Source organism: Neomonachus schauinslandi, chromosome 3, assembly GCF_002201575.2.
Source record: "Neomonachus schauinslandi chromosome 3, ASM220157v2, whole genome shotgun sequence".
NCBI lineage: Eukaryota > Metazoa > Chordata > Mammalia > Carnivora > Phocidae > Neomonachus > Neomonachus schauinslandi.
Genome location: NC_058405.1, coordinates 13,026,494 through 13,096,006, shown reverse-complemented (window position 1 = coordinate 13,096,006; position 69,513 = coordinate 13,026,494). Strand labels below are relative to the sequence as shown.

General features: G+C 39.3%; 2 protein-coding genes across 3 annotated transcripts; both read left to right on the top strand.

The window, feature by feature from the left end:
- The first annotated feature begins 13,341 nt into the window (after positions 1-13,341).
- LOC110585892 (NAD(P)H pyrophosphatase NUDT13, mitochondrial-like) lies at positions 13,342-14,388 on the top strand. The gene is given in 3 exon segments (XM_044913135.1): positions 13,342-13,760; positions 13,762-13,994; positions 13,997-14,388. Coding segments are annotated over 3 exon segments (1,044 nt in total).
- Positions 14,389-21,413: 7,025 nt separating this feature from the next.
- Positions 21,414-63,599, top strand: IPO5 (importin 5). 2 transcript variants are annotated; one of them, XM_021696049.2, is made up of 26 exons: positions 21,414-21,577; positions 27,691-27,771; positions 30,232-30,424; positions 33,632-33,734; positions 34,850-34,946; positions 35,195-35,299; positions 37,842-37,964; positions 38,055-38,175; positions 39,743-39,830; positions 41,863-41,969; positions 45,921-46,045; positions 46,137-46,226; positions 46,344-46,517; positions 49,026-49,244; positions 50,326-50,409; positions 51,776-51,908; positions 51,996-52,117; positions 55,032-55,128; positions 56,295-56,467; positions 57,449-57,560; positions 57,647-57,702; positions 58,722-58,844; positions 59,717-59,936; positions 60,708-60,936; positions 62,474-62,615; positions 63,460-63,599. In XM_021696049.2, exons 1-26 carry the CDS (start codon positions 21,488-21,490, stop codon positions 63,544-63,546), a joined length of 3,294 nt encoding a protein of 1,097 aa, XP_021551724.1. In that variant the 5' UTR covers positions 21,414-21,487; the 3' UTR covers positions 63,547-63,599. The 2 variants fall into 2 exon arrangements, with proteins under 2 accessions (XP_021551724.1, XP_021551725.1); XM_021696050.2 differs by lacking the exons at positions 21,414-21,577; positions 27,691-27,771 and adding an exon at positions 29,218-29,267.
- The last annotated feature ends 5,914 nt before the right edge of the window (positions 63,600-69,513 follow it).

The window sequence follows — 69,513 nt, the reverse complement described above, 5'->3', positions numbered from 1 at the left end:
AGATAGATAGATAGATAGATAGATAGATAGATAGATAGATAGATAGATAGATAGATAGATAGATATAGAACAATGGTTTTTAGTATATTCATAGTTGTGCAACAATAAACGGAACCCATTTTAGAATATTTTAATCAACTCAAAAAAACCTCTGTACCCCCATCTTCCCCAGCCCTAGGCAACCGCTAATCTATTTTGTCTCTATGGATTGGCCATTCTGAAAATTACATGTAAATAGAATCATATAACATGCAGTCTTCTGTGACTGTCTTCTTTCCCTAGCGTAATGTTTTCAAAGTTCATTCTTGTGCCATGTATCAGTACTCTATTCCTTTTTATTGCCAAATAATACTCCATTGTATGGATAGACCACATTTTGCTTATCCATTCATTGGTTGTTAGACATTTGGGTTGTTTCCACCTTTTGGCTTTTATGAATATGCTGCTATGAATATTCATGTGCAAGTGCTTGTGTGGACATATGCTTTTATTTCACTTGGGTATATACCTAGAAGTAGAAAAGCTGGGTCAAATGGTAACTTTTTATTTAGCTTTTTAAGGAACTGCCAGACTGCTTTCCAAATTGGCTGCACCATTTTGTATTCCCACCAGCAGTGAAGAAGGGTTCCAATTTCTCTACATCCTCACCAACACTGTTATTATGACTTTTTTATCATAGCCATTTTAGTGAGTGAAGTGGTATCTCATTGTGGTTTTGCTTTGCATTTCTTTGATGACTAATGATGCTGAACATCTTTCCATGTGCTAATGGTTACTTATATATCTTCTTTGGAGAAATGTCTATTCAGATCCTTTCCCCATGAAAAATTTCTTTTTTTTTAAGATTTATTTATTTACTTTGAGAGAGAAAGTGAGTGTGCACATGTGTGCATGTGGGGGGAGGGGCAAAGGAGAGAATCTCAAGCAGACTCCCCACTGAGCAAGGAGCCTGATGCATGGCTCAATCCCACAACCCATGAGATCAAAACCCGAGCCAAAACCAAGAGTTGGATGCTCAGCCAATTGAGCCACCCAGAAGCCCAGAAAAATTTCTTTTTGAAAGGTTAAGTGTAGACTAGATTCTTTTTTTTTTTTAAAGATTTTATTTATTTATTTGACAGAGAGAAAGAGACAGTGAGAGGGAATACAAAGCAGGGGGAGTGGGAGAGGGAGAAGCAGGCTTCCTGCTGAGCAGGGAGCCTGATGCGGGGCTTGATCTCAGGACCCTGGGATCATGACCTGAGCCAAAGGCAGACACTTAACGACTGAGCCACCCAGGCACCCCCTGTATACTAGATTCTTAATCTCTGGGTTGCTTCACACCTAATCCTCCATTATATAAATTATATGAGTCCTAATCAAATGAGTTTGATTTATTCCAGTTCTTTCTAGTTCTATGAATCTATGGTTTGCAAGAATTTTCATATCTCACGTCGGATTTTCATAGAATGGAAGCTGAAGATAAAATGATTCAAAAGGTCCCTACTTCCTGCAGAGAGGAACTTTTTTTTTTAAAAGATTTTATTTATTTATTTGAGAGAGAGAGAGAGAAACAGCATGAGAGGAGAGAGGGTCAGAGGGAGAAGCAGGCTCCCCGCTGAGCTTGGAGCCCGATGTGGGACTCGATCCCAGGACTCCGGGACCATGACCTGAGCTGAAGGCAGTCGCTTAACCAACTGAGCCACCCAGGCGCCCCTGCAGAGAAGAACTTTTGAGTAGAGGATCATGGAGATACATTTCAGGAAGGCCCTTTGAGCGGTGAGTCCTGCAAAACAGGCTCTCTATATTGGTGCAAAAACTGACACAGAAGGGGCCAGTGGGCAAATATGCTTCATTTTCTATGACACTTTGAAATTATTGCCTGAAAAGATAAACCTGGTTTTTGTCTGAATTACATTATGAGGTGATCCATCTTCAACCCCAGCTGAGAGTATAGCTGAGCTGTTTCCCTAAATGAATGATGTAACATGAAAACATGCATCTCAAGATAAGCAGTTCAGCAGGGGCTCAGTGTGAACATGTTCATGAAAGGTACAGCCATGGATGGGCAAACCCAGCCCTCTGCTTCCAGGCCTTTCCCTTCATCTCTATAATAATTTATCATGTTGCTTCATTTAAATGTGAACATTTCAAAAACATTTTTTAAGTTTTTTTTTAAGTCTGTAGGCTCAACAGTCCCAAAAATAAGGCTCATGATGGTAGGAAGGAAATAAGGATGTACCCACTTGTGAGTGGGTAGATGTAAGATTTAAGAGTTAAGAGTAAAAAAATTATGACCAGTTCTGTGGCAGCTGAAGGCACCACAGTTGATCACTTGAACACAATATGAGTTATTGAATATTTAAGAATTGAGGATAGGAGTTTTTCTTTTTTTTCTTTTAAGACAAAAGGCCACTTATATTATCCATCACTGACATGCACACCACCATCCCAAATAGTAGTATTAAAGGAAATGTTATGAAGGTTACATGAACAGCTTGAAGGATCTGAACTATTGTTAACTGAAGAAGGGCAAAATATCTAAATGATAATTAGAAATTTTACATTTTAAAAAGGAGAAGAAAAACAAGTCACAGAGCTTTCTGATTACCCAAGACTCTTCTGGCTCATCTGTGGCTAGATACTGAGTGGCATAAAAGGCGAACAGGGCCATAATGCAAAACACCCATCACAGCCCTCCCCATACCTGATTCTCCAGCCTACCTTTATCTACTGTGATGCTTCCTACTCAACTATTCTTGCACTTGTTGTGCCTGCTGCTGAACAAATCAATAGACATTCCCCTGAATCCAGTCTTTGGTGTAGGTTTGTAATGCCTGAAGTTCAGCCATGGCAGCCAAGGTCAGCCAGCACCTTCTAAAAAACAAAACAACTGTCAGTATCATAGGGGTTGGAGGAAAGACTGGAATTCTTTCTTTTAATGTGTTCTTCATACATCTTATAATCACCTTATAATTCAGTCAGTGATTCTTAAGCTGCAAAAGTTCTGGTTTGGGATTCTTGGTAGGATCCTTGAGCAAAAAGCCACGAGGACACCTCACAGCCATCACCCCTGCCTATGGGCCAAAACATCAGAACATGTGATGGAAATGAGGACAAAGAAGCAAGGAATGGAGCCGAGGAACTTTCAGGATTTGCAGAGACTTTGAAAGTGCTTAGACCTCACATGTCACCAATAAAAAATATGACCCATCCAGAAGGGTCTGAACATGTCCTATGAAACAATTTTAAAAACCAAAAAGTTGAGTTTTAATTAAAGTTTAGCTTTAATTAATTACAAAAATAAATAAACAGAATGATGGAATGCTAGATGTAGCAAAACTAGGTCACGGAGGACCAGGACAATCTAGGCCAAACTTGGTAAGTGAATATATCATATAAGAACTTGAACTATAAACCAAACTGCCAAAAACACATTTAATAGGGAATTTCTCGGGCGCCTGGGTGGCTCAGTTGGTTAAGCGACTGCCTTCAGCTCAGGTCATGATCCTGGAGTCCTGGGATCGAGTCCCGCATCGGGCTCCCTGCTCGGTGGGGGGTCTGCTTCTCCCTCTGAGCCTCTTCCCTCTTGTGCTGTCTCTCATTCTCTCTCTCTCAAATAAATAAATAAAATATTTAAAAAAAATAGGGAATTTCTCTTGTTTCCATAGAAATTTATCTTTACCTATTTTAGAAATCAGTTTCTCTTTTTAGTGTTGATTACTAGAATAGAATTGAAATCCATAGATAAGGAAACCACTCCTATAGTTTCAAAGCTGAAGTCCATGACAACATGTGTACCCAATCTGAGTAGCCCTCAACAGCATGAGTTTTTTTGTTTGTTTGTTTTGATTTTTAAAGATTTTATTTATTTATTTGAGAGAGAGAAAGCATCAGGTGGGGAGGGTCAGAGGGAGAAGCAGACTCCTCGCTGAGCAAGGAGCCTGATGCGGGACTCGATCCCAGGACTCCAGGATCATGACCTGAGCCGAAGGCAGTCGCTCAACCAACTGAGCCACCCAGGCGCCCACAGCATGAGTTTTATGTTCTCAAAGGTCAGAACTCCCTTTGCCCTCTGTGGCTTTGGGAACAGATTGGTTAACCTATAGTATCTGAATGCCTGGATGGACTATAAAGCTTGTACGGTGGGCAAATTGAAACAGGCCAACAGCATGACACTGCTTGCCTACAGCGGGTCATAATTGCAGTCAATGTCTCCATGGTGACCTCTCTGAGCCATGAGGCCGGAACTGTGGGATTAATGACATCCCACGACTGGAGCAACCACAGTGCCAAGAACAGCTCTGACTACTGTAAGTAAGCCCCAAACCTCAAATTTAGATGAAAAATTTTAAGAACCTAATCCATACCAAGGGACCGATTTGGGTGGTTTTGGATGGAGAAGTCTCTCTGTGTGAGATCCAGGAAGCCCTGTTAGCTCTCTTACCTTCCGGAGGCCCCATGGTAGGATTGACAAGGAAGGGAAAGGACAGAGAACTTACTAGACAGAAACCAAGAATGAAAGAATGAGAATACCATGACTGCTCATTGTTCCTTGATACTGTGTCTTCTTAGATTAGCTGTCAACTGCTTTCATGTACTTAAAGCATAATTTGTTTAGGGTTGCCCAAAAGAATGTAGACCGTTGTCTTAATTATGTGTGTAACCACCCCAAAACAGTAAGAAATGAGGTTTTATTTCATTTAGGTGGTTCCAGGGAGAAACCTTTCCAGGACCCATGTATGGGCACAGCTGTTCTCCCTGATCAGGGTCCTTGCAGTACCTAAGTAAGACTATCACTGTCCGACCTTGTTCTGTCTCTGGCTGCTGCTAATTGTGTTACTTCCTTTATGACAAAAAGGTCTTACTTTTTCCTACAATTGTGATATTCATGATCATTTCACCATTTATTCACCGACTAACCAAAATCCAATCCACCAGGATTTTCTATCCTACTTTCCTATAGACTCTTAATTTCTCAAGTGCCTCAAAATAAATCCTATTTAAAATCTTTAGAGGTCCTAACTTAGGACTCTAAAAATATTAAAAATATTTAAATATCTTATGGTTGTGTCCTCTCAGAGGCTGAGTATATTTCATCTTAATTTTCGCCCCACTAGTCAAGTAAATGAGAGAAAACATAATTCATATTCATTGTGGGAAAACTGAATCAACCACTAAGGAGTAAAAAGACTACTAACCTAATGGATTACCTTACTTAATTGCTTCTCCTAGAGTTTAATCCCCTAACTACGTATAAAAAAGTCAGGGTGCCTGGCTGGCTCAGTCGGTTATGTGTCTGACTCTTGGTTTCAGCCTAGGTCATGATCTTAGGGTCATGATCTCAGGGTCATGAAATCAAGCCCCGCTTTAAGCTCTGGGATTCCCCCTCCTCCTTCTTCCCCTTCCTCCACTCACACATGCCCTCTCTCTAAAATAAATAAATAAAATCTTAAAAAAAAAAAAAGACAAAATTACAAAGAAAACTATTAGATGCAGGGGACTTGTCAATGGCAATGCCTTTATTACACAGAGATTAATTTAGACTTTTCTGATCAGTTTTGCTCTATTCTGTCGCTTGCTTATACGTATATGTGTTGGAACATCCATAACTCTAGTCGTGGGAGACAGCATTGTGTTAGCATCTTAGGAGAGTTATGCAACTGGAACACAGTTATGAACACTCAAATTAAAAATACCTGGGCGGCCAAATAATAATTGTCATAAAGCTCATGCGGGGTAGTACTCTGTAGGCTCTGCTCTGTCCTCTGTGCCTGTTTCATAGCCTTTTAAGGTTACCTGGTTTCCAAAGCACAGCAAACCAGATGATGAGAGCAGGTGACAAGCAGAGACAGCCATCATTTTATGTTGGCAGCTACATTAAGTGGCAGATGACTGACAGGAAAATGAAAAAAAAAAAAAAACAACTTTGAGAAGAGCAGGCAGTGACATAAGACCTCAAATCTCAGAGATCCAGAGGAATTTCATTTTCAGGATGAGCAACCCTAAGTGGCTTCTGTACTCATCACCCTATTTGAACACAGTGTGATAATTGACTTAATGACCCTCAAATGCTGGGACTGGGAAGATAACCCTAGGGATCGAGTCCAACACTTCCGATTTACAGACGAGCAAATGGAGGCCTAGAGAAGCCTTCAGGGCCAAGTTCAGGATCATAGCTGGTTGTTGGTGGAACTCCCACTAGAACCGGGATCCCCTGACCTTAGTGCATCTTTTTTTTTTTTAATGAAAACATGGTTGAAGCCTCATTGGTTAAACATGACAGTTGATGAAATAATGTACAGAAGGGTAGCACTCAGACACAGAAGGGAGGGAAGTCTTGTTGGCTAGGATATTGTGAATCTGATACATAAAACGGTGGAGCATTTTTAATATTAATATTTGAAATAACTTTGCTCTTTCAGAAAATTAATTTCCATGAAGCAGTCCCTTCTCAGATGTTAAAATGTCCGCTCTTCAGAAAGGTCTCCCCTGACCACCCTGTTAAAAATAGGACCACTATCACTTTCTATCTCCTTACTTTGACTTAATATACTCTATAAACTATCACTTATAGATACCTTTCCTCTAAAGCTTCTTTTCAAGTTAACAGCTTAAGTCTTGTCGTTTTCTTCTAGTTTTTAAATAGAATAAATAGTTTTCTTTCCTTGGAAGAGATTTAGCCCTGATTCTGAAGCTCAGAACCACTAAACAGTCAAGGCATATGGGCCGAGCCCCCGGAAGAAGTCCCTGCAACTGATTCTGCCTGAATCCAACCTGAATAAGAAATGATGGAATCCCTTTATCATGATGGTATTTAGACACAAGTACCAATCAATATTCCAGCTTTAAGCTTGTGCCTCTGTCAAGATTTTCTATATGCAGTTCTGTTTTAAAAGAAAAGACTTGGGCGCCTGGGTGGCTCAGTTGGTTGAGCGACTACCTTCAGCTCAGGTCATGATCCTGGAGTCCCTGGATCGAGTCCCTGGATCGAGTCCCACATCGGGCTCCCTGCTCGGCAGGGAGCCTGCTTCTGCCTCTGACCCTCCCCCCTCTCATGTGCTCTCTCTCTCTCATTCTCTTTGTCTCAAATAAATAAAATCTTTAAAAAAAAAAAAAGAAAAGACTTGACTTACAGCTGAATCCAAGTAACACAAGCCTTTCTACAACATGGTTTCAGTATCATTCTTATTTTACTTGGCACTGAGAGCTTAAAACACATTCCTGCATTTCCCCACTCCCTTCCCACATTCTTTAAAAGGGCAGGAACTATTATCTCTTTGATAATAGAGCAAAAACGTCAGCATAAAGCTAATTAGATACACACTTCTATTGAGATGGGAGGACAGCATCTGACATCTCCGTATTAGTTTGAACTAATGTCTTTAAATAATTATTTTAATTCCATATTGTTACAGCCTTGTTTCTAAGTGAGAGGTAGAGAGGTAGATTCGATGGTAAGAGAGCTGAGTAGCTGAAGAAAATTTAGAGAAAATAGTATTTCCTTAGCACCAAATAAATACTATTACTCCTGAAGTACAAAAAAAATACAGATAAAAAATAATCCTTTCAAATAAAATGTTATAGGATTGACTTTTTCTTTAACATCTGTGCCTACTTGTTCTTCCAACTATCTTGACATTAATTAGTGGATTCCTAGGTGTCAGTCCCTTGCCAACCTGAGATCAAAAGGGAATTAGAATTTAAGATGACTAATCATGTTCAATGCACTACCATCGGTTCCCCCTTAGGATTATATTTATATTATGTGTGAATTATAAACCTCCTCTGCAGACGAATCATGAGAGATGATGGACTCTGAAAAACAAACTGAGGGTTCTAGAGGGGAGGGGGGTGGGGGGATGGGTTAGCCTGGTGATGGGTATTAAGGAGGGCACGTTCTGCATGGAGCACTGGGTGTTATACGCAAACAATGAATCATGGAACACTACATCAAAACCTAATGATGTAATGTATGATGATTATCATAACATAATAAAAAAAAATTTTTAAAAAAATAATAAACCTCCTCTGCCTGGCCTCTTAAATGTTGGGATGTCTCAGGGCTGAGTCCTTGACCCTCTTGTCTCTTCCCCAGGTGATGCCATCCACTTCCACAGCCTTAAATGCCATGAATGTGATGCCTCAATTGGTATTTCCAGCCCCACCCTCTTCCTGAGCTCCAGGCACCCCTGTCCAACTGCTTGCTGGACATCCCCCACTTGGATGTCTCCTAGGCATCTCAAACTTACCATGAATGAAACTCATCTCTCAATTTCTTCTCGCCAGAACTTACCCCACACACATCCTCATTTTAGTGGCATTGTTGTTGCTCAGACCCAAATCCTAGGCAGCCTCGACTTCTCTATCTCACTTCCTCCAGAGGAGGATTCACCATGGAGCTCGAGAAGCTTAAACTTCCAGATCTTTCGCTCGCACGGAGCCCCTCCAGAGGACCTCATTTTATGTTCGGTGTTTCATTTTTCTTATAGAGGGGCCTCAAATTGTGTTAGGTTTCAGGTCCCACAAAACTTGGATCTGCCTCTGCACCCTACATCCTGCTCTATTTCGGAAAGCAAACTATCTCGATCAGACCACTCTGGACACTGTCAATTGCTGTAGTCCAAGCCACCTTATTCTCTGGCCTGGAGTACCACAGTGACCTCCTCATGCTCCCCCAGCCTCCTCACTCCCTCCTACTGTTTTCTATATTACTCCAAAATCACCTTTTATAACTGTTTAAATGTTAAATGATCTGTTAAAACCAGTCATATCCCTTACTTAACCCGTTCCACTTAGAATAAGTCATACTACTGAAGGATTACAATGCCCCCGGCGATCTGGCCCCTGTTTGCCTCTCAGCCCTCCCCTCATGGCTTACTCCTCTCTGGCTGTACCCTTCTTTCCTCTCTGGAATACACCAGACTCCATTTTGTCTTGGGACTTTTACACTTGCTGTGTCCTCTGCTGGAAATAGGAGTTTCTCCCATTTCTTTAATCGTCTCATCTTTTAAGTCTCTGCTCAAGTATCTCCCCCAACGTAGCACCCAACTCCACCCAGTCATTCTTGACCCACTATCTTCCTTTTACTGGTCACCGTATGAGCTATCTAATCTACTCAGTTGACTTTTTTATTGTCTGGCTTCTTCTAAAAGATAAGCTCCATGAAGTTGGGAACCCAGTCCTGCTCACTACTGAATCTCCACGAGGAGTGCCCACTGCCGAGAAAGTGCCCAATAAATATTTGCTAAATAAGTGAATAGGTAAAATGTTAAAAAAAAAAAAATGCTAACACAGTAAAGCGTGGCATAAAGCAGTACAATACATAGTGTGGATGGAATTAAAGAGTATGAACTATATTATGAGGTTCCTTTTGTTTCTACTTCATTAACTACAGACAGCTAAGACTCTCTCCTGCCAGTACATGAAAATTTGAGTTGTAGATTGATGTCACAATTGATATTCCACTGTGAATGCCATCATAATGCATGAGGTAAAATGTGCACATCATAGTATCTAAACTGTGAGATGCTTGCTATAAATAGCAAATGCATGGAGAGGAAAATAGATAGACTAAATCATATCAGTATCTCTCTAGTCCCTTTCCTCCAAAATAATGGCTTAGGAATGCTCAGGTTTGAAGGTGAGGAATGCTATCATCCGTGTATTCTGAATTGAATTAAAAACAGTGTGAAAATAGGAAAAAAAACAGTAATTGAGGTCTGGATCAATTTCCTTCAGATCACTAAGGAAAAACAGTTTTTAAAATAAGAGCTTTTTTGAGATATCATTCACGTACCATAAAGTTCACACTTTTTAAATATATAGTTGTTTACTCATAGAGTTTCGCATCCATCACCACTGTCACATTCCAGAACATCTTCATCGCCCCAAAGAGAAACTAGCAGTCACTCCACCTTCCCTCCCTTCCCCTCCAGGCCCCTGGCAAACACAAATCTACTTTCTGTGTCTATGGATTGGCTGCTTCTGGACATTTCACATAAATGGAACCAAAAAATATGTGACTTTTGTGTCTGGCTTCTTTCACTTGGCCTAATATTTTTAAGGTTCATCCACGTTGCAATATGTATCAGTACTTTGTTTCTTTTATTGCCAAATAGATATGCCACATTTTGTCTATCTATTCATCAGTTTATGTATATTTTGGATTATTTCCACGTTTTGGCTATCATGAATAATGTTGCTATGAACATTCATGTAAAAGTTTTTGTGTAGACATATGTTTCCATTTCTCTTGAGCATGTATTTAGTAGAATTGCTGGGTCATATGGTAACTTTTTGCATAACTTTTGAAGAACTGCCAAACTGTTTGTCAGCTTGACTGCACCATTTTATGGTCCGATCAGCAATGTGCCCGGGGTCCGGGATGAGGGGTCCCAATTTCCCCACATCTTCATCAATACTTGCTATTGTCTTTTTTATTATAGTTATCCTAGCAGTATACCCTTTTTTGGTTTTGACTTATATTTCCCTAATGACTAATGACGTTGAACATTTTTAACATACTCTCTAGCCATTTGCATTCATGTATCTTCTGTGGGGAAAGGTCTATTCAAATGTCTGTTTTGCCTACTTTTTAATCGGGTGTCTTTTCGTTATTGAGTGTAACAGTTCATTATATATTCTGGATACAAGTCCCTTATCAGATATAGGATGAGCAAATATTCTCTCCCATTCTATGGGTTGTCTTTTCACTCTCTTGATGGTTTCCTTTGAAGCACGGAAGTTTTTAATTTTGATGAAGTCCAATTTATCTTTCCTCTTTTTTTTGTCTTTTGTAATTTTGGTGCCATATCTAAGAAACCATTGCCTAATCAAAGGCCTTATGCTTTCTTCTAAGAATTTTACAGTTTTATCTCCTATATTTAGGTCTATGCCCCATTTTGAGATTTGCATATGGTACAAGGTAGCAGTTCAGCTTCATTCTTTTGCATGTGGATATCCAGTTGTACCAGCAACATTTGTTGAGAAGACGGTTCTTTCGCATGAATGGCCTTGGCACCTGTATTTGTCAGGGTTCTCCAGAGAAAATGAACCAATAGGATATATATAAAGAGATCTATTTTAAGGAACTAGCTCATGTGATTATGGGGACTGGCATGTCTGAAATCCTAAGGGCAGGACAGCAAGTGTAAATTCAGGCAAGAGTTGATTTTGCAGTATGGAGTCTGAAATTTGCAGACCAAGCCAAAAGGTGTTTCTATGTCCTGAAGCAGAAATGCTTCTTCCTCTGGAAACCTGCCTTTGCTATAAAGGCTTTCCACTGGTTAGATGAGACCCACCCATTATGGAGGGTAATCTACTTAGAGTCAACTGATTGTAAATGTTAATCACATCTACAAACATCTTCACAGAAACATCTAGTGTTTGACCCAACAACTGGGCACCATAGCCTAGCCAAGCTGAAACCTAAAATCAACCATCATGGCACCCTTCTCAAAAATCAATTGACCACAAATATAAGGTTTATTTCTGAAGTCCTCATTCAAGTTCATTGATCTTTGTGTCTATCATTATGCCACTATCACAGTGTAGCTTTATAATAAGCTTTAAAATCAAGGTGTGAGTCTTTCAACTTTTGTTTGGTTTGAGATTATTTTGGCTATGTGTAGTCTCTTGCAATTCATATGACTTTTAGGATCAGCTTTTTCTGAAGGAAAAAAGCAGTTGAAATTTTGATAGGTATTGCTTAAATCTATTCCTAGTCTGTTGAGTGTTTTTATCGTGAAAGAGTGTTGGATTCTGTCAAAAGCTTTTTCTGCATCAATTTCGATGATCATGTGGTCTTTATACTTTATTCCATTAATATGGTATATTACACTGATTGATTTTCTTATGTTATACCAACTTCACATTCCTAGGATAAATCCCACCTAGTCATGATATATGATTCTTTTTATATGTTGCTGAACGCAGTATGCTAGGATTTTGTTGAGAATTTTTGCATCCATATTTATGTTGGTAGGCAGTTTCCTTGTGATGTCTTTGGTTTTGGTATCAAGTTAAAACTGGCCTCATAGAATAAATATTCACTCTGCTTCTAGTTTTTGGAAGACCCTAGAAAGGATTGGTATTAATTCTTCTTTAAATGTTTGGTAAAATTCCCCAATAAGGCCATGTAGCCCTGGAATTTTGTGGGAAATTTTATTACTAATTCAGTCTCTCTGCTTGTTATGGGTCTATTCAGATTTTCTTTACTTTTTTTAAGATTCTATTTATTTATCTGAGAAAGAGAGCAGGAGCAAGCAAGCAGGGGGAGGAGCAGAGGGAGAGGGACAAGTAGACTCCACACTGAGCATGGAGCTGGATGTGGGACTCCATGTCAGGACCCTAAGATCATGACCTGAGCCGAAATCAAGAGTTGGACACTTAGCCAACTGAGCCACCCAGGCACCCCACTATTCAGATTTTCTATTTCTTCTCAATTTCATTTTGTAGTTGTGACTTTTTAGGGATTTCCATTTCATCCATGTTATCTAATTTGTTAGCATACAACTGTTCATAGCATTTCATTATAATTTTTTTATTCCAGAAAGTTCGGTATTAATAGCCCCTTTTATTTTTAGTTTTAGTAATTCAGTCTTTTTTTCTTGATCTAGCTAAAGGTTTGTCAATTTTGTTGATCTTTTCAAAGGAACAGCTTTTTTTCCTCTTGGTTTTTTAATTCTCATTTCACTTATTTCCTTTCTCAGTTGTATTATCTCTTCTGCTTGCTTGGGTTTAGTTTGCCCTTTCTCTAGTTTTGAAGAAACTAGGTGACATTATTGATTTGAGCTCTCTTTTCTTTTTTACCAAAGATGTTTGCAACTCTGAAGTTTCCCAAGAGCACTGCTTTCACTGTATCCCTTAAGTTTTGGTCTCCTGTGGTTTTGTTTTCATTCATCTTAAAGTATGTCCTAATTTCTCTTGTGATTCCTTCTTCAACCCATTTGTTATTTAGAAGGGATGCTGGCCCACTTATTTGTGAATTCCTCAGATTTCCTTTTGTTCTTGATTTCGAATTTCATTTCACTGAAGATGGAGAACATACTTTGTATGATTTGAGTCTTTTTAAATCTACCAAGACTTGTTTTATGGCCCAACATGTGATCTCTTCTGGAGAATGTTCCCTGTGCACTTGAGAAGAATATGTATCCCGTTGTTGTTGGATGGAGTGTCCTACAGATGTTTGTTAGGTCTAGATGGTGTATAGTGTTCTTCATGTCTTCTGTTTGTTGTTCATCTTCTGCCTAGAGGTCCTATCCATTATTAAGAGTGGAGATTGAGAGGAGTTCCCTGGTTTCTGCTGATTCTTGAGGCCTAGGAAGGCACCCTCCCCCAATGGAATTCAAAGACCTGACAATGTCCCTGTATTGTGGAATTGCTTGCAGGAGAAAATCTTTTTGGTACTTTAGGCTGCTGTCAACTTATGTCACTAAGACCCGGTATCTATTTGAACTGAAGGAAGATGATGATGCATGTAAAAAAGCCCAGCAGACAGGAGCATTTTATCTCTTTCATAGCCTGGCTCCTTTGCTTCAGAAATCGGGACACCAACACCAGGCCTCCAGGCATAGCCTACTAGAGTTGGAAAGGCTCCTGGCAAGGTTTGGACAGGACACACAAAGAATAGAAGACTCTGTGCTGACTGGATGCTCTGAACAGCATGAAGCGTGGTTTGCTCTGGATCTAGGTCTAAAAAGCTCCTCTTCCATAAATGCTTCCTTACAGAAACCAGAAATGGAGACAGAGCTCAAGGGCTCTTTCACTGAGCTGAGGAAGGCTCTTTCAGCTGAATACAAAGGATGCCTCCTTGCTGACCACGGCTCAGGCTCTTCTCCGTTGGCATGATGCTCATCAGTTCTGTAGCAGAAGCGGGCAGCCCACCAAGGAGAATATGGCTGGCAGCAAGCGTGTGTGCCCTTCCAATAAGATTATCTATTATCCACAGATGGCTCCTGGGGTGATCACTCTGGTGTCAGATGGGACTCGATGCCTGCTTGCCCGCCAGAGTTCCTTAAGGGAATGTATTCTGCCTTGGCAGGTTTTTGTGATATAGGTGAAAGTCTGGAAGAGGCTGTCCGGAGAGAAGTTGCAGAAGAGGTGGGATTGGAGGTGGAAAGACTGCAGTACTCTGCATCCCAGCACTGGCCCTTTCCTAATAGCTCACTCATGATTGCTTGTCATGCAACTGTGCAAGCAGGGCAGACAGAGATCCAGGTGAACTTGAAAGAACTAGAGGCAGCTGGCTGGTTCAGTCATGATGAGGTAGCCACAGCCCTGAGGAAAAACAATCCATATACTCGGCAACAGTATGGGACATTCTGGTTGCCCCCTAAGTTAGCCATTGCCCACCAACTGATTAAGGAGTGGGTGGAAAAGCCGTCCTGCTCTACCCTGCCCGCTTAGCTCAGATTGAGCCACCTAGATCAGTATCCTGGAGGGGCATAAATGAGATCAGTTGATAAAGGGGAGGTGACCAAAGGCCATCTCCAACTTTATACTAAGGCAGAGCGAGGATGAATATAGCAGTGTAAGGAAGTTCCTGTTCACAGGCAATCAAAGTGCCAAACTGATAATGACACTTGTCGAAATCAGAGGGAAGTTTGAAGCATTAGTTTGGATATAGGCCCCCATGCACCCATTTTCACTGTCTTGGAAGCAAACATCTTTTGGCATGTATCTCGTTAATGCTGGGTTTACACTAACTGCCAAAATGTGCCTGGTATAATTTTAATTTTATCTTAGTATTGAAGATACATAGCAAATCTCAACCCACTACTGAGTTACCTTTCATCCTCATAGGACTAAGAAAAAAGGCACACTATAACATTAAAACATTCATGTACAGGTATTTTGTACATGGTATTTAAGTAAAAGCCTTATTTCTTTAAGGCATCTGAAGGGATGAAGAAAGTGGGAGCCAAGGTCTTCCTCAGAGTACTCTGTAATAAATCAGATGCAGTGATGTTCTGCTGGGGTAATTGCATCCCAGTGGGGCTTAAGAGAGCTATGTCTTTTGCTGTTACTTGCTCAGCTTGTGACCCAAGGAAAAGATGATCACTTTGCCATGTCTGATTTCCTAAATATAAAATGGTCACTGCCATTTGCATACTGTTAAGTGTTGTAACTTCAGCTAAGGGATTAATGAGAGCGAACCATTTCTTGTTTTATGGGATAAACTAAATTTAGGATTGTTCATCATTCACGTATGTCATTCTATACCTTGTCATAAGGGAGAATTTATCTAGAGGAAATAAAATAAATTTACACACACACACACACAAAAGAGTGGAGATTGAAGTCTCCAACTATTTTTTTGAATTTCTCCCTTCAGTTCTGTCAAGTTTTGCTTCATGTATTTTGGGGCTCTGCTGGTAGGTACGTGTGTATGTAACTGCTGTGTCTTCCTGACTGATTGACGCTTTGATCATAATAAAATATCCTACTTTGTCTTAGATAATTTAATCTTAAAATCTATTTTGTCTGATACAGGATAGCCATTTTGGCTCTCTTTTGGATACTGTTTACATGGGATATCTTTTTCCGTCCTTTTATTTTCAACCTACCTTGTTCCACAGAAAAACACTTAAAACTAAATTCTTCTGCTATGTATATTTTTATTTCAGGTGTTACAATACAGTGAATGATGGCTTTTAAACCATTCACCACATTTAAATGAAAATCAACATAAAAAAAATAAAAAATAAAAAGAGTTCTTCTTTCCCCCAGCTCTTAACTAGTTCTTGATTTAACTTATAAGGATTTATTCTAGAGGATCAAATTTGGAGTCTTACTTTCTAGAGGTTCACAAATCTCTTTAATGTCCAACCAGCAGGGAAAGGAAATTCCTAAGCAAGGAACACTGCTCAGGAAGTACTGTACCATGTCTCCAAATCCCTGAGAATCAAGTCGGAAAACTGGAAGCAACAGAAAGCACTATAAGGTAACTTATTTTCACTTTGTTGACAAGTCACTTCCTAAATCTAAATTAACAAAGTATGTAGGACACTTGTGTATAGCTAGTTGGTTATTTTACTCTCTAGCGAAGTACTGTTGAATAGAAATAACATGTGAACCACAAATGCAAGTCACACATGTAATTTTAAAGTTTCTAATAGTCATATTTTTAAAAGTAAAAACGGAAAAATTGTTAATGTAGTTAATAATTATCACTTATTAATAAGTAAAATTAACATATTTTATTTAACCCAATATGTTATCATTTCTGCATGTGATCAACATAAAATTGTTAATTATTCCTTTTTTTAAGATTTATTTATTTAGGGCACCTGGGTGGCTCAGTCGGTTAAGCATCCGTCTTCAGCTCAGGTCATGATCCCAGGGACCTGGGATCTCAGCAGAGAGTCTGCTTCTCCCTCTCTCTCTGTCCCTCCCCCTTCATGTGCGCTCTCTTTCTCTCTCTCAAATAAATAAGAGAGAGAGCAGGAGTGGGAGAGGCAGAGGGAGAGGGAGAGAGAGAATCTCAAGCTGACTCCCCTCTGAGCACGGAGCCAGACTCAGGGCTCCATCTTACAACCCTGAGATCATGACCTGAGCCGAAATCAAGAGTTGGACACTTAACCGACTGACCCAGCCAGGCACCCCAAAATTGTTATTCTTAATTTTCTACTAAGTCTCTGAAATTTAGTCTGCACCTTACTCTTAAAGCACACTTAATTTCAAACTAGCTACATTTCAAGTGATCAATAACCACAATGGCTAGTGGCTACCACTCTGGACAAAGAACTATAGCATTTAAAACTGAAAATGGCCTTAAAATGCTCTATTTTGATCACATCAAACTTAAATAATTTTTTCTTAACCACAATTTATTATACATTGCTATAACATGACTGCTTATATAATAGGAGTATAAAAACATAATAACCTAACAAGTAGATGTACAATCAGAATTAAATTTACAAATCTTGGAGGTTTCAATCTGAATCAGTAATGACAGCTAACATTTATTAAGCATTTACTCTGTGCTAGGCACTATGCCAAGTATTTTAACACATGGTGGAAGGTACTTCTGTTATCTCCATTTCATAGAAGAGGAAACTGGGGCTGAGAAAGTTTAATTAACTTGGGCAAGATCACAGCATGCAAGTTGTAAAGTCAAAATTATTTGAATTCTCATTCTGGCTGGCTCTTGGAGCCTGTGATCCTAGCCTCCAAACTCTACACCTCCCTAAAATGTATCCAAAAACCTGCAGAATTCAGTAATTTTCATATATAAAACTATGAGAGAGAGAAACAGAAAAAAAGCAAAAGAAACTAATCGAATCCAAATATCCCCTGCTTGTCTTCAATTTAACAATTTGCTGACTATTGGGTGCAGTACCCTTTGGGAATATGAAGGTTTCACTTGCCCCTGGTTGGCATGCTCTGACTGTAACAGACAGCTTCAGACAGGGGTTTGAAAGTCTTGATAAAAAGCAGCTGAAGAAATGTAAACAGTTCAGCATTTTATTTTCAGCAAACAACTTTTCTCAACAGTTCTCATCTCTTTTGGGGCTCTTATCTAAGCAACAAATAGCATCAATATTAGAAAGAGTTAGAAATCTTATTTATCAGTCCAATGCCTATTAACTATCCTTAATCCATCAATGTACTATTTTATTCTGCATAATTGGGAGACTAACAGAAAATATACAAATACACTTTCTACACACACAGTGTGATGCATACATCCATATCACATGTAGCTGTCTGAGGTCTATTCCTTATTTAATCCTAAAATCCGTCTAATTAATAATAGCTGATAATTATTGAGTACTATACAGACACCATGCCATGAGAATTTACAAATATTATCCTAACTTTTACAATACCCCTATGAAGAAGTGTTATTCCCCTTTTACAAATGAAAAAACAAAGCCAACTTTTTTCATTGTACCAAGTTAACTATTAATACAAACACCTGTAAAGAATACCATCACCTCATACCTGTATACAGTTATAGATTATAATATTTTCATTTATATTATTTAAACTGACCCTCATAATAAGTTGTGATACAGAGAGCACATGTGCTTACAACTACCAGGACAAGTAGTTGAGGTTCTTTTGGAGTCCTGGGGCAACTTTTAAAAATTTACAGATTGCTCATTTGGGAGAATCTTATTTTATTTACACTCAGCATCCAATAAACCAGAAATGACAGACAAGACCAAATTCTACTCCAGCTGAGAGAAGCTTTCACAGGGTTTTTAAAAGTCTAACTTCTCCAACCACTCCCATTAACATGAAAACCCATAAAACCAAGAGCAGTACCTGAAGAAGATTCTGATGCTCTCTTGTTAAGGAGTCTTGCCTCCTGTATTATGATAAATAGGTCATGACCAGGCTGTGCAGTACCTTCTGACGAACAACAAAAATCCCAAATTACCAGAGCACCTTGGTGGCTCAGTCAATTAAGCACCAACTCTTGATTTTGGCTCCGGTCATGACCTCAGGGTTTGTGAGATCGAGCCCCAAGCCCCATGTGGGGCTCTGCACTCAGCGAGAAGTCTGCTTGAAGATTCTCTCCATCTGCCCCTCTCCCTACTCCCTCTCTCTCTAAAATAATCTTAAAAAAGAAAAACAAAAAACTAAATTACCTAGATTTCATGTCCTAGTTGAGAGAAACTTCAAGTCTTCCATTTTCCCAACCTCACCCTTTTTCACAAGGGGTTGTAAATGCTCTGAGCAAATATGCCCCCAGAATTTAATAGAGGTAGAGTCAGGTCTAATAAGCTGAAGTGAAAGGTATCAGGAGCTGGCTGTTCACAGTTAACTGGGCCAAAGCAATGACAGCTAATCGGGAGTGAACAAAACTTAAGGTTTTCCACCCCTCCATTTCATTTCCAATTATAATTTAATGTCAGAACTGTTGTGATTAATATCATACCTTAACAGCCATTATTATTCCATTTTATAGATGAGAAATCGAGGCTTAGAGACATTAAGTGCTCACTCAAGTGCACATAAGTAGTAAGAGACCAAATACCCAAATTCACTCAACTCAAGTTCAAGGTTATTTACCTTCCAACATCTAATCTCCTTGGGAAATAAACCTATATTCCTGTGGGCTGCCATTATACAATATCCGAGCTATTTTCTTATGGGGAGATAATACTCATAAAACAAACAGGACTCTCTCCATGGGAAATGGGTTTCTAAGTGCCATAAATTCCCAAAAGGCTGAGCATTAGGAACTCTCCAAACTGGCAGGCCTGCTGTTGAAAATGCAGTTCCCACTTTGGAGGCTTCCTCGGCACCAGAACTAGTCTCAGTTGTCAGGATGGCTGATAATCACCCCAAGTTTACAGAAATTTCTCCCATTTGGGGATCTCTTTATTCCTTACCCTTAAAAATCTCCTTCCCTTTTGACTGGAAACTTACAATATTAAAATAAGGGTAGGCTGACATTTCATATTCTAGCAGTTGATGTCACCATTAACTTGTTTTATTTATAACCTGAAATAATAAGTTTATGCTTTGCCTCACCAAAAACACAAGCTCCCTACCTTGACATATCTGTAGACTTACGTTGGAATTTCTATTATTTAATAATTATTAAACAAATATATGTAATCTACAGAGTCATTGCCAATAAAACACATACCACAGATTTTTAAAAAGTAACTGGAGATCAGGCCATACCTAAGCAAGCCTCTAGACAGGTCATCTTATTTCCCTGGTAACCTAGTCATAAAATGGTTTTGGTAAGTAATTCCCAAAATCTTAATAATTTTGAGTGAGGAAAAAGACTCCTCAGAATCCAGACATGACTACTGCTGACCTAAATAAATAAATATCAAGCAAAAAAAAAAAAAAAAAAACAACTACCCCAAATTAATCTACATAACGGTCTATCTTTAAAGAAATAATGTGTCATAAGAACAATAAATTGTCACATCTAAGAAACATCAATTCTACAAAGATAGGTCTGTAGACCTCCTGTCGAGAACGCATCACTGACACAGCTAAAACTTTCTAAGGGAGTCTTCTCCACCAATTCGTTAGAATCCTTTAAAAGATCTTGGCTGGTAATCACAATTGCATAGCGATCCCGGGGTCTCAGCCCAGAGATTCTGGACCCACTGGCCTGGATTCTAAAATACAGCTAAAGCTTAAAATCATTCACTTAAAAGCAAATGTTTTAAGTAAATTTCCAGAGAGCAGAACTTCAGGATAGCCAATAGGAAATTAAATTCCCTACGGGCTGCCCGAAGTGTAGTACTCTCTCACCTAATGTGGAACCTCCTTCCTACCACTGTCCTTTAGAGGCAAAAATGAATTCTTTTCTTCACTATCACCCTTAGCTCAAAACACTGGACTCGGTAGGGGCTCAAGAGAAGTGCCCTTTGATTTAAACACTGATTTCTCCGATTTGGGCAGCTCCAGTAGTAAAGGAAGATTGGGTGTATTGTTCATGCTATTGAAATCAGGTCTCTGGGCCCCTCAGTACCGGTAGGAACCCATAAACATTTAGATCAGCTCTGCAAACCAGTGTTGCTTTAGGGAGGGGTTCTCTCTCCCAACTCCTCCCGATCATTGAAAGAATGGGACCCCAAAACAAGGAATTCAAGGAATAGTCTCGGATCCTGGGTGGGGAGGGGCTGGAGGCACATGCGCTACGTGGACAACTCCCGAAGACCCTGGGCTGGGGAGGGGAGGGGAGGGGAGGGGAGGCCTGGCGGGAGAGCCCAGGGCTGAGTAACACCTCTGCCGGACAAGCCGAAGGTGTGAGTCACTGGTGAGCACCGCGGGAGGAAGGGGCGGCTTGAGTCATAGTCCTGGGGGAGGTCGGAGGGTCTGACAGATGAAGAAGCCTGTGAACCCGGGAGTGGAATTTAAATGGGAAGTGGGCTTCAAAGGAGCTCCTCCCAGGGGAGTGGGGGTTTAGGGTTCCAGAGACCTAGGGGGCTGGAGCTGGGGGGCACTCCTCGGGCCGCGGGGAGGGGCTAGCAGGCGGCAAAGGAGGAGGCCGGACAGCCCGCGGCGCCGAAATCTCCCGCGCTCTGAAGCTAGCCCCACCTCCCCAGCCGGACCTCACGCCCCTCGGCGCGGCGCGGCGCTGCGCGGCCCGCCAGCCAGCCCCTCCCGCCACCTTCCCGACGTCACCCCAGGCCCCAGCTGGCCGGCAAAGTCCCCGCCCCACCTCGCCCGCGACTAGCCGGGCTGCCCGCCGCGAGTCGCCAGTGACGGCACTGCAGGGTGCGTGGCCAATCGGCGCGGCCCCGGAGGAGGCGGCCTCGGCCCCGCCTCCCGCGCCCAGAGCCAATGAGAAGCTGGCACTGGGGGCCGCGGCGGGGTGAGGGGTCGCGAGGCCCCGCCCCATCCTCCCCTTTCCCCTTTGCCCCGCCCTTTCCCGCCCGGCCCCCCCCCCTCCCCAGCCCCGCGCCGCCGCTGGTGCAGGTCCCCGCGCTGGGCCCGCCCCCACCCCTCCCGCCGGCCCGCCAGCGCGCCTCACAGCTCCTGTCTCCCCTCCCTCCTTCTCTCTCACACGCCTAGCGCAATGGCGGCGGCCGCGGCGGAGCAGCAACAGTTCTACCTGCTCCTGGGAAACCTGCTCAGCCCCGACAATGTGGTCCGGAAACAGGCAGAGGTAACCGAGCTCTCCACCCCCGACTCCGCGCCCGGGCCGGCGCGCAGCCCTTCCCCCGACGCCGCCCCGCCGGGCCTCGGCTGCTCAGCCGTGGCCGCGCAGGCCGGGCCGGGCGGCGGCCGCGCAGCCCACGTGTGAGGCGGCCCGCGGCTTCTGGCCGTGCCCCCGGGCCCTTCCGGCCCTTGTCCCCGCGGCGCCCGGCGCCAGTTACCACCCCGCCACCCCTCGCACACACGTGCGGCCACTCCTGACACGCTGCCCCCGCCCAGATGGGGAAGCCGGGCGGCGGGGAGGGATGTGGGGTGTGGGGCGGGCCCGGGGTTCCCCTCGCCCCTTTCCCGCTTTCTCCCGGTGGGATCCTCCCCCGCCCTTCCAACCTCGGTCTCCACCCAGCCTAGCCCTCCTGGTGCCCCAAACCCCAGCTGCTCCCTGACCCATCACCTCTGTATCTCTCCTGTCCTCGTCTTTCCCTCCCTCCCCCATCCCCTCCTTTTGAAATGTGTGTCTTCTCTTGCTTTTCCACTTACTTCCGTTTAGTCCTCTTTTTCTTGTCTAGTTCCCAGCATCGGAAGCTGGATTTCCCTCTCCCTTCCACCCGCCCACGGTTTTGTGAGTTGCCTTTAGGGTTTCTTTCCAAGCACCTTCCACCTTTATTCTTCCTTCGGACAAATTTTCTTTGATCTCTAGAGATTTGTGGTCTCATAACATAACTGCGGATGTCCTGGGACTTCGTTGTTTAAGTGGGCCAGTGCCACCATATGTTTAAGTCTTTAATTTCATTAAATCTAACCTGAATCTCTCTCTCTTTTTTTTTTTTAAGCCACCTCTGGCTTCTGGCCTCCAAATTGTGGAGCTGTGGATATATTTTCAAGAGACAGTATTTCAGATGTATCTGCAAGTTCCTTTACCAAGTAGCAGCAAGACACACGTAGTTCAGTATAAGACTAATGTTAATGCTGTCAGTGTCGAGACCACGATATATACGGGAGACGCTAAAAGGGAAGGGCAGAAACTTTCTAGATTCTTTTAAGTGCATTATAAGAACCTGTCTTCAAACTTGATTATATGTAGAGTTCTCTGCCACCACGAGATTAAAGATTTTTATAAGATTCAGTGAAGGATGTTCAGCCAGATATTTTTACAGAGCAGAAATTTATTTTACATGTGGCTGATGAAATTGGGGGACAAGTCCTCTTGTCATGAATTTTATACATGTCTTTAGAATCACAATGTTGTTAATATTTACTTTGACTAGATTAAGATATGCTGGCTGTGCTTAGTGGTTTTATAATATGTAACGTAAATACAATGGAAGTTCAGTTCTGTATGAAAAAGCACTTTAAACAATTACTAACTTTAGTCTAATGATTTTTGATTCATGTATTATACATGTGATATGTGTTCAGGGTAAAAATTTAAACAGCGCAAATCGTTTTTTTTTCCCATTCCCCAAAGACAACTACTTTTAAGTGTCTTGTGAGTAGTCCCTGAAAATATCTTTACTAGTGCAAATGTATACATTCATTTTTACATGAATGGGCCTTTCGTACGCATACTGTTGTGCAACTTGGATTTTTCACTCAACATATTTCACATTGCCACATAAGAGATTTTGTTAAAGCAGCTATGTAGTATTCCATCATATGGATGTATTATTTATTCAGTCAACCTTCCTATGAATGGACATTAGGTTTCCATTGTCCTCTTAAAAATGGGAATACATGCATACCTATCTTTTCAGACTTTGCCGGGTTTACTTGTGGAATACTTAAAAGTAGCATTTGTCCTTGGAAGTAATGTGCATTGATTAGTTGCATCAGTTTGCACTCCTGTCAGAGGGATGTGATGATGCCTATAAAAACACTTTAATGCATTTTGCTAACTCTGGAGGTAATTTTTCACCAAAATAAGTTCTTAATCCCAACCCATAATAGAAATTGCCATGTATTACAAAGCAGAACAGCATTGTAATTAGTAAGCGAGTTTAATTCTCCCTCTTCCCTCCAGTTGCTTAAGTCTCTATTGTCAAGCCTAGTGGGGAATCTCTTTTCTATTGAACTAAATACCAGTGTCTGGTTCAGCTTGAATTCCAATTGGTGCCTGTTGTAAATCTTTTATCACTTCCATCACTTTGGGGATAGTTAGGAGCATTCAGCACATTTTCTCATAAAGAACAATTGAAAAGTACAGTTGACCATTGAACAACTCAGAGGTCAGGGACACCAGCCCCCACACCCCCGACTCCCCAAAAACTTAACTAATAGCCTCCTGTTGACTGGAAGTCTTACCAATAACATAAACAGCCAATTAACACATATATTGTATGTTATGCATATTATATACTATATTTTTACAACAAACTAAGCTAGAGAAAAAATGTTAAGAAAATCAAAAGCAGAGAAGAGACATTCCAGTACTGTACTGTATTCATAAAAAATCCATATATAAGTGGACCCGCACAGTTCAAACCCATGTTGCTCAAGGATCAACTGTACTGTTAGTCTCTATTCCTATCATTCAGGTAGTACATTTTTACTTTCTTTGTATATACCGGAAACATATTAATATGTAAATTAGGTATTATAAAATAGAATATTCTTTTTTTTTAAGATTTTATTTATGATTTTATTTATGTATTTGACAGAGAGAGACACAGCGAGAGAGGGAACACAAGCAGGGGAGTGGGAGAGGGAGAAGCAGGCTTCCCGCTGAGCAGGGAGCCGATGCGGGGCTTGACCCCAGGACCTTGGGATCATGACCTGAGCCGAAGGCAGACCTTAATGACTGAGCCACCCAGGTGCCCCAGAATATTCTTAATTTGACACCAAAAAAGGTAAATGTTAGAGGGGAAGTTTCCTGGTCTCATATAACACAAAGCTGGACTGTAAATAGAGCTTCTTAAGAAAGCAAAATATTATTTGAAAAATAAATAGCTGCATATAATGATATTTTAATACCCCTTTTTTTTGCCTTATGAAATGAGCTGTTTATAAGTAATCAAACTAAATTAAATGGAGTATTACTGTCTGAAATAGCATATAAATTTTTTTTAACTAAAGAATTGGCAAAAGGTCAGTAAATATCTTTGTAATTTACTCCGTCAAAATAAAAATACTTAATTGAGGGCGCCTGGCTCAGTCATTAAGCATCTGCCTTCGGCTCAGGGCATGATCCCAGGGTCCTGGGATAGAGCCCCGCATCGGGCTCCCTGCTCTGCGGGGAGCCTGCTTCTCCCTCTCCCACTCCCCCTGCTTGTGTTCCCTCTCTCGCTGTGTCTCTCTCTGTCAGATAAATTAAAAAAAAAAATCTTAAAAAAAAAAATTTTAAAAATACTTAATTGACACAAATACCAAACTGTCGAGTAAGGTGACTTCTTTTATATTCAAATGTGAAATCAAGTACAGTAGAAGACTTTTATTGTAATATATTGAAAACATTAAAGTTCTTCAAAACTTTTAAAAGTTTTTAAAACTTCCATTGTATAAACAATGTGGTGGGCTTTATATTTTATTTCTGTTAAATTTTCAAGGATTTTTTCTCTTTAACTTTACAAAAAATGTTTCTGATGCTTGAAGAAATGATTTCAATTCCCTAAGTCTCAAAATACAATAACATGAATAAACAATTGAGTAAGTAGTTGACAGGTAATACAAAGTTGAATGTCCATGGCATTCATGACTAGACATTTTTATGACATAAGCTTAAGTATTTTATTAATCATATGCATGGATTTTACATTCTTATTTTTTCCATTGACTTTGTTTTTCATTGATTCTAATATAGAACTTCATTAATGAGATTTTAATTGGAGGAAGGTAACATTGAAAAATGTACTTGGTTTTTGAGGAACCAGGGTGTTTACTAGGTAAAACTTGTCCCCTCTTCATATGCAAGGTAGGCTCATGATAAGTATTTATGGAATGAGTGAAGTAAGTACTTACTAGCATTTCTTCTTTGTGGGCAGGAAAGGGGGAGGTGAAATCTGCTTTACATTGTGTGATTGCACATGGTGAAATCAAATGGAGTTGAAATTCTATTTGCCGTGACACTGGCAACATTCACTGAACCTGCCTGGCCTGGTGCTAGGAATATTCTTAGAAAGAGTCTATATTTTTATATAGTCTTTATGTATGTGTTCTTTGTATTTGCTGCACTCCAATGTTCTGGGAATACGAGGAGAAAGAGTTACCATCCCTGTTTTGGTGGAACTCAGTCTGTTTAGGCTAATAACTTGATTTTAAGGCTGTTCTTTTTGCCAAACTATTATCCTTGACCAGTGTTACGGTGTAAATGTAATACAATATCTGGATTGCCACAGTGGAACATAACAAATGGGGAGAACCCTCTCTCAGGAATCAGATGTCACTCATAACTAAACTCTTTCTCCATTGACTTTTAATTCTTTATGGAATAGAGTTCAGTATTTGACTTAATGTTTGTAAGTGTCTACTAGAATTAGCATAGTAGAACTGTCAAACTTATAGTCCCAGCTGGGCAAGGTTTTCTGAGAGTGATATCCTAGTAAGGAATTTTTTTTCTGAAACTTGATTTAGACCACTGGAAATGAAAGTGTTAAACATTTATAGCAGCTAAGATGGGTACAAAGAATAAAAAGGCATTTTTATGTCCTGTGAGAGACTGTTTAAATGAAAAGGCCATAACCCGTCTTTCAGTCGCATTCATAAAGATTAAGTGAGAAACCTCAAGGTACATATCCATTTTTGCAATCATCTTATGAATATCTACATAAATTACCTCATTTCTGTCTACATGAATCCAGACCATCTTCTCTCCTCAGCTGTAAATGCTTGTCACAATTTTCTGCATCATTGTGTTCCTGTGTGCTTATGTACTTGAGAAGAACTTGAGGTTGTAGGAAGATTTTGAATTCTCCTTTCCCCCACATGTATTCTTCGGATTGAGATATGTTTGAGAAGTTTGAGAACTGTGTAGCACTGTATAAATAGAACTGGTTGGTTGGTGGAGTCAGACAGATCCCAGGAGTGAAACCCGGAAAGAGCGTTCAGTGCTAAGGAGATTTTGAGTACAGCTGGCCTCAGAAAACCAGAGTTCTTTCTACTGCTTATTGTATGTGACCTTGGGCAGGTCATTTCACTTCTGAGCCTTTATTTCCTTATCTGTCAATATTTCAGGGATGCCACAGAGCACTTAATAAAAGTTATAATAAGGTAGATGTGAATTCAGGGAGACCCTTTGTTCCCTCCCTTGTCCTTGTCACTTCTGTCCAGAGAAACCAAGTAGTTATAGGGGTGGTAGCTCTTAGAGAGCAGACAAGGTAAACGTCTTCTTGGGGAAAACAATTCCAAGTGTATTTCAAAGAATGATGTATTTTCCGCAGTAAAAGACTGCTCTTGTTAGAATTGGTATAAGTGCACCTGACAATCCATATTTGGATTAGTGTCAACTTTTTATTGTTAACCAATTTGTTCTCATTTTACATTATTCATGGAGAAGGAAAGAAGTGCCCTGACTCACAAAACCTAGATTTAAGTCTCCTGGCCATATTCATTTATTTATGTATATAAGTTTTAGTATAATCCTTGCTTGAAAGAAAAAGTAGCATAAAGAATTTGAATACTTTCTTTCCCTTTCTTGGATTTACTTCATCTGAGATATGTCTGTGGTGGTTGTAAGTAGTGGTAACTTGAACCAATTCTACATCATCTGATCTAGAAAATGTTGACAAGATAAGTAGTTTTCCATGATGTAAAGGGATATTAGGTGAGCACTTACTTTACAGCATGGTAGCTCAGGTCACATTTAAGAATTTTTTGGCCCTCTTTCACCTCTTTCACCTCACAAAACCTTTCAGTTTTGTTCATAAAAGAAGCAAAAGTTGGGAAAATGTGCACATACATTAGAAAAACCTAAGAGCTAAAGGTGGAAGGGAGCTTGAAAGTCACTCTCTGGACATACTTTCCTAACCAGCTGAAGTGTATTTTGTGTCACGGGGAAATTTTACCAACAGACCTAGATTACATGATTTCTCGTGCATGGACCTTGCCCAGTCTTCGTTTCATTTCTTTTCACTCATGTGCTCATGACATTTTTTTAACATATTCTAACCTTAAACGTTTTTCTTTCTCCTATAGGAAACCTATGAGAATATCCCAGGCCAGTCAAAGATCACATTTCTCTTACAAGCCATCAGAAATACAACAGCTGCTGAGGAGGTACTAATTTAGTATTTGAGAATATGACATTATTACAAAACAAGTTGGGTATTAGATGGTGGTCCGTGTGGGTAATGAGAACTGTTATTTACTGCATAGATGTTACCAGAACTTTGAACTTAGTATTTGCTAAAAGCTATTTTGCAGTTACAGTTTTTTTGAGTACCCTGTATTAAGAATGAAATTTCTTTTTTCTGTGTCAGGTGATGTGTCCAGGATATTTAAGTTAATGGTTTTCAAATAATTATATAAAATTTTATTAAATTTAAGTGATTTCTGTAGCTATAAAAAAATTTTCTTCCTTGAAACAATTCATTCTAAGGGAGGAAATTAATTCATTCTGTGTTGTAATGTGTTTTGCCAAATGTTTCTGAGAAAATATGTATTCTGTCTTTAAAATTTTTATGCTTTATAGTCGTCTCTAAGTAGTGAATATATGCTAAAGATGTTTAGGAACAAAGAGACACTTTGTTGAATCCTTTATAAATCATGGTTTTTAGCAAATGACCTTGTTACTATGCCAAATTCAAATTTATTGTTTCTTATCGCTTTTCTATGCATTTAGTGGATTTTTTTTCTTCCCAAAAGTAATATCCTTATATATATTAAATGTTAAGTGAATGTTTTCTTTATTTTGGAAAATTTGTCAAAATATCCCAAGTCTAGAAAACCAATCCCACCTCTGAAACATGGAATTGAGAATTTGTAAAGTGAGGGAAGCCTGGCCGGCTCAGTTGATAGAGCATACAACTATTGTTCTTGGGATCATGAGTTCAAGCCCCACATTGGGCATAAAGATAATTTAAAAAGGGGGGGGGGATTTGTATAGTGAGACTTCTTTACTAATATTAAAACATGATGGAAATGGAGTCACACTAAACTTCCACATAGTATTACACCTGACTTCTTGTGGTCAATTAGTTTAAATTGGCAATTTGAAATTCTTTGGTAATGCTTAGAAAACAGTATAAAAGTGCCCCAGTTTTTAAAAATAGATGACAGAAGGCGCTTCTTCACCTTTGTATTCTTTAATTCAAAATGAGTCAAATATGAAGAACAAACATAAGTTAAATCTCTAAAAACAGTTGGCTATTTTAATTATGGAAGATTGAATCAAGTTAGTTATGACCCGGTTTTTTTTTTTTTAAGGTATTATTTATTTGAGAGAGAGAGAGAACTCACGAGAGAGAGGGAATGAGCAGGGGAAAGGGGCAGAGGGAGAGGAAGAAGCAGACTCCCCGCTGAGCCCAATATGGGGTTGGATCCCAGGACCCTGGGATCACACCTGAGCCGAAGGCAGACACTTAACCAACTTAGCCACCCAGGCACACCCACTATGAAACAAATTTTAAAGCCAAGAATAAATACTACTAAAAACTATCGAATTTTATTTTAAAAAACCTATATTGAACCCTTTTTAAATCTTGATTTGATTTAGGAATTAGATGATTGTGAACTAGCCTCAGGATCTTGATTGTGGCTTCATAGTTGTCAATGTAAGTGTGAGAACTGCATAAACTTGAACTACTTTTACAGGGATTTTAACCATTTTGAATCCTTTCTAGAGCATTAAAGATTTCTTTAAAAGTTTGCTCTTTGCCAAAAGTAATTCAAATAAAAAGATTCATTGAAAAGTGACTTGAGAAAAAAATTGGCACGTTTTATTTGTGTAGCTTAACTCCTTTTTTTTTGGTCACAGTCCCATACTGATTATAGTGATAATGAGTTGCTGCAGCCCGGAAATGAAAGAAAACATGAAAAATTGGGTTTAATAGTTTCAATGGCCTATTGATTTAATATGATAAAATTTTAGAACGGTATTTGTGTTTGGGTAATCTAAGGGAATATTATACAGAAAATGCCAAACTTAAATATATTGTACAGATTTTTAAATGGGATAAGTATACACATTGAGATTGATTAGCACTTTTAGGCATTAGAAACTTGTAATGTTTGTTTGCTCAAATGAAGCATAAAGATAAATGGATTTGATAGCATGTTATCTAAGAGGCTAATGAAAGGGCTGTGATACAGCGAGATAGGCCAGGCTGGGAGTAAGATTAGGTACACTAGAATGAGAGCCAGATGGAGGAGTAGGAAAAGAGCATTCTAAGGGTTGCAGTTTATATTAATTTCTTTTTCTTTAAAGAATGTATTAAAAATAGAAATTAAAGACAGTTTCATCATTGCTAAGATGTTTCCTATTTGTAATCTGATGTGTTCAGAGGTTTTTCCTTTGCTATGAACAAAAAATAGCTTTGGGGTAGCATTTTCTATACAGTAGGCTAATGTGATAGAGTTTTCTGTATTTTACCTATTTAAAAAAAAAATCTAAGTGCTTTTGAAATGAATTGTAAAAATAGAATAGTAAAATACATCAATGGTAGAGTGAATGTAGTTTGTTGGAAATTTTTTTCTCTTGTAAGACACCAAGTTATTAACCACGTTATCCATTTATAGGCTAGACAAATGGCTGCTGTTCTCCTAAGACGTCTTTTGTCCTCTGCATTTGATGAAGTCTATCCAACTCTTCCTTCTGATGTTCAGACTGCCATCAAGAGTGAACTACTGATGATTATTCAAATGGAAACCCAGTCTAGCATGAGGAAAAAAATTTGTGATATTGCTGCAGAGCTGGCCAGGAATTTAATAGGTGTGTATGCAGATACATTCATTATTATGTTATAGAAGAAAATGAGTATATCCTTTTTTTAAGTGGAGTCTTCTCAAAGGAAGATTCGCAAGTACCTGAGTACCATTTATTCTGTTTGAATTGAGAGTGATTATGGATTCTGCATTTAGAGCCAAAAATTACAGATGTTTGTGGAGTATAGTCATAACACCTACCTGTTGGTCTTCAGAACATCTGTATGGAGAAATAATTTTGTAGTTTGCTTAAAAATTGTCAGTTTTATTTCCTCCTTAATCTGTAAAGTTTTGAAAGCACAGTGTAATTTACAACCTACTTTGTAGATTAAACTTGCCAACAGAAGTAAAAATCAGTGGACTCCAGGAGCTCTTGCTGTTACATTTGTGTATTAGTAAATTATGCACATAGGCTATTATACCACTATACCATATACTTTATGAAATACCCCCAAAATATTTTTAAACAATGAAATAAAAGGAAAATCACTAAAAATGCATTTTACCAACCATCAAAACCCTTTTTGGTCACACTAAAAAATACTAAGTAATTGAATATGCTTTGTTATTTTTTTTGACAGATTCAGATATGATTTTTTTTTAAAGATTTATTTAGGGGCACCTGGGGGGCTCAGCCGTTAAGCGTCTGCCTTCGGCTCAGGTCATGATCCCAGAGTCCTGGGATCGAGCCCCGCATCAGGCTCCCCACTCCGCAGGAAGCCTGCTTCTCCCTCTCCCACTCCCCCTGCTTGTGTTCCCTCTCGCTGTATCTCTCTCTGTCAAATAAATAAATAAAATCTTAAAAAAAAAAAAAAGATTTATTTATTAGAGAGTTGGGGAGGAGGGGCAAAGGGAGAGGGGAGAATCTTAAGCAGACTCTGCGCTGAGCATGGACATGCCCAGCACAGGGCTCAATTTCACAACCTGAGCTGAAACCAAGAGATGCTTAACCGACTGCACCACCCAGCCACCCCATTCATAGATATGATTTTTAACTGAGTTCATATTAGGCAGCATTTTTAAAGGTTGAAAAGGATGCCTCACTAAGATAAGGGCTAAATGGGAAAATATTGTTGGTGTGCTTATTAGTTAATCATGACACTAATTTTTTTTTAAATTTAATACTTAGTTAACATATAATGTAGTATTGGTTTCAGGAGTAAATTTAGTGATTCATCACTTAAATACAACACCTAGTGCTCATCACAACAAGTGCTCTCCTTAATACCCATCACCCATCTAGCCTATACCCAGCCCACCTCCCCTCCAGCAACCCTCGGTTTGTTCTCTATAGCTAAGAGTCTCTATGGTTTGCCTCCTTCTCTGTTTTTATCTAATTTTTCCTTCCTTTCTCTTGTGTTCATCTGTTTTATTTCTTAAATTCCACATATGAGTGAAATCATACGGTATTTCTCTCTCTCTGACTTACTTCACTTAGCATAATACACTGTAGCTCCATCCATTTCATTGCAAGTGGCAAGATTTTGTTCTTTTTGATGGCTGAGTAATACTACAGTGTGTGTGTGTGTACCACATCTTTATCCATTCATCAGTCTGTGGATATTTGGGCTCTTTCCATAATTTGGCTACTGTTGATAGTGCTGCTATAAATGTTGGGGTGCACGTGCCCCTTTGAATCCACTTTTTTGTATCCTTTGGATAAATACCTAGTAGTGCAATTGTTGGGTATTAGGGTATGACCCTAATTTTTTAATCTCCACTACCAATAATGCCAAAATTCTTGTTCAAGTCAGTTGACTGATATCAACCAATTCTTAAAAATATTCCTGTACGTTAAATTTTTTACTTTAAGTTCAAAACTTAAAGTAAGTTTTAACTTCACTGAAGCCTTTAAATTTGAATTTTTAGGTAGCCTAGAAAATCTCTTTTCACGTTTTTTTAAATGTGCAGATAAGATTTTTATAGGTGACATCTAATTCAAAATCACAATAATGGAAAGGTTTCCAAAATGTTTCAAAGTGCTCTCTCCATAGATTTTTTTTTTTTTTAATAGAGCTTTCATTCCCCTTGACCCCCAAGCACGATCTTTATGTTTAAAGGGACTGATTAGGGTATTTTTTTTTTAATGTCAGCTGAGTAGCACATTTGTCATTTCAGAAAAGTTCAGCAAATATGGAGGGAAATTTTTTTAAAAGAAAAAGTGCATACATAACTCATTTGTAATTTCTACAACTCTTAAAATTCTCTGTGACAATATGATTGTTGAGTCTTTTAACTGGTACAGATTTGTGTGGTCGCTCATTTTTATTACAAAGTACCACAAAAATTCTTTATTTCAAAATCTTGTTTAAAAATAAACACCGGGGCGCCTGGGTGGCTCAGTTGGTTAAGCGACTGCCTTCGGCTCAGGTCATGATCCTGGAGTCCCGGGATCGAGTCCCGCATCGGGCTCCCTGCTCAGCAGGGAGTCCGCTTCTCCCTCTGATCCTCCCCCTCTCATGCTCTCTGTCTCCCATTCTCTCTCTCAGATAAATAAATAAAATCTTTAAAAAAAAAATAAATAAATAAACACCTTAGTAGCATGAGTACTGCTCTGGGTCCTGGGATTCCCACTCCTGGGTCTTCTCCAGTTTGAAGGCATATTTACAGTGTTTTGGCTTCAAGACCTTGATACCAAATATTAACTTTGCCTACTTTTTAAACTCTTTAATAGCAATAGTATATATAAATAAATAAAATCTTAAAACAAAAAAACCCACAAGGGCGCCTGGGTGGCTCAGTTGGTTAAGCGTCTGCCTGCGGCTCAGGTCATGATCCCAGGATTCTGGGATCAAGTCCCACATCGGGCTCCCTGCTCAGCAGGGTGTCTGCTTCTCCCTCTGCCCCCCCCCCACACACTCTCTCGCAAAAATAAATAAAATCTTAAAAAACTCTTTAATAGCAATAGTATAAATAAAAGATTTAACCAATCAAATAGTCATAGTGCTGCCTTTTCTCCAAATGCTATTCCTTAGAAATAACCACTGCCGATAATCTGTGCTTATGTAATCCAAAAGCACAGTTCCTTTTTACAAGATTAGATTGCCATGTTTATGGGTAAAGAATCTAATTTTATTAGGATTTTTTAAAAATACAGAGCATGTGACATTTCCTACTACTACCTACTTTGAGGCTTATGAAATGAAAAGATTCACCCTTCATTTTTTTGAAGTTTTGATTTACACACTTTGTGCCTGGATTTCTTTACTTTTAGATGAGGATGGCAACAACCAGTGGCCTGAAGGTTTGAAGTTCCTTTTTGATTCAGTGAGCTCTCAAAATATGGGACTGCGGGAAGCTGCCCTTCACATTTTCTGGTACATTCATTGATCTTATTTTCCTGAAAAATTGAATGTCATGAATGTGCAAAGCACATTTTAATTGATTTGTTTTAGTCTGACTTTTTAGACTTAAATAAGGCCTTTAGATGAGCTTTGTATTTGTGTTGGAAGTAAAATTGAAAAAACACAAAGCTTTTATTAATTTTATTTTATAATCTTTTTTGTATACAAGGGTCCTCTGCAATTTTTTTCTTTCCTTGGTCTTTTATGATTCCATGAAAGACAGTTTCTTCTCCTTTATTTGGAGATTGACACAGTAGTAAATATAAATATATCTTTTAAAAAGCCACTTGAATGATGAAATTTTGAAGAGAGAAAAGGCTGGTGAATCCCCATTGTTTTCTGGGTCTTTTATAACTAAACTATAAAAATACAGTATTTTAATAAACTCCTGTATATTTATAAGCAAATGGTCTAAGTTTAGAATTACAATTATCTGCACTAAGAAAAATTTTGTCTATGTTATACAGTTCTACAGTAAAAATATAATTGGATTTATAACTTTTCAAGATTGTATACTTTTAAAAATGAGATCTACCTTGAGCATCAAAAGAGGATAAGGGTAGATATTACACCATTTTCTACTTCAGTTGTCAGATGTATCTTACCTATATTGGTAATCCAGAGTAGAGAATGAATTAATTGAAAGTATTCGGTGTAATTGTTAACCACATTTAAAGTAAAGCAGAATTTGGACGACCTGGATCACTGACCGAGCCTAGGAGCAGATTGTCAGGCAGTACGGTTACTGCAGCTACCATCTGAAACCTTGTACTTGCTTTTGTCCCGTCTTGCACTCCAGGTCACCTTCCTAAGGAGACAGTGATAAGGATAAAGCATGGGGCTGGGATTGGCTGCTGAGTAATGTGTGCACGCACCTGGATTGCCCCTGCTCCCAGCCTAATCCTCTCTGCTCTGTTTGTTGCATTTGCCCAACCCCAAAAGAGGATTGCTTGGAGGATGGGTAGTGATGTTCAGCCTTCAAGGTTAATGCACACTTGGGTCAGGCTGATGTTTAAGGTTAGATTAGAGCATTAGATGTTCTAGCTGATGCTTTACTAAAATATGATGTCATTTTGGATCTTTTTTAGGAATTTTCCTGGAATTTTTGGGAACCAACAGCAGCACTATTTAGACGTTATCAAACGGATGTTAGTTCAGTGTATGCAAGATCAGGAACATCCATCGGTAAATAATTTCAATGCCATTAATATTAACACCTAATTTAATATAACATTTAACTTGTGAAAGAAATATATGTATTTTGGAGATTGTCTTTAGTTTTAATACTTTAAAATATAAATACTAGTTTTACTGATGAAGAAAATTTTCATCTTAAGAAATCTTGAACCTGCATCCATCAGAAATTGGGCCTGATTAGTACTTGGATGGGAGAAATTTCTCATATTTGACTTATCTTACTGTCTTCATTTTAGATCAGGACATTATCTGCTAGAGCAACAGCTGCATTTATACTTGCAAATGAGCATAACGTTGCTCTATTCAAACATTTTGCAGACTTGTTACCCGGCTTCTTACAGGTAAGGAAACAGTATAAAATAAGTGATAATTACATGTTTATTGGTTTTCTATAGTTTAAAGTCTCATCAGAGTTTTCTAGTGCATTCATTTATTCAGTATATCTGTTGCCTACTGTGTGCTGGCATTAGATGCCAGGGATTCAGCAGTGCACAAAACATGCAAATCTCTGTCCCCATTGAACTTAGATCTCTTGCCCTTCATAGACTCTTAGTCTCTTAAAATATTTAGGGTTTCAAAATTTTTCTATAACATAAATGATGAAAGCAATTTATGGCTATTATTGAATATGTAATCACATAGGTTATTGCCTTAGAATCAACCAAATAACCTATAAAATGTAATGCCCATTTTACATAAGGAGAAACTAAAGAGGGTGGGATAAGAAACTTGCCCAAGATCACAGTGTTGGTAAGTGATGGATACATGATTCAAACCCAAATTGGACAGCAGTCCTTACTCTTAAACCCAGGTCTTGTAATGGTTTATACTATGAAGTGACTAGTTTATGGTTAATTGTCACTATTGAATCCAAAGGGTGTTATTATTTTAAGGTTACCTTCTGCCTCATTCAGAAAGTAAAATAAGATTGGGTAAGTTAGAGCAACTTGTTAGACCCCTATTTTGTAATAACTGCATATTCTATTTTGAAGTGCGTGGGTAACATGCTTACGTACACATGCAAGTTTTAAAAATAAAAATATATTGCCCTAAGTTAACACAAAGAAGAAATAAAAAGAAAGAACTAAACCGTAAAATGGCATGCTTTTCAATTTATAAATGGTAGGGCATGACTACAACGAAAGACATAGACTAGGTGATTTTTAAGTGACTTATACAAACACGGTAGCTAAACATGTGGACTGATAGATATCATTGGCAAGGCAAACACCAGGAATGCTGTTAGTATTGATGATTTGATTTCCAGAAATGGTAAAGATCTGGACAAAACAAAGTATGTGTTCATTCTCCCCCCCCCCCCCGCCCCCAATGAGTGTGTGTGTGTGCACGTGTGCACGTGTGCATGCTTTGTGCAGTTTGGTTTTTTTTAATTTAATTTTATTATGTTATGTTAATCACCATACATTACATCATTAGTTTTGATGTAGTGTTCCATGATTCATTGTTTGCGTATAACACCCAGAGCTCCATTCAAAACGTGCCCTCTTTAATACCCATCACCAAGCTAACCCATCCCCCACCCTCCTTCCCTCTAGAACCCTCAGTTTCTCAGAGTCCATAGTCTTTCATGGTTCGTCTCCCCCTCTGAATCCCCCCTTCATTTTTCTCTTCCTACTATCTTCTTTTTTTTTTTTTTTTTTTTTTAACATACACAGTATATACATTTGGGGGCGGGGGGAGTCCTGGTACATTAAAACCAGACAAAAAATAATTTGTGAGTTGGGTTTTAGGTTCAGATCATTATAAATGAGTTTTTCATTTTTAGAAGTATCTGACTTTTACGATCATGTGAGATGCATGGTAAGGTCATATGAGTTCGTCAGAAGCATTTGCATCACAGATGTGGGACATCTAGGAATCCTGACTTTTGCCCTTCCTCAGTCATTGTGACAACCAAAAAGTCTTGGAGAAATAGTGTCCCCGTTGAGAACCACTGGGTTAGAGAGGATTTGACTGAAAAGTCCTGTGTGAATTCTGCATGTTTCAGGTTAATTTTGCAGGATTTAGTAGAAACTTTTCTCCCTATGCTGTCAAGCTGAAAAGATGGTTTAGGTCAGTGACAAACACGAACTTTTCCATTATATCGTTTTAGTAGGTTATTACCTAAAAATTTTGTGAGGTACTCACTACTTAAGTCTAATCTCAGATTTTTCTTCCCCTGAATTTAAAGTAAGTTAAAATGTTAGCCAAAACTTCTAGGAGTTGTCACTCTGAAATAGGCAATGGTAGATGCAAAATGTACACTTAAATACCACAGTGAGCTAACTTGATGTCAAAGAGAAATAAATTGAGTAATAATGGACACTTTTTTTTTTTTTTAATTTATTTGTCAGAGCACAAGCAGGGTGAGCGGCAGGCAGAGGGAGAAGCAGGCTCCCCGCTGAGCAAGGAGCCCGATGTGGGGCTCAATCCCAGGACCCTGGGATCATGACCTGAGCCGAAGGCGGAGACTTAACTGACTGAGCCGCCCAGGGGTCCCTGGACACTTTAAATGTATCATAGGGTCTAGTATTTACTGCATGTCTGAAAAAGACAAAGATACGGATATTGGAGGGACAGAGGAAAGGGATTTCTTCTGGTTATGAAAAGAATTCCTTGATAACCTTAAGTTTGTTGTGCTGGTTACTATAATTCTGACTTAGATTTAAATCTTTGTATGTTTCTAGTGAATATTAGTCAAAAGGAAGGTATACATGTGGCTATGAGATTTTGCGTTCTGTAGATTGTTAAGTTATTTAGTGAAAAATACTCTTCGATAATATTATTCTGTTGTCTGCCTCTTAATGTTTTGACAGTGAGGCATCACATCTATAAAGTGACTCTTGAACGTAGACCTTTTTTCTTTTCTCTGAATTTTTCCAGGCTGTGAATGACTCATGCTACCAGAATGACGATTCAGTCCTAAAATCCCTTGTTGAGATTGCGGATACCGTTCCAAAGTATTTGCGTCCTCACTTAGAAGCTACTTTACAGCTAAGTTTAAAGGTAAATTCGGCATTTCGGTAAATGTTCTGTTTATTCTTTTCAGTGAATAATCTACACTACTAACTATGTACAAATACATCTTCTCTGTAGTTGTGTGGAGACACCAGCCTCAACAATATGCAGCGCCAGCTTGCCCTTGAAGTCATCGTGACCCTCTCTGAGACTGCGGCTGCCATGTTACGAAAACATACCAACATCGTTGCACAGACTAGTAAGTCAAAGGTCTTTAAATAATTTGTGTTAAAAGTGGAAAAATTGTTGGATGAACTTGCTGAGAATTGTGTAAGCTCAGATTTGTTGAGAATATAATGAATGTCCTTTTACAGGCAGATGAATGTGGAGAAATGTATCTCTGTACGTATTTATGTGCATGGACCCAACACGGTGGCTATGCCACAGATATTCTGAAATCCCACAGTTGTAGGCATGACTTGTGATACGTGGAAATAAATCAAAAGATGTAGAAGACTTTTATGGGGAAAATCGGGTAACATGTTGAAAGACTGATAGAAGAACTAAATATCAGTTCTCCTCAAATTAATCTATAAACTAATAACAATTTCAGTCAAAATCCCAAAAGAGTTGGTCATAAGGTTGATCCTAAAATTCATGTAAAATAACATAGGGCCCAAAGTAGCGAAGACAATTTTGACAAGCAAAGTGGAGATCTTGCCTTCTCAGCTATGAAGATTTAGAAATTGTTGGTGGTAAAGGTGTAGACAAATTGATCGTAGGAAACAGAGGGATCTATGAGCAGATCCACTCACACAGAAACAAAGCTGACTTTAAAAGATAGATGATTGACCAAAGGTCATTTCCGTGGCAAAAATATATCCCAACCTCAGATACCCTATAAAAACCAATTTGGGGTTGATTAAACACCTCATTTTTAAAAGTGAATTCGCAAGGGAGGAATCGGAAGGAGCTAATGAGGGCTGCTCAGCGTCAGTAAACACCAGTGCAGTTGTGGAATCGAGTTGCCATGAAGTTCAACAGTTATCAAGTGTTGGTGAAAGGTGTGAAGCAGAGGCCTCCTATAGCTTCAGGGCATTTCACACATGGTCGAGTAGTAAGACAGGTCTGTCTTCAAACTTCCTGGAGCAGTGCACGTTTATGCATCCACTGTGCAGAACAGTTAGTCTTTCTTAGTAATATTGAAGATACCTGTAACAATTTCATGCCCTGAACTCAAACTTGTCAAGGATATGTGGGTAGGAATCTCATCAAAGGAAATTTTGTAATAGGGAGAAAATTAGAAACAACTAAAATGTCCCATTAGTAGGGTAGTGTGTCTATGTAATAGAATGCTGTGGAGTAATTAAGTTGAAATCCATGTGTGTTGAGAAGAAAGCAAATTGCCAAAGGATACATGTGTAGTATGGTACCATTTATTGTGTAAAAATTAAAATCTTAATATAGTACTATGTTTTGCATACAGAGAAATCTATAGTTCAAGTGTAAAAACACTTGGGAATAAAAAGCATCGATTTTATGCAGTGCTCACCTCTGGTGAGTAAAGGAGAGCATATAATAGGATCTGGGAAGTTTGACTTTTATCTTTAATGTTACTTCTTAAACAGAACAAGATCTAAAGCAAATATGGCAAAAAGGTTAAAATTTAACAAACCAGATGTTGGGGGAACAGGCAAATAATTTTTGTCTTAGAGGCAAAGTAAATCCTTTGTTTTTTACTTCTTAAAATTCTTGTTAATAAATGGTGATATTGATAAAAATTAAAAAGCCACAGTATGCAGGTATGAAGTGATGATTTACTTTAGTTCCTCAGATGTTAGCAATGATGGTTGACCTTGAAGAGGATGAGGACTGGGCAAATGCAGATGAGCTGGAAGATGATGACTTTGACAGGTAATCGCGCATGCCAGACACTTTGTTGGAGGCTCCCTTGGCGGAATGACATGAGCTCGGGTGGCACCGAGAGTTTGGGATTCTAGGGCCTGTCTCTCACCACTGTATTCTGTAATCTAAAGTTAAACTTCTAAGTTTGGAAATTGGGACACCTTAGCTTTCTTTCATTGTTTTTTTGTTGTTGTTTTTTTTAAGATTTTATTTATTTGAGAGAGAAAGCACAAGAGAGGGGAGGGTCAGAGGGAGAAGCAGACTCTCCAGTGAGCAGGGATCCCAATGCAGGACTCTATCCTGGGACTCCGGGATCACAACCTGAGCTGAAAGCAGATGCTTAACTGACTGAGCCACCCAGACACCTGACACTTTGGCTTTCTGTGTCAAATTTTGTAAATAATTTATTTTTAATAAAATAGATACCTTTTCTACTCCATTTTACTCTAAATTTTCAAGATTTTTTTAGTATGAGTATCTTAAAATATGTATAAAAAAGCTTTATTGTGAAAAATTTCTTTATATGCATAGACCTCACTTATAATAGTTGTTTCCACACAGTTCCCTGCAAAATGCCCTGTATTCCCAATTTCGCAAAAGTTAACCTTAGACTAGAGAGGAGACCGTGGTGGCAAGATTTGTACTCTAGGGTAGGGTGACACTGGAGCTACTTTTTAACTTAGACTCGGGAGGCCCTCATGTACAGAGATTCCTATTGCAGACTCCACCAGAATCTAAATCACTGTCCAGTGGTGTTGATGGCCTCTTCTTACATGCGTATGAGACGCAGCACTTCAGAGCTCTTTTATCTTCGTGGATTCTTTCAGTGGTCCTGAAGGTATATTCTTAGGTAGATTCAGGAGTGGAGAGGGGGGTTTGAGTGATTTGTCCAGGTTTTATAGACGGAGGTTTAATGCCATTTCTCTTACTCTTCCCAGTGCATTATACTACTGCCTTTCTTAAAGAACCAAAAGTATTCCCCTGAAAGACTGGTAGTCAGTATAAGCTACTATAACAGGTATTAGGTAAAATTAAAGACATTTGACTTACAGAATATACAGTGTGTTTTGCAGCTTAGTCCCATTATTAAAAATGACTACTCTGGCTTAAATGCCATTTTGAAGTATATGAAAGTAATCCTTCACTGGAAGTTACTTCATGGGGCTGAAGGGAAGACCACGCACAGATTGGGTTTCCTTTCCCTGGTTCATTTACTATAATGTGCTGCTCCCTGGCTTTTAATTTTCCCTGTACAAGGCACTTAATTTATATGACTTAGGAAGCTATTTTTCTCTGGGCTAGATGAATAAAATTTTCTTATCTGTGAGTAAATAGGTCTTAAGTATATTTTCAAGATGCGTTTGAATATATTCTAAAGATCATTTACAGCTTCCTCTTTATAGTCTCCTCCTGACAGTTTGAGATGATGCACATGCACGTGAGACACTACTAATGTTGCGGTTCCAAGACAGTGCAAAAGGCTCTTATGGTCAGGTCTCTTCCGTTTTCAGTGAAAACACTGGAATCGAGTTTCACCTGTACATAATTTGTGGCAATGCAGTTTGCTCCCCTTTAAAAGTAAATAAACTCACAGCAAGGAAGACATCCTCCAGAGTCTCAGCATGGCTTTCAATTTTCTGTGTTTTGTCCATTGAGTTTGAAGGGTGTATGTCCAGGAAATGAGATAACACGGCTCTCCTAAACACTCTGCTCCTATCTCTGAGTCTTGAAAGCATCAAAGCTTGAGTGTTAGCCAGTGAGGGGTGTGTGCAGGGAGAGGAAGAGAAAGAACAAAGTCTTGAAAATTAAGATTGAGACATAGGACTTTTTACACCATGGTGAATGAGTCATGAAAATGTTACGTGCCTTCCCCCTTTAACTCTGGATTTTTAACCCGTAACTTCATACATTCGGAAGACTGCTTGAATTGGTCTTTCTCAGCCTTAGTTTAATATGATATTGTGTTTAGATGTACATGTGTACAGTGCACTGTTCTTGTGTCTGTTGACTGAGGTGAATGCATTCTCTGGTCTGTGTGCAGCAATGCGGTTGCTGGGGAGAGCGCCCTGGACCGAATGGCATGTGGACTTGGTGGGAAGCTGGTGCTGCCAATGATCAAGGAACACATCATGCAGATGCTCCAAAATCGTAAGCCGGATCTCCCTCAAATGCTAGAATAGTGTGGTGTGGCTTTCCAAATCCTAAACTCTGACAGGCGCTTAGACTTAATCTTTCTTCGCCTTTTTTATCCTGTGTTTAGCCCAGTTTTTATATTATACTGATAAAATCCTATTTAGTTCTCTTTTGGAACCATTCAGTCTTATGCTAAAGAATGTTTTTCCTCACTACTGCAAATGTTCGATTCCCTCTTTGGAATTGGCTTCGATGCATAGGAAAAAATTGTAATTCCAAGGAAAAACTATAGATTTTCTCCCTAGCCAGAAATATCTAGGTTTTAATTTTTAAATAAGACATCTTTATTTAATGTTTATGAAATATTAGCATATTTGAGTCATATCGTCTTCCTTTATCTACTACCTTTTGTTTTTAAAAATGTATAATCAGAAGAAAAGCCACTTCTCTATTTCTGCTATTGTTTCCATAGCAAATATTTGGTCATTTGTCAGTCTCTGTACCTATAATTTATATCAATATCGAAAATTGTTGTATAGATGTTATATTTTTGCCTTTTTTTTTAAGATGTTATTTTTAAGTAATCTCTACACCCAGTGTGGAGTGCCAGCTCGCAATCTCAAGATCAAGAGTCACATGCTCCACCAACTGAGTGGAGCCCCTTATTTTTGTCTTTTTAATTACAGAGTTAAGGTGCTTAACTTTTTAAAAAAATTCAAATACAGAAATGTAAAAACTAAAAGTCCTTTAACTTAAGATTTAGAGATGGCCACCGTTAATAGGTCTCTGAGACTTTTCTCTGACCTCCTTTGTGCATACATGCAGTTTTTAAAAAAAAACGTGAACATACCATATGGACACACCATACTTACTTTAAGCTTTTACCCCAGGATGTATCGTATCACCATATAATAGCTCCCCCTCATTTTTTTTAACAACCACGGAGCCTTCTACAATACCCCATTAAATGTTAATAGTTTTTGTTGATTACAAATAATGCTAAGGCATACACTCTCCTACAGAAATCCTGGCCTACTTGTATAGATATTTATATCTGTAGGGTACATTACATACAAGAGACACACTTGAGGGTCAGACCATTGATTCAGCATCTTTAAGTAGTAAAACGGAGTTGTAACAAAATACCAGCTTCAAATGAAGTGAACCGTTGAGAACTAGAGGCCTTACGCAATTTACCTAATTCTTTCTTACCCTATATAAGATTCTTCTCCTGAAGAGGCATGGCCCAAAACCATTATCCCTTTTTAATGATGTGATTGTCTATCTGGGTCTTGAATAATTGTCTTCCCCTTTTTTTCCCCTCCTAAATTTTTTGACTTTTTTTTTTCCCCCTCAAAGGGATGGAGACAGCATCAAAGATTGCTTAAGTTATAAGAGCTGCTAGAATGTATTTAGCGTTTCCATTTTTAAAATGAAGAAAGTGGCCCAGAGACCATAAAAGATTGCACAAGGTCACCCAGCTGCTGCTGTTTCACCCTTGGCTCACGCTATTCTTCAAATCAGTGTGGATGTGATTATGATTTGTAGTTCAAGAATTTGGCTTTTAAATTTCTGCTACAGCTTACTAGCTGGATGCCTAAGGCTTTATATGTATGGCAATGAACTCTTAATAAGATTTGTTACTATTAACTGTATGGCTTTGAGCAAGCCTTTTGCACCTTAATTTCCTCGTCTGTAAAAGAGGAAAAAATGATGCAGAGATGTATTTCATGTGTGCAAAAAGTGCTTCAGCAACAGCAAACACTATGTATCTCCTAGTAACTTAACATGCGCCCCACTTTATTTTTAAAGATAGTTTTACTGGTTTTGCTTTAAATAATAAAAAGCAAATTTTAAAGGAGAAAAACCATTTCCAAATCCCCATACCAAAGCATCACATTCTGCTGAACATACTTTCAGGAACTCTGCCTATTGGGAGTTATGTAGGCATATCTTTTTTTTATTCCCTGAACCAAATATGAACATCTTTAGTATTTATTGCATCTCTTCTTTAAATTAGTAAATTCAGTGTGCAGAGATGAGCATCTTTTTTTTTTTTTAAAGATTTTATTTATTTATTTGACAGAGAGAGTGAGAGCAGGAACAGAAGCAGGGGGAGTGGGAGAGGGAGAAGCAGGATTCCCGCCGAGCAGGGAGCCCGATGTGGGACTCGATCCCAGGACCCTGGGACCATGACCTGAGCCGAAGGCAGACGCTTAACGACTGAGCCACCCAGGCGCCCGAGATGAGCATCTTATTTACCGGTTTCTTAGGATGATTATTCCTCAGTTGAAAATTTTTGTCTTACTGGTCTATTGAGTAATTGAAACACATTAGAAGCAAATATTTTAGTAAGGTTTTAATAATTAACAGCAAATTTAGGAATTTTTCAGAAATTCTTTCAAGTAGAATTAATCACAACAGAGTTCATCTTTATGTGGGTTTTGGACTCCCCAAAGAGAACAATTAAGTTCAGCCTTTCGTACAACTTAACCCTTATGCCAGCGGTTCTCAAACATTCTGTTCTCAAGACCCCTTTACACTCTTAAAACTACTGAAGACCCCAGAGTGCTTTTGTTTATGTGGGTTATATTAATGTTTATACCATTAGAAATGAAAACAAACATTTAAAATATGCACTTAAAGATAACAATAATAAACCCATTACACATTAACAAAAATAACATTTTTCATGAAGAATGACTCCTCCAAAACAAAAACATGTTTAGTGAGAAGAATGTCTTACGCATTTTTTTAGATATCTTAGCTGAGCTCCTATTTCTGCTTCTTCATTCAGTCTCGTGGGATTTTACACATGTTGTAATCCTTGGAGTACTCCACTGGAGCCTCAGAATGAGAGTGAAAGAATATTATCAGGCGAATAATTTTGATTCAGAGAATCCCAGGGTTCTTGGGCCCCACTTTGAGAACTATTGCTTTACACAGATACTAGCTTTCTATATTTATATGTCTCTTGTTTCGTGCCACAAGTTAGGTGAAACACCTTAGAGGGAACAATAATGTAGTAAATATAAATATTTAGAAATGAGAGGGAATTATATATATGATGGGAAGGTTCAGTAAAATAAATATTGCTTAGCTAATATTCTATTAGTCTAAAATCACATAGCCTTTAGTAATAGAATACAAATAAAGTTCAACTATCGTCATTTACCATATTGTTAAATAAAAATTCTTTAAAAGCATCTTTCCTCCATGGCTTTTTTTTTTTTTCTCTTTAAAGAAATGTGACTGGGGCACCTGGCTGGCTCAGCCAGTAGAGCATGCAACTCTTTTTTTTTTTTTTTTTTTAAAGATTTTATTTATTTATTTGAGACAGAGAGAATGAGATACAGAGAGCATGAGAGGGAGGAGAGTCAGAGGGAGAAGCAGACTCCCTGCCGAGCAGGGAGCCCGATGCGGGACTCGATCCAGGGACTCCAGGATCATGACCTGAGCCGAAGGCAGTCGCCCAACCAACTGAGCCACCCAGGCACCCGAGCATGCAACTCTTGATCTTGGGGTTATGAGTTCAAGCCCCATGTTGGGTGTGGAGATTGCTTTAAATAAATAAAATAATAAAATGTGACTGTGGATGGAGATCAGTGAGTCTTTATTCAGTAAATAGCAGTGTGTGACACAAAATCCAGATATTTGTTGCTTACGGTAAATCTTAGGGGGAAAGCCTTATTTCCAGTAGTTGGTATAAGTACTAATAAGCTCTTTGCTTCCATATTGCCTTTTAACTACTTTTAGAATAGAAATGCTCATGTAATGTAACCGTTGTCAGTTTAATGAAATAGTCCCTGTCAGGCACTTTTTTCTGTTCATTTTTCTAATTAGTGTATAAAAATATTTTGATAGTCTTTTCCAAATAAAGAAAACTTTGTTTTATGCTTCTGACTACCAGAGTGCATGTTTGTACTGGTTAATTGCTCTTCTTTCATGTGTAATTATTTTCTGTAGCTGACTGGAAATACCGGCATGCAGGATTAATGGCCTTATCTGCCATTGGTGAAGGATGCCACCAGCAAATGGAAGGAATTTTAAATGAGATAGTAAATTTTGTTTTGCTTTTTCTTCAGGATCCTGTAAGTACCAGTAAATATCTGACTCATAGTTATTACCATAGTTTCACATGGGAACCCATTGCCTTTACTTATACAAAGTAACCTATTCCAGCATCCAAGAGTAAGGTATGCAGCCTGTAATGCCGTGGGACAGATGGCTACAGATTTTGCACCTGGTTTCCAAAAGAAATTTCATGAGAAGGTAAGTAACAAGGCCCCAAGCACTCAAATCAGACTTTTAAGAAGAGGGGTGGCATTTTGTGTGTATACTTTGAAATGTGGCATTTCAAAATGTGTGCTTATCTGTTTCATTTCACAGGTGATTGCAGCCCTGCTGCAGACAATGGAAGACCAAGGCAATCAGCGAGTGCAGGCCCACGCCGCTGCCGCTCTTATTAACTTCACTGAGGACTGTCCCAAATCACTACTTATCCCATATTTAGACAATCTGGTGAAACATCTGCATTCCATCATGGTACTTAAGCTTCAAGAGGTAAGTTTCTAGGTCTTCCAGCTCCTTATCTAGAGATTAACGTAGGTTAATTTGTTGGGTAAGACCTGGAGAAAGAGAAACTTTTTGGCACGGCCATAAAGAATAGAAAGTTAGGTTCAGCTATTTGAAGTAATTCAGTCTTGATGAGAGAATAGGCCAATATTGGAATGGGGGAAGATGATAGAGCCTAAAGGTTAGGTAAAATCAGTATTTGAAGTGCCTTGAAATCAAGGCAATTATTTTGAATTCTGATTTATGTAAATTGGAAGAACCATTTTGTTCTTAACTGCTGCAAGAAATCATGATAATGTGATTGCAGGAAATTAGCATGGTAGCATTGTGAGGCGTAAACAAAAAGGGAGAAGATTTAAGTCAAGACTCAGAAGATTATTGCTCAGAGAGCTTAGGTGGAAATTGGGGAAGAGGATTCTAAAAGTCATTTCTCCTTTCTGCTGGTTTGAATTTAAAAAGAAGTAGTAAAAAATGTTGAGTATTCTTCTCACCTGGATGACCGAAGTAAAGAGATGAGAAAAAATACCTTTTTTGCTTTATTTTTATTTATTTATTTATTTATTTTTAAAGATTTTATTTATTTATTTGAGACAGAGAGAATGAGATACAGAGAGCATGAGAGGGAGGAGGGTCAGAGGGAGAAGCAGACTCCCTGCCGAGCAGGGAGCCCGATGCGGGACTCGATCCAGGGACTCCAGGATCATGACCTGAGCCGAAGGCAGTCGCTTAACCAACTGAGCCACCCAGGCGCCCCCTTTTTTGCTTTAAATATGTTGGATTTCAAACAAGGCCTGGCTATCCAGATAGAAGAAAGTTTATAGTTATAGCTTAAATAAGAGGTGCAGCCTAAAAACTATTGGCTGAACGATGTTTAGTACAGCAGTGTGTGAGAAAGAGGTTGCAGGTGAGAAAGGTAAAGATTTAGGCTTAGTTTGTTGTCAAATACAATGAAAATGCTGTAAAAATGACAGGAATAAAAAGGACAAATAAAAGCCTTTTTTTAGCTATTATATTTAACAATCTTAAAGTTACTGTCAAGTTGCTGTAAAAGTAAAGCCTGATATTAGAAACTCGGTTCTTTTTCTTTTCTTTTTTTTTTTAAGATTTATTTGAGATGGGGGAGGGGCAGAAGGAGAGAGAAAATCTCAAGCAGACTCTCCACTGAGTGCGGAGCCCAACGCTGGGCTCCATCCCAGGACCCTGAGATCGTGACTTGAGCCAAAACCAGGAGTCAGACACTCAATCAACTGAGCCACCCAGGCACCCCTAGAATCTCAATTCTTGTACATTAATTCATTGTGAACCAGTGACAGTTTGCCTAGCCCTGTTCTAAAGGAGAACAGGGTGGAAGACAGATACAGTGTCTCAGAAGGCAAAGAAAGGGGTTTGAAACAGGATGGGTGGTCAGTGTCAGATGACAGCAGACTAAGAACATGAAAAAGGAACTTGAGTTAATCTGAAGACAAAAGAAGTAGACCCAAGTTGAAGGCAGATGAGTTGGTTATTCAGGAATAGATGGATCAAACGTGACTTTACAAGTAGGTTTGGGTAGAGGGTTGAAGTGTAAAGAAAGTTTCTGTTGCATCCCCTAACCCCAGATGGGCAACATGTCAGATTTTTAAAGACTAAAAGAAGGAATTGCTAAGATGGGATGGGGAAGAGGATAAGGTATGTGGTCAAGAGCTGTACAAAGAGAGGGTAGCCGAGGAAGAACGGCATTCCTCTGAGATCAGAGGTAGGCTCAAGACCTGAAATGTGGAGCAGATGCAGAAGGTAGTAGGGTACCGTCTGAGAGGGGCGGAGGAAGTGGTAGTCCAAGTTGAAGAGCTCTGTGGAGAGTGGCTGGAGTTGATGAGCGGAATGAAAAAAATCTGGAGTACTCGCTGGGCCAAGTATTCATATGAAGCCACAGGGATTATAAAGTAGTATTACCAGGTGACAGCGTGAGCCCAGCTGCAAATACCCAGTGCTTGTTACCGGCCAGGTCAGAGAACACCACCGGTCTTTGGTGTAGGAGCAATGTGAGCTCATCGGTCTCACCAGACAGTGGGACCATTCGTGAGAGGGCTCTGGCACCGCTGGTGCTGCTGGTGGGACCTTCCGGGGAGAGGCAGGTTAGAAGACAAAGGGAACTCTCCGCACACGTGCCCGCACAGCACAGCACCAAGTGTACAGTAAGGAGTGGGAGGACTAAGACACACAGGCACCAGGCTGGGGATACAAAAATTGGAAGAGGAGTCAGATTCGTGCTTGAGCACGAGCTGCTCGGAGGTGAAGCAGACATGAGAAGGGAGCGCTGCGTCAACAGGGGAGCGAGGAGACCCTCAGTAGTTCCACGGGGGTCCTTTCATCTGCTCTGGAACCTGCGCTCTGCACTCTGGCTGCTGGACGGTGGTCTCAGCTTGCTGTTGCAGAGAAGCGTTTGAGAACGCGCAGGGGGTGTTTCTTCCAGTTTCTCATTTCCACGACTTAATTTGTGTGTCTTCCTTCTCCTAGTTGATTCAGAAAGGCACCAAGTTAGTGTTGGAACAAGTTGTGACATCTATCGCATCAGTTGCAGATACTGCAGAGGAAAAATTTGTCCCCTACTATGATTTATTTATGCCATCACTAAAGCACATTGTCGAGAATGCAGTTCAAAAGGAACTCAGACTTCTCAGAGGAAAAACTATTGAGTGCATCAGCCTCATTGGTCTGGCCGTTGGGAAGGAAAAAGTAAGTGATTTTTCGAAGGTTGAATTTACACAGTAAGTAATTTGGCTGTGGAGGCACTGAGGGTACTAGAGGGCTTTTTCTTCGGATAAACGGTTTTCTGGATGCTTGATTTTTTTCCCATCATCTTACTCTCCTTTCACTCCTACTTTGTATATAAATTCGTTTTATCAGTGTTAACATTAAGGCTTTTTCTTAATTATGGTCTTGAAACTTCCTCCTTTTCCTACCCCATGTACAGTCTATCTCCTGGGAGGCATGTGGAGTTCAAGATCCGTACCATATGTTTAGTTTCATCCATTTTAACATGTACATTCCACTTGCTTTCTTGTTAATCCAAAAGCATCAGGTGTCCCAAGAGAGAAATCTACATGCATGTAGCTCTTCAGAAAATAATTAGCAAGGACCATTCGCCAATGTATTTTTCTTCCCCCGCCAGCATCTCAGAGTTGTCAAAGCTGATCCAAAGAAGTTCCTCTGTCACTGACCCCTCAGGTTCCAATTCTCAGAACTATCAACATTAGAACCTTTCTGGTGGGTTTCTCCGAAACCAGCATCAGTATTAACTTACCCTATAAATTGCTTTCTGTGGGATACTGAGAACCTAACCAATAATTTATGTCCCATATTCTCTGTATCTGGCCTTCAAACTGTCTTTGAAACACTGCCTGTTTACACAGTGGAGATTGCCAGAACTACAGAGTTAAATGAAAATCATATGGTTTTAGGGAGCAATCCAAAATTTTATTTCTGGATTCGGATTATCTTTTTACTGCTGGAAATGCATAAACCATAGACCAAAACTTGATGTTACTAGAAATACCTCTATTCCGCAGTTCACCCTGACCTTTACTGGAGAATATATTTTTCTAGAAAGAGCACTAAGTCTGTGCAATATATAGATGAAAATTTGTCAGTGTAATTTTTGTCTGAGGGGTTATGACCCATGTGGGAAATGTAATAGATTTTCTTTTGGAAAGTTTTGTTACTATACAAGAAACAAAATTGGGTAGCAAGAAGCACCTCTCTGATCTGGTAGCCACAAGTACCACAAGTGTTGATTTTCCCAAATATTTTCTTCTAGTTCATGCAGGATGCATCAGATGTGATGCAGCTCTTATTGAAGACCCAGACAGACTTCAGCGATATGGAAGATGATGATCCTCAGGTAAAGCAGCTTGCACACATTCACCTTGATCCATTTGGGAGTTGTAGCTAGTGCAGGGTTAATGTACTCAAAAAAGAAACAGTAATAGGCTTCTTAAGATAACCCCTGGTGTCAGAGACCGTCTTCACTGGTTTTCCTTCACTTCTCCTCCCACCTTTTTCTCAGTCTGCCCCCTCTGCCCTGACTCTCAATTTATTTTTGGTGCTCTTAGGGTTCTGTCCTGGGCCCTCTTACCTCCTGAGCAGCGTCATCTACACCGTGGCTTCAGTTTCCCTCTGTAGGCTGTGACTTCCAGGTCTTTCTCTGAATTACAGGTTCATTTATCCAACAACTTACTAGACATCTCCATTTGGATGTCTCCCAGCCTTCTCAGTGCCACATGACTTCCTTCCCCTGTCAAAGAAGTACAGAAACCTAACAATCTTAGAACATGCTCTGCTTTTCTCTTTCTGCATGTGAACAAACATTCGTTTCACTTAGAACCTGCCCCCCACTCGGCCTCTTTCCTGCTCATATTTCACGTCTGGTGTAAGTCTCGAAAGTGGGTCCTTATGGCACCGTGTTGTAAATTGTACGTGTGTGTCGTAATCCCAGTTGTAGTCACTGTGCCTGACGTGTAACAGGCACTCTAACTGTTGAGTCACATTTTGACTTCATACAGCCATGCTGTAATTGTTTCCCGTAAACTTAAAATTGGTTTGGTTTGGTTTGGTTTGGTTTTAGAGTAGGAGTGGGTCATTTGCGTCAATATATGCAACATAGATATGTTGGGGAGTAGTAAAAAACCACTTTCTGGGTTAGCGGGATGATGAATTACAAACTAGATTTTCTGTAGGAATTTGTAGGTGACTAAGTACGTGACCACAGTAGAAGAGGTGTCTTCAGCATACCCAGCCGCTTAGAAAATTAAAACAGCTACGAGAAAGGGATGTTTTGTTTCTTGGGTGTTAATAAATGTTTAACGAATGGAATGCAAGGCAGTAGGGATACGGTCAGATGAAATAGGTTCCTATCTTCAAAAAATTAGTGCCTAGGAGTTGCTATGGTTAACTGGGTTTTATTTATGTGGTCCAGATGCTATTAGAGAAAAACTATGTATTGCGTCTTGAAAGTAAGAAACAATAAGACATAGTCCTGGTCTTTCTCTTTTGTCTCACCTGCTGTCTGTATCAGAAGGTAAAGGTTCACAATGATTTTGTTGTTGTTTCTGAATGTTTTAAGTATATGACCTTAGAAACTGTACTTAGCTCTTAAAGAGGGTGAATGTAAAATAAAACATTGTTTTTATGAAATAGGGAAATGGCTTTCTTTGTGATCTCTTTTTATCCATTGTTTTAAAATCAATTTTAATTCCCCCCCCCCCCAGATCTCTTACATGATCTCAGCATGGGCCAGAATGTGCAAAATTCTTGGAAAAGAATTTCAGCAGTACCTTCCAGTGGTTATGGGGCCTTTAATGAAGACTGCTTCGATTAAGCCTGAAGTAGCCCTTTTAGATAGTAGGTATCTTCATAAAGATATAGCAGTTGTAAAGTTCTTTTCTGTAATTATTTTTAACATAAATTTGTTTTCTTTCCTGTTAATAGCCCAAGACATGGAGAATATGAGTGATGATGATGGTTGGGAGTTTGTGAACCTTGGGGATCAGCAAAGTTTTGGTATTAAAACTGCAGGACTGGAGGAAAAGTCTACTGCTTGTCAGATGCTGGTGAGTGTGTGCAATGTTTACCAAACGTCAGTTGACAACCTCCCGTAACACATACGTACACATTCCAGAGGAGTTCTTTTCATAGATGCTAAAGAAATTATTTTAAAGAGCAGGAATATATTCTTTAAAATGTAGAAACCGGGCGCCTGGGTGGCTCAGTTGGTTAAGCGACTGCCTTCGGCTCAGGTCATGATCCTGGAGTCCCTGGATCGAGTCCCGCATCGGGCTCCCTGCTCGGCAGGGAGCCTGCTTCTCCCTCTGACCCTCCCCCCTCTCATGTGCTCTCTCTCTCTCTCTCTAATAAATAAATAAAATCTTTAAAAAAAAATAAAAATAAAATGTAGAAACCTTCTGACCCAACATTTCTACTTCTGGATAAAGAAATCATGTAGGTGGAGCATCTGGGTGGCTCAGTCAGCTAAACAGCCTCCTCTTGATTTCGGCTCGGGTCATGATCTCAGGGCCCTGGGATCAAGCCCCACATCGGGCTCCGCCGTGCTCGGCGGGGAGTCTGCTTGAGGATTCTCTCCCTCTGCCCCTCTCCTGTTCGTCCTCTCTCTCTTTCTAAAATAAAGAAATCTTTTTAAAAAAGGGAATCATGTAGGTAAGCTTCATTGTCAGTGCTGTTTCTAACAAGAACAACAAAAAACAAGCAGCTTGAATGCCAATTACTAGGAAGATGATAATAATGTGCCCTGGACTGTGGCACAGCTGATACAAAGCTCCGTGCGGGCAAGGACTTTTGTCTGTTTTGTGCTTAGTGTATAGTAGACAAGATGACCAAGAAATACGTTTTTGAATGAACGAACAGAAATGTGTTCATGATACTGAAAATAAAACTGTATGGTTTCACTTGTTAAAAAAAAAATACATAAACATGGTAGGGACAGCAAAATGTTTGCAATGGTTATCTCTTATAGTATTATGGGGTCTTGCGTGTAAGTTCTCTTTGAGTTGTTTTTTTCCCCTTTATGAGCATATTGTTACAGACAGGGACAATATATTTTTTTAAAAAATTTAAAAATTACGGCTTTGGGTTACAAATTTAGCAGTTAAGTAAGCCTAAGTAAAAGTTAATTGCTTACGTATTATCTTGTATTAATAAAGCACTGTTATGTTCTCGAATTCATTTAAACTTTATTTCTTAAACTTATGCTTATCATCAGTACTTGCTATATTTTATAAATATTTGTCTTTAATTTATAAACATTTTGGATTTTTGTGGTATCTCAACTAGAGAGCAATTATAAATGTCACATCTCTTAACAAAACTATCAAATCTTTTAATGTAGTGGAAGAAAGTAAAGAAACAATTATTTTTAAAACCGCACTGTTTGGAGCACCTGGGTGGCTTGGTCATTTGGGCATCCAACTCTTGGTTTCAGCTCAGGTCATGGTCTGGGGGTCGTGAGATTGAGCTGCATCAGACTCTGCACTGAGCATGGAGCCTGCAACCCCTGTTCACAGGGGCTCTCTCTCTCAAAATAAATAAGTAAACAAATAGCACTGTTTTTTCTGTTTCACTGCCAAAATTATTTCTTTTTTAAGATTTGTTTGAGGGGCACCTGGGTGGCTCAGTCGTTAAGCGTCTGCCTTCGGCTCAAGTCATGGTCCCAGGGTGCTGGGATCGAGCCCCACATCAGGCTCCCTGCTTAGCAGGAAGCCTGCTTCTCCTTCTCCCACTCCCCCTGCTTGTGTTCCCTCTCTTGCTGTGTCTCTCCCTGTCAAATAAATAAATAAAATCTTAAAAAAAAAAAATACTTATTTGAGGGGGAGAGAGAATACTCAAGCAGACTCCCCACTGAGCACGGAGCCCGAAGTGGGGCTAGATCCCAAGATCCTGAGATCATGACCTGAGCTGAAACCAAGAGCTGGAAGCTCAACTGAATGAGTCACCCAGTCACCCCTGAAATGATTTAAAAAAAAAAAAAATACAAGATAATGTAAGCCTATTTGCAGTTTTACAGAGTAAGTGATACGCTACAATTACATATTTAGATTTTTTTTTTTTTTTTTTTGAAAGCGAGAGGATGAGCGTGGAGGGAGAGGCTCCTTGCTCAGAGCATAGCCTGACACAGGGATCGATCTCACGACCCTGAGATCATGACATGAGCCAAAATCAAGAGTTAGACGCTTAACCAACCGAGCCACCCAGGAACCCCTGTATCTTTTTTTTATTTATTGAAGATTTTATTTATTTATTTGAGAGAGAGAGAGTGTGTGCACAAGCAGGGGGAGGGGCAGTGGGAGAGGGAGAAGCAGACTCCCCATCAAGCAGGTTGCCCAATGTGGGGCTCGATTCTAGGCCCCTGAGATCATGACCTAAGCTGAAAGCAGCTGCTTAACCAGCTGAGCCACCCAGGTGCCCCTTATCTTTTTAAATTATTTTCCTTAATTGATATATTTTGTTTAAGGTTTCTCAGAGTGCCAAAACTTGCAAAATTCTCCCATGCAGAAGAATTAAAATGTTTCGTGTGTGAGCCTTTAAACAACAGTGTATACTGCAGTCACGCCATGGCCCTTTCCCATTTTACAGTTCTTTTTACGTTTATATTTGTGTTTCCCAAACACCTTTCACAGTACTGCATGCAGCTTTTTTTTCCCTTAATTTGAGAGACAGAGTGTGTGCAAGCCCGGGGAGGGGCAGAGGGACTCTCAAGGAGACTCCGTGCTGAACACAGAGCCCAACACAGGGCCTGATCTCACAACCCTGAGATCATGACCTGAGCAGAAATCATGGGTGGGATGCTTAATGAACTGAGCCACCCACGCACCCCCCTGTATGCAGCTTTAAATGTATTTCTAGTCAGGATGCAGCATTATGTGGTCCTTATGATTCTGCTATTTGTTAATAGATATTAATATCTTAAAACTAACGTGGATCTTGATGTCTTTTCCAATATTTTGTTTTCAGGTTTGCTATGCTAAAGAGTTGAAGGAAGGCTTTGTGGAATATACCGAGCAAGTTGTCAAACTGATGGTCCCTCTACTGAAATTTTACTTCCACGATGATATCCTACAACTATTGAACGCAAGACGTTTCTAGAATTAGTTAAATTACAGCTTGTTCAAGTATTAGACTTTGTGTTAACTGAAGCCTGCATCACCGTTACTGTTTGCACGAAGCTTCATTTTTTGCATGTGCTTTAGTTTCATAGGTTTTTGCTTGTGCCAAAAACATGAAAATGAAAATGTTACCGAACTACTAGTTGACAGCTTTTTCTGTGAACCTCTGAAGGATTTTAAGGATTGATATTTTATTAGCGTACGTTTGCAGTTATATATAATTGCTATTTTTCTCAAGTATTTTTTGGTAATGTTAAGAAACTAAGATCTTTCTTAATAGGTTAGAGACCCACCAATAATTTTCTGTGGTTCTACATTGGGGAGAAATATTTCTTGATAAATCTGCATGTTAAAGGTTTTCTTCTCAACGTGATAATAGTACTTAATACATACAGAAACATTTTTATGCCTTTACACACACACGCAATTTCATAGATGGATTTTGAAAAAAGGACAGCCCAACAGTGTTGGAGTCCAGACCCAAACCGAGATCTGCCTGACTCCACAGCCCCTTTGTTGTAGTTCTTCATACAGTATTCTGTAGTGGCATCCTTAACAAAAGACAGCTTTTGCCCAACAGAAACTTACCATGATGCCAGAGGACGAGCTAGTCTCAGGACCTTATTTTACAAATGATATTAGATAGGGAGGGGCAACTTGATCTTCAGTGAAAACCGAAAAGGCTCTGACAGGAGGAGATCCTCATTAGTTTTCCCAGGAGAATCATAGCTTTGGTTGCATTTATTAGAAACCTATATTGCCTAAAGTTTTGGGATAGGAACATCTTGAGATATGCTCTAAGGATCCCAGATCCTTTCACATTTCAGACTCATTGCTACTGTATTATAGGTGACAGAAAAGACAGGAGATAAGTCACATGGGTAGGGAGATGTCTGTTTTTGTACCCATATTCTACTTACCGCAAGCTCTTGGGTAGCAATCTCGGATAAACAGACGTTCCTGGTGCTCAGTGAGCACTTTAATGTTTACATAAGCAAAGAAAGTGATAGAATAATCTTTTGAGGATAGTGAGTACACTAAGTGTATCTGAGGATAGTGATTACACTAAGTGTATCTAAGAATAGTGATTATGTTTCCTTAACAATAAAACGTGTTCGAGTGGCAGCAGCAGAATCCATGCCTCTCCTCCTGGAATGTGCGAGAGTTCGTGGTCCTGAGTATCTTACACAGATGTGGCATTTTATGTGTGATGCTCTAATCAAGGCCATTGGCACAGAACCAGATTCAGATGTCCTCTCAGAAATAATGCATTCTTTTGCGAAGGTAAATATTTTTCTCTTAAAAATATGTATAAGGTTATGTGTTCATTTATTAGTCTTGCTAAATAACTTGAATCTTTTTGTGCTATAACAGATGATTTTCTTATTTACTGGAATTGTTTAATTCTTTTTTAGTTTAATGTTTTGGTGTTGTCATTCTTTTTGTTTTGTGTTTGTTTTTTCCCAGAGTCGCTGCTCTTACAGTCCAGTCTTGATTAGTTTCCACCATCATTTCCCTAACAATCCAGCTGCAGAATCTTGGCTCATTTCCAGCCCACACCTAGTTTGTCCTATTCTCTCCTATACCCCTCTGCTCTTCACATTGCCTTTGTCTTCTTTGTGCTGAGCTAGCCTTTCTTGGTCTGTTCCAGAAGTCTCTGTCCTTACTCTCCCTCTCAGTTCATTCTCCTTTTCTGAGGCGTGAATTTGCTTGTTACTTGTCACTCCTCTTCCCATATTCTTGTTCAGCTCCGTGGCGTGCCCCTAGTTCGTTTTAAAAGTTCTTCATCACCTTTATTTGTCCCTATTTACACCCCTGCAGTTTGAATTTTCTTCTATTTTTCCAAAGAATGCCTGCTGCTGGGCCTTTGCACATATCATCTCCCCCAGCTGCAGTGCCCTCCCAGCACACGCTTGCCCTTTCTCCATCTGGGTTCGTGTAGAAGTCTGTGTGTGGTGATTGAGCTCCCTAGAGGCTGGGTGCTCTGCTCCATCTTTGAGACCTCAGCACCTAGCAGTAATGCCTGGCATTTAAGATAGGCTCAGGATCTGTTTCATATAAAAATGTTGCTTAAATTTTTTTCTTTGAAGTACTGTCATTGTAACACACACCAAGCATTATCTACTCATTCAGTCATTAGTCTTCCAGGGTACCGGCTTAGTGAATTTTTCTCATGCTTCCATGTGATTCTTAATGGAATTTAACTTTTGGACTCTAAAACCCTTAAATCCCATGGCTTGCTTTCTTTCCTCAATTTCATTGCAGTGCATTGAAGTTATGGGAGATGGATGCCTTAATAATGAACATTTTGAAGAATTGGGAGGAATATTGAAAGCTAAACTCGAAGAACATTTTAAAAATCAAGAATTGCGGCAAGGTAAGTTTTCCACGCTTTTCTTTCTGAAAGTAATCCTTGACCATTTTGGCGACATTTAAAAAGACATTTATTTGGGTGTGTTTTAGTTAAAAGACAAGATGAAGACTATGATGAGCAGGTGGAAGAGTCACTACAAGATGAGGTAAATTATTCCCTTCAGAACTTAATTTATATGATCATTTGCATTTGGAAGATTTTTAAATGCTTAAGTTTCTAATTCATCTGACTTGTCATTCTGATGGTAATGATCAGTAAGTTTTAGCAGAAGAATCTGACATGTGTTGCATTTACAAATTTAGAGAATAAGTAATTGAAATTAGCTGATTTGTGGTTTGGATGCTGTGTGTGAGTTCTTGTTGCAGTACCTCACGTATAACAGCGCTTGTAAGTTCACCTAGTATTTCTTTTACATACTGCTCTGAACAACTTTTTATTTGGTGGTGCTTTCAGCATTTTAAAGATAAGTGAACTCTAATTCAGATGTTGAATGACTATCTAATGCCACACACTGTTGACAATCTGGGGCTTAAGGCCAGATCTTTTTGTAACATCAGCTGTTTTTCTCCCGGACCACAGAATATAATACAGATTTCCTTATAAATAATACACATAGAGTGGCTGATGTAAGTCTTCTTTACCTTGTTACTCAGTTCTTTCCTCATCGAATCACTTGATGCCATCAATTCTATTTCAGCTGTGTGTTCAGGGTCCAAAGTGTGGCATGTAGCCATCCTGGTGGACCCAGGTCAGCCCATTTCTGTGCGGGTTGCTCACATGCTGACAGGCGCAGATTATGAGTAACTGACCCCACGTCTCCACCAGTCTGCTCCAAGATTAGAAACATTCTTGCAGAAAACAAAAAATAGTACTAAAGTAAAAACACTTCTGTCTCAGAATTTCGAAACTTTCAAGAAAACTCTTTGGAATAAGTACAATACTTACCCACACCTTTATCTGTCTATAGGCAGGTAGGAGATGCCACCCCCAATCATCGAGGTAACCGCAGTCTCCAGATGCTTGCTATGCCCCTAAGAAAATGATGAGAAATTTAATTTTCTATATTTCTTGAGATTTTTTTAAGTAAATGTAACTGTTCGTCATAGTGGAGATACTTTTTGATACATAAGGGTGTTGTGTGTGTTTTTTTGTTTTTGTTTTTAGGATGATAATGATGTTTATATTCTGACCAAAGTGTCAGACATTTTACACTCAATATTCAGTAGCTACAAGGAAAAGGTGTTACCATGGTTTGAACAGCTGCTTCCGTTAATTGTCAACCTAATTGTAAGTGTTGCCTCTCTTTGACAGTTATTTTAGATAGTTGCCTGGAATGTTTTCAGTGCAGCACTTGAAAACACACTTTCAGGTTAAAATGGATCTTAGAAATCATAAAGACCTTCCAGAGTACATCTTTAATTTTATCAAGTTTATTGCATTGCCCTTGATATTTTCTCATTTAAGGTTTGCTAATTAGGTTTTCCATAGTTCAATTAAATTACAATGCATTCCAGAGACCTACAAACGACTTTTCATTATTTGAGGTTGTGTGTGCCCTGCTAAATTAACAAAATGATTACTTTTTTTGGTGGACCCTAGAGGATTCAGTTAAAATCCTTGTTACGTACAACCAGCAATCATACATTGTGGATGATGGCCTTATGTATTCAGTTTTTAAAATATGCATGAAAAGCAATCAATAGAAGTTTGTCTTGCTTTGGCTTTTAATTTTGCATTGTATTTAGTAGCACAGCACATTTTTTAAAACGTTTAGGCCCATGTGACTTAGCCTGTTGAGTGGATATATAAAGCTAAAACCTGTTCACAGCTTTTCTTGTTGTTTCTTAAAGACAGCATTATTATCTTTTTTTGAAGCAAATGTACATATGTTGCTGCTGCAGCTGGTTCTTCCTGGTATATGGTAATGTCAGATTGTGGGATTCTATAGAAAATCATGCAAAGTCTTTTAAACTTGTAGTTTATTAAATCTCTGTTGTAAGTTGAAGATTGTTATTCATAAGAAGTAATTATTACTGTGTTGTTTTTCATTGCTTGTTTCAGGAATACCCATGTAAGCTGATAGTCTATTGTGAAATTTTTTTTTTTACATTCTTTATGTACTCCAGTATTCAAAGCTTAAAAGATTCTCTCTTTTATAGTGTCCACATAGACCATGGCCAGACAGACAATGGGGATTGTGCATCTTTGATGATGTCATAGAACACTGTAGTCCAGCCTCATTTAAATATGCAGAATATTTCTTAAGGCCAATGCTCCAATATGTATGTGACAACAGCCCAGAAGTCAGGCAAGCAGCTGCATATGGCTTGGGAGTCATGGCACAGTATGGTGGAGATAACTATCGTCCTTTTTGTACAGGTACTTCCATTTGTTTGGTTCCAGGCATTCCTTTTATCGCTTCCTTGTTATCTTTTCCACACCCCCAAGCCCCCAAACATTATATAGCTATTTCTGCTGTATTCACCTTCCCCTTCTTAAACATCTCACCTATAGCTCATACCTGTAGGGGAGCGCATAGCCTCCCCACCCCGTCCTCCAGAGTACAGTTCTTTTGGGTTTGGGAGTTACACCCTGGCTGTAGCAAAGGACCTTTTTTTCTTTTTTTTTTTAAGATTCTTTTGAGAGAGTGAGAGCACACACAAGCAGGGGGAGGGGCAGAGGGAGAGGGAGAAGCAGACACCCCACTGAGCGCAGAGGCCAATGAGGGGGCTCGATCCCAGGACCCTGAGATCATGATCTGAGCCGAAGTCAGACACTTAACTGACCGAGCCACCCAGGCGCCCCCAGCATAGAACTTTTCAAACATACTGGGGTCCCTGTAGGGTTAGCACAGGAATGTAGCTGGGGGCTTTTAAAATAAGCTGAAATACCCTGAGGTGGTCAGGAGTATAAATCTGGAGGCTCCTGACCTTGACATCATCGGGTCTCGGTAGAGTGAGTGCTGGTGCTCCTGGCCACGTTGGGGCAGCCTGCCTTTCTTACTTCTGGTTCTGCAGCCAAGAAGACAAAACATGCCTTAGACCTTACTAATTCTTCACTGTAATTGATAACTGGGCCAAAGATAAAAAAAGGAATATTGCCACGAAAATGTGAGGTTTTAACTGACCTTCTTGCAATTGCCTATTTTAGAAGCACTTCCACTGCTGGTAAGAGTTATTCAGTCAGCCGATTCTAAGACCAAAGAAAATGTCAATGCTACAGAGAACTGCATCTCAGCAGTAGGGAAAATTATGAAGTTCAAGCCCGACTGTGTGAACGTTGAAGAAGTCCTGCCACACTGGTTGTCTTGGCTTCCACTACATGAAGATAAAGAAGAAGCTGTTCAGACCTTCAATTATCTGTGTGACTTGATTGAAAGGTAAGAAAAAAGGACAAATAGACCTTATTTCTTCCTCTTTCTGTAAAACAGCGTTTCCTGTGCACAGCCCTCAGATACAGTGTAGGTTTCTAATAATGTTGTCTTTATAAATCATGCTAAACCATATCACAGTTAATGCTGCCTTACAATTAGATCTAATTTTGACTTATCCTTTATGGAATTAGATTCAACAGTTGAGGGATTGTAGAACATAATGTTTTAAGAAGGTTCCCTTTTAATTGTCACCCACCCCATTTATCTGTTTTTTGTTTATTTGGCTTTAGATTTTTTTTTTTTTTTTAAAGATATTTATTTGACAGAGAGGGAGAGCACAAGCAGAGGGAGAAGCAGGCTCCCCGCTGAGCAAGGAGCCCGATGCGGGGCTCGATCCCAGGACCCTGGGATCATGACCTGAGCTGGAAGCAGATGCCACCCAGGCGCCCCACTTTAGATTTTTTTTTTTTTAATTTCAGCTTTACTGACGTGTAATTGACATGTATCACTTACTAGTAGAATGAGATTGAAGACTGTTGGTAGTGCCATTATTTGACCCTCTAGAATTCTGGTGTTTTTCTTTGGATTCAGGAATCAGTGGTATAAGGAAAGTATTCCAGACAGGTAATCAAGATCTGGCCCTGGGCCCTGGCATTATTAATGCTATTTTGTGTCCATGAGTGTATCTAAGAATTGCAACAACTGGGAGGCTATAGAAGCTATCAAATCCCAAGGCGTGTTCTTTGGTGTCTGTTTTTCTAAATCCAAGTTCTCCTAAATATTAATCAGATCTAGGCTCTGTCGCTCTTAATTACTGCTTTTATTCATGAATAACTCTAAGGGCTACCACCACTCCTTTCCTGGAATTTGTAGAAATAGGCCAGTGGGCATATTCCTTCATGCCTGTTTAAGTTCAGGTTCACATAAATGTTGTGTTTGAGTGTTCCCACAGAGAACTATAATTTAGGGATGTGATGGCCGTCCTGGAGACTATACACTCCTTATCTGCTCCTGCCTCTGAAGCCACCACTTCTCCATCATGCTATTTGATCATCTCCCTTGGAAATGAGTATTCCGAAAGTCTCTTAATGAAAGACTAGAATTCTAGTTAAATTCACTGTTACGTTTCTTTCCATGAAACTTGCCTAGAGTTTATTTCCCAGCTTACTCTTGAAATGCCCCTAAATCCTTTTGAACTTCAATTTTTTTTGGAAACCATTTTGCCATATATAAATTCTTAGTAATAGTTCTTTTTTTTCTTTAAATAAGTCATAAATTATAAAGCACTTAGAACATTCTTTCCTTGGCCCTTAAACCTGAGAGATGAGCCAAGTATTTTTCCTCATTTACATGGGAAGACCCTGAAGAGCTAATTAATACATTTAGCTTGTTTTCCTTCCACTGAATTTTATTTTAGTGAATGCATAATCATAAAATTCTGTAACAAAATTCTATGTTGGAGGAAGGATGTAGGAAAGTATGAGTGCTTGAGTAATTTCTCCTTATAATTTTCATTTATAATGGCTTTCTTCTTTTTGGTCAGTAATCACCCCATCGTTCTTGGCCCAAACAATACCAATCTGCCCAAAATATTCAGTATAATTGCAGAAGGAGAAATGCATGAGGCAATTAAACATGAAGATCCTTGTGCCAAACGTCTGGCTAATGTAGTTCGTCAAGTACAGGTAAGCTGTTCTGCCTAAATTGGGGCAGGGGAAATAAAATAGTTTTTTGGGAGGTGTTTTGGTTTTGTTTTTGGGGTTTTTTTTTTTTCTTCTACATTAGAAGAAAGAAAGCCACACTTTTTTCTTTTTTTTTTTTTTAAAGATTTTTATTTATTTGTCAGAGAGAGAACCCAAGCAGGGGGAGTGGCAGAGGGAGAAGCAGGCTCCCCACTGACCAGGGAGCCCGATGCAGGACTTGATCCGAGGACCCCAGGATCATGACCTGAGCCGAAGGCAGACGCTTAACAAACTGAGCCACCCAGGTGCCCCATAGAAAAAAGAAATAGATACCCAATTTCATTTTTATATTCTCTCGTCTCCAAGGCTCAAATTACTTAACATATAATCTGTCCATATGGTCTTTTTTTTTTTTTAGTGCTAAAACATTTGTCCTAAACTTGACACATTTTGAACCTTCCACTTGGTGCATAGCATATACTCGTGTAGGGTTTTTTTTTTTTCATTGTCTGAAGAAAAATAAAGATGAGATTTTAATAGTAAATAAGCTGTCAGCTGCCAAAGTTTTTTAAGTGACTTATGCTCCCTGAATTCTTCACGTGTTGTTTCCTTGACTGTGTCCTCTACCTGGTACAGTTTTATCAAGTCAGACTGAATGAAGAAAACTTAGTGTAAATGAAATGAACTTTAAAGATATGAACAGATTTCTTGCTTTTATAATGATGCTCGTGAAACTACCTCAAAAGAAAGAATTGGGCGTTCTTATAGTCTACCGAAGGCTGAGTAGCACGGTGCGTCTAAATGACGGCTGCACTGAATCTAAATGCCTGAAACTGTTTCTTCCTAGACTTCTGGAGGACTGTGGGCCGAGTGCGTGGCACAGCTGAGTCCCGAGCAGCAGGCGGCCATGCAGGAGCTCCTGAACTCTGCTTGAAGGGCCTTAATATCTCCACCAGAAAGCTAACTCCAAATAAACGTTTACCCTTTTGTTTAGGTTTCTCTGTTTTGTTTTTGAGCACAAGAAAGCGGTAGAGTTGTGTCGTGTAGGCCGTTCTCCTGCAAAGCCACAGCGGCGAGAAGAGAAGCACTGGGTTTCAGAGTGGTGTTTGAAAGGATTCCCTCACACCACAGAAGAGGTTCCCCGTAAGCCCTGCGCTAGCACTGAAGAGTATTTTTCTATTGGTATAAGCCACCCACGTGAAAGTGAAAGGGAAGTGAAATTAAGTTTCCTCATTAGACATAAGGAAATCTAAGACAAAACAGCTTTAAGATCAGTTATTCAGCGTAGATGTGTGTGAAAACAATTTGCTATACACCTAGTGTTAATTTTATTAATTGGAGTGTGAGTCTTTTTGTAGGGTAGAAAAGAAACCTTCTACCCAACAAACTAGTAGATCTAAAATTTGAAAAAAGAAAAAAAAAAAAAGCTGAAGACAAAAACAAGCATGAAGATGTCATATTTGATGTCACTTTCGGTTTTTTCCCAGAAGGCTTATGCAGTGACTCAATCTGGAAAGCTGCTCAGCTTCCAGCCCTTGAATGTGAAGTGTCGTTGGCATGTCCGGCAGTAGTCTCTCATTCACTCCTCAATAAACAACATTGAAATACAAAAGAAGTTCGTGTAAAAATTCAGTACCGTCTGGCTTTGATTCATTTAATGTTTTTAATATAAGAATAAGCTAATATTTTTTTAGCGTTAGTAATTGTGGCTTTGAATGTTTTCTTTTTCCCCTAATATTTTCCTTGTGCAGTTTGAACATTAAAAGCATCTAGTTTTTACCATCTTCCACTTTAATTTAAGCTAAGTTATATACCTAGTCCTTCACAACTGGTATCCTTTTAAGGTTTGCAAATTTCAACCAATAGTTTTTTTAAATTAGGATTGTTCTGGTAGATAAAAAAAGATTTGGCTTAGAATTTTCACTGCAAATTGTAATTGACACGGAGCCACACATAACTTTCAAACTTTTAATTTTATGATAAATATTCTGCCTAAAATTATTTACTGGTAAATTCAGTAAAATGTGTGAATTTTTTTCCTTTGTGTGTTAACCTCATACCAGTAAATGACTTGCTGTTGTTTCTTTACATAATTTTTCTAAGGGATCTTAATAGATTTCTGTTGAAGCTTCAGTGTTAACATTTTTATAGTTTGTACTAAATTTAACCGTGATAAAAAAAATGAATTTTATGCATAGATCAGAATTTAAAATTAAAGATTTTTTCTTTAAGTGATTTGCATTACTTTATTAAAATTAAATCTGAAATGGAATAGAAAGAATGAATTATCTTAAGATGGTTCAGTTGGTAGCAGATAGCCTTCAAATATATTTTCCACTTTAAGCACAACATTGTTAGCCCAGCAGCTTCAGTCTCTGGCAGAACAGCACTGAATGACTTCACCAGCACAAGGCAATTGTTTTCAGTGGGTACCGACGTGGGGACTGTTTTGTGATGTGAGGGGGGCAGTGTTTGGAGCTCCTTTATAGCCTGTGTTCCTGTTGGAGTAAAACGTGTCAAGACAACTCCTTTGTGCTTTCTTACGTAGAATAGAGTTTGAAAAGCCGGTTTGTGTACTGATGCCAACTGCAGATTTCGCTTTTGTTTTTAATTTAAATTATCACTTACACTTGAAAGAAAACATGTTACAAATGAGATGGACGTGTGGTCGGAGGATGGCTGCATGTTTTTGGAGAATCTAGTGTCTACGGAGCTTTGTTCTAAGCACTTTCAGGTACGACTCTTCGTAGCTTCTGGTTTAAACATTAATGGACAAGTGAAGAGTCGGTAAGATCCCTGAAGGAAGTAAAGGGGTGCAAATCCATCCTCTGGATAGACGTAGAGAGAGAGACATGTCATTGAAATTGAATCAAATTCATCGGGGAATGTTGGTATTAAAGGCTGTTAATGTGACGTGATCCTGAAGTCCAGGACTCATAGCTCATTGTAATATGTTCCTGAACTAACAATTCTTTGGATTATCTGGGGAAACATTTTTAATACCTCATTTTGTCTACACAAGATGAAAATTCATGTTTTTTCCTTTTGTACCAAATTTAGTTGCCTAGTGGCCTTGTGTGTCAGCCAGTGATGATATATTTATGAATCCAAGCTATTTCTGGGAGGATATAATGTGTGTGGCTCTTACATTTTCTGGGTATTTTGTAACAAAGGATTAAGTTACGTGCACAAGTGTTAGAAATTTGTAGCAGAACTCATTTGGAGTATTTTTTTAATGCTGTAAATTTAAAGAAAAGTAAATTGTCTTAAAGCTAATTTGACACTTCTGTAATGGGAAGGCAACTTTATCATGACTCTGGAGTTGTAGTTTGACTAACAGAACCATCACTAAATACATAAGCAAATAAACATTCTTGATGCACCTGGTCTCATAATAAATAAGGGGGGGTGCATATTTATAGTGGTGTGAGCATTACAGTTTTATGATCTAATCTTGAATGATTGCCTATTTGGAATTTTAAGCAGTTTGAGAGACTAAGGGGCTAGCTAAATGTTTTAGTATGGCTTCATTCTGCCTATGAATGTCGTATCAATTTTTTGGCTCTCATCTTGTTCCATAGAAATCACTTTGCCACCTCATATCCCTCTTTGCCTCAAAGGAGTGATGGCCAAAATCTGCGCCATCTTTCATTTCCTTCACTGCAAACGTTATGAGTACCACTGTTGAAGAAGAGAGTGAATTACCTGCAAGGAGTAGGCTCAGCTTTTTATTTCCAACACTTGAACTTCTGAAGCACAGGGGCAGGGGTAACTCTAAGACCATCCTGGACTAGACTGCCCACCCCCCACATTTTTTTTTACTTATACAGCTCTATAATCCTGACAGCCATTGATAATATTTGACCTTGTTCTACATATTCTATTTATTTGAATAGAACACTGTGAAGATAAATTATAGCTCAATTTTTAACTTTATAAAAAATGAATCCAGAAGCAGTGCAATATGTATGGTTTTTATGCATAACACAAAAAAAATTTTTAAAGATTTCATTAGTGCCAGTGAGAGAGGACAAGCAAGCAGAGGGAGAGGGGGGAGGAGACTCCCCGCTCTCCCTCTGACCCTCCACCTGCTTGTGCTCTCACGCACGCTCCCTTGAATAAATTTTTTAAAAATCTTAAAAAATATATTTCAAGTTTATTATTATAGGGTCAGAAAAGATACTTTAAGAAAAGCAACATAATTTTTAGTGTTCTTGAATTGGGTCTCAAAAGAAAAAAGGTTACCACTATAAATGATCAATAAGCCATAACCAGAAGTTCACATTGTGGCTGGTGTTTAAAGAAGAGAGTAAGTAAAGGAGCGCCTGGGTGGCTCAGATGGTTAAGCGTCTACCTTCGGCTCAGGTCATGATCCCAGGGTCCTGGGATCAAGTCCCACATCAGGTTCCCTGCTTGTCAGGAAGCCTGCTTCTCCCTCTCCTGCTGCTGCTCCCCCTGCTTTGTACTCTCTCTGTCAAATAAAATCTTTTTAAAAGTGAATAGAGAGAATATAAAATAGGAACACTAATGTGGAGACATTACAATGGATTGAATTTATAACCGTTTCTTTGAAGAGCAGTGACTCTCCTGAATAGCAGTAGGAGGGATTCTGAGGCTCAATGAAGATTGCTTTGGAGATACTAAGGGGCCTTTTCTGATTCGCAATGGAGATCACCCCTTGCTCACCTTCTGAGATGGAAGCCTCCAGGTCTGTCACCAGAGAGTGAGTGTGAGGCCCCGCACCGGCCTTCAGGGATTCCACTCACCCCAAAACAGCTTGCTTTCCCAGTGCAGAGGCCAGTTCCCAGAAGTCATTCCTGGAGGCCTGCGAGGCTGGGGGCCGGCCAGTGGGGCCTGGTTCCACCCTGCCACATGACTCCAGTCCACAGCCCCCCACAGCCCTGCCTCCCCAAGTCCCCAGCAGCCCCAACTCCCTTCCCTCCTGGGAGGGAGCCCTGGCCCCACAGGCTTCCTGCTGTTTTGAAAACTGCTTAGACCTGCAGGTCAGGGGCTGTGTCCCTTCATCCCCGCTCCGCTTTGTTGTGCCAGACCATTTGTTTCTTGCCTGGGCCTGTTTTCTTTGCAAACATCCCATCCTGGCCTTTATCTGAGCTAACTGGAATAGATGACATTATTTCCAAGTAGTTTCTCTTGGATGCTCCAGAGGCCTCCTCTGATGTGTGGTGGAGAGTGCTGGTGACAGTTTGGTGGAATGATGTAACCGAAGTGCCCAGGGGGTTCAGGGTAGTGGCCTCACTGGGACTGCTCCGCCCGGGCCCCTGGGGACCAGCCCCCAGTCAGTCAAACATTCCCAAACCAAGATTGAAAACCTCCTGATAGTCTGAGCTTTCTGCTCAGGAACTCATCCTTTCTCTCAGGAACTCATCCGAACATTTCACTGGAAGTACTTTATTTATGAAAAGATCCTTGACCTATTTTCTGCAACAGATGGCAATGGGTAAGTAAGGAACGCTCTCTTCCTCAGTTCGTATATGCGTATTTTTGAGAAGAGGCTCACATTCTGCCAAGTCTTAATTCTTTTTAAATTAACTTTTTACACAAAGGGCCACCTCTACCTGGTTCAAAATTCAAGATTTATAAAACATTATTCAGGGAAAAGTCTCTCTTCACTCTCGTGCCTTGGCTAGCCCCTCTCAGCTTTCCTTGTGAAAGAAAAATTCATAGACTTGGTCCCAACAGAACATTCTTGCTCTGTGTAATTCATAACCGCCTCCTGGAAGGAAATTAGCATTCCTGATGAAAAGCCTATGTGTCTTTCTGGTGGACAGGAGTTGGGGTAAAAACTGTTCTAAGAGGGGGGACAGGCTGGCTCAGTGAGTAGAATGTGCAACTCTTCATCTCAGGGTTGAGTTTGAGTTCCACACTGGCTGTAGAGAGTACCAAAAAAAAGTTTTTTTAATGTATTTCTAAAAAAATATAACTGTTCTGAGAAACTACCCACCTGCCTAGTTAACCCGGCCTAAACCCTAACCAGATATTTGGGGTTTTTTGTTTGTTTGTTTTGGGTTTTTTTTTTTAAGATTTTATTTATTTTTTAGAGAGTGAGCGAGAGAGAAACAGCATGAGAGGGGAGAGGGTCAGAGGGAGAAGCAGGCTCCCCGCTGAGCGGAGAGCCCGATGTGGGACTCGATCCCAGGACCCTGGGATCATGACCTGAGCCGAAGGCAGACGCTTAACCATCTGAGCCACCCAGGCGCCCTGTTTGTTTGTTTTTAATAAGCCAACAGTGATCAACCTTCTAACCTAATTTTTTGGTCTCTAAATACCTCTGCTATGAAAGAAATCTTTGAAATTGGCCTGCTCAAGGTCTGTGTTCCTGCAATAAATTTATACTAAAGTTCCAACATACTAAATTGTCTGAAAGGATTTTTTAAACATCTTCCACAGAAGGAAAATGATCTATTTGTATGTTATCCTTCCAGGGTGATAAATATCCAAATGGATTTTAGGAATAAAAATTACATCATTTTGGCTAGGAATTATCAATAACCAGCTCTATTAAAGATGGAGGTTAAACGTCTTTTGCCTTTTAAATTAATATGCTCAGTACCGGTTATCATCAAAATGTTAAAACTAGATCAATCATCATATTGATTTAGAACCTTTTTTCATTTTAAACCAAGTGGCATCAGGCTAAATATCCTTTTATAACTAAATCAGCAGAGAAAGTCTCACTCTCATTAGGGAACATATTTTCAAGTATGCATTTTCACAAAATAATTATCTTTACTAGCATTTCATTTTATTTTTAAAAAATATCAGTTCTGTTTTTAATGTGTTTATTTTTGTGGTTGCCTGCTATTTATAGCAAATGATACCAGTTTTTCATTTGGGGTAACCATTTAAAATTTTAAAGTGCTTTAAAAAAAAGTTGATTTTT

Excerpts from the sequence above, each read along its gene's own strand:
- IPO5 (XM_021696049.2), top strand. The coding sequence starts at position 21,488 with ATGGCGGCGGCCGCGGCGGAGCAGCAACAGTTCTACCTGCTCCTGGGA. Across the intron at positions 30,425-33,631 it reads GCTGGCCAGGAATTTAATAG|ATGAGGATGGCAACAACCAG; the intron begins GTGTGTATGCAG and ends CTTTACTTTTAG. Across the intron at positions 33,735-34,849 it reads GCTGCCCTTCACATTTTCTG|GAATTTTCCTGGAATTTTTG; the intron begins GTACATTCATTG and ends GATCTTTTTTAG.